Below are 72089 nucleotides of genomic sequence, written 5' to 3'. Positions count from 1 at the left end.
ACTAGACATATCATAGCATTAACCAGAACAGTAAGCCTGGTGAGCAGTTTCCAGCATACAGTGACTTGAAGACCCCTGCAAGTGTACAAAGACCCCTGAAAGTGTACAAAGACCCCTGCAAGTGTACAAAGACCCCTACAAGTGTACAAAGACCCCTGAAAATGTACAAAGGCCCCTGAAAGTGTACAAATACCCCAGCAAGTGTACAAAGACCCCTGAAAGTGTACAAAGACCCCTGCAAGTGTACAAAGACCCCTGCAAGTGTACAAAAAAACCCAATAAAAACCAATAAAAAAACCAATAACTGATAAATGAACCTACTGATCCAAATAGCTTTAAAAAATCATCTATCTGAAATCTATTGATGCGATTTTGTGCCCATGACAACAACCATAGGAATAAATTATACACTACAGAAGAGTTCGATTGCTAGCAATATAGCCTTAATAATTTCACAGCATTTGCATCCGATTTACTTTACACTACATTAAGATTTGCTTCCTTTAGACAAAAATTTATACATTTAAGAAATGTGAGCTGTGCACATTTACTGCGGCTTATGCAATATGTGCGTCTAGCCAAGTACGAAAAATAGTAATACAGCTGCTTAATGACGGAAATAAAGGACACCCAACTGATATCTGCAACAATAGACTAAGATCTGTGGCGACAGAGTGGGGCGTGACAGATATTGCTTTACCAAAAAGCTGCTTGAAAAGAGTGCGCTAGTATTGGAATAATACCATGGCAGTTCTGAGGCCATTTCATAAAATTGGGTGCCAACCTCATTTCCTCATCTCTCAGGAAGGCTTTACGTTCAATCTCAGCTCACCTAATAGATTTTTTATTTCAACTCAATCCGGTACACATTTCAGCCGACATAAACACATTTGAAACACATTGATTCTTAATCTAAACTATGTTCATTTAGACTAAAGATTTATGTGAGGTATTCAAATTGATTTGCGAATGAAAATAAAAAATTAACAGGGCATAAATGCAGGCAATCATAGAATACCTCCTAAGCCGTTGAATAAAGATGCACTAGCGCGGCTATGGCCAAATGGCAGATCTAGGTCTTTTTAGCCTTTTTCGTGGATCTCGCAAGTTGGCTATCAAAAAAATTTAATATTTATTTTAAAACTTGGTTTTAAAGATTTTTATATAAATTTTTAGTCATTTATTTGGTCATCATGAGTAAGCTTTGAAAAGTAGCCAATAACTACTAGTCCAGCTAAAAGTACCCAATAACTACTAGTCTAGCTAAAAAACTACTTACTTGCTTGCCTCAACTTACCTATGTAAACCATTGTTTTCAGCAATGAATTTTGTGAAAAGCCATCGCAGAACACAGACTTACAAAAACTCTTTTACATGAACTTATAAGAGTTGCTGTAAGTAGAAAAAACCGCGTTTTGATAATATTGTCAAGTCAAAGCCTTCTCATCATTTTCTCTCTCACTCATATCAGACATACAAGACAATAGACGTATTTATTACAACACATTCACTGAACTTTAGTCGAACTATGCATATAAATAAAGGTTTTTTACTCGACACCTTTTTAAAATATACAGAAACAATTGCATGCTTTCGTGTAGTAAAAATGCACATCTTCAGCTCGTTGTGGATATTTAACTTGTAAGATTTGGGTGTAGAAGATCATGGCCAAAGTCATTTGGCCATGATCCTCTACATCCCTGCAGTAGGATATAAGAAAGCCAGTGCAGTCTAGAATGATCAGGAGAAACAGTTAAGCAGATACAATCATTTAGTTGGAATGAATTTAACTTCTTATGAAATTATATGTTCCTTTCTAGACAGGTCCTAAAGCAGTGGCTTGAAAAAATTCTAGCTTACTGTCTTCTATATTATGTACTGATCTATTACTTATAGCTTACTGTTTTCTATATTATGTACTGATCTATTACTTATAGCTTACTGTCTTCTATATTATGTACTGATCTATTACTTATAGCTTACTGTCTTCTATATTATGTACTGATATATTACTTATAGCTTACTGTCTTCTATATAATGTACTGATATATTATTTATAGCTTACTGTCTTCTATATTATGTACTGATCTATTACTTATAGCTTACTGTCTTCTATATTATGTACTGATCTATTACTTATAGTTTACTGTTTTCTATATTATGTACTGATCTATTACTTATAGCTTACTGTCTTCTATATTATGTACTGATCTATTACTTATAGCTTACTGTCTTCTATATAATGTACTGATCTATTACTTATAGCTTACTGTCTTCTATATTATGTACTGATCTATTACTTATAGCTTACTCTCTTCTATATTATGTACTAATCTATTATTTATAGCTTACTGTCTTCTATATAATGTACTGATCTATTACTTATAGCTTACTGTCTTCTATATTATGTACTGATCTATTACTTATAGCTTACTCTCTTCTATATTATGTACTAATCTATTATTTATAGCTTACTGTCTTCTATATAATGTACTGATATATTACTTATAGCTTACTGTCTTCTATATAATGTACTGATCTATTACTTATAGCTTACTGTCTTCTATATTATGCCATGATCTATTACTTATAGCTTACTGTCTTCTATATAATGTACTGATCTACTACTTATAGCTTATTGTCTTTTATATTATGTACCGATATATTACTTATAGCTTACTTACTTCTATATTATGTACTGATCTATTTTTATTTATCCAACATATTTATTTATTTACTGATCTACTGGTATCTTTCAAGAGCACACCGCCAATGTTATTTGTTTATCTCATGGTATCACAGTTGTTGTCGAGACTGTAGGGCAATAAGTTTACATACCTGAGTGCAGAGCTCACAAGACAGGTGCTTCCAGTTCTCCTGGGTTGCTGGCTGTAGGGTCAGACTCCCTCAGCCCTTCACTTTTGCGTCCTTTACCAATAAGGTCCAAGATAGCTGTAGCTCCAGCATCACTGTCTAGAATACTTGCCGCACCTTCCTGAAGCAAGAGAGGACAGTGAGAGTAAGGGCTTATAAGATCAAAAAATCAATGCCAAGCTTTTTGATGTATCTATAGCTTTAGAAACTTTTCCATTGATAATTCACCTAAGTACTTAATTCATTTTACATAGTTATTGAAGAATGGGTATGACCGAATGTATGACTAGTTTCCATGCCATTTCGGAGCATGACAAAACATGATGCAGCATTTAGATAATAAAGCAATAGGTAGCTAAATCTTACATGCTTTAATTTGAGAACAACATGCCATTCTGAATGCTAAAATTAGCCAAGCCAACATGAGTTTCCTGCATGATGGCAGTCTGATTGCTCCAGCAATTTCTGGCACAAACTTTCTAGAACAAAACATTTTGGCGCCAGACTTTTTGCTAGTGGTATTTTTACACTGAAAGAACTATCTATGCTTATACGCAGTAAATAAATAACACAACGATAATAACAAGAAAATGCATAAAACATCATCTTATTCATGAAACTTCACACATAAGTATATGCATATGCATAAGAAATACGTAAGAAAAACTAAACCCAAAATTTTACTTCGGTTTGGCATATTACACTTGTCAGTTCAGTATCTCACTTGACGTTTTATTGCATACTAGCTGCATTACCTGCCTACGGGAACAGATTCACGTACAGCATAAGGTTTATTGAAAATTGTCCTTCATCCTGTAAAACAACCCCAATTATGCAGCCTACTGAAATTGTTGCCCTGATCAGAGTATGCATACACATATACAAGTCAATAATGTTGGGGGAACAATGGAAATCTACAATGTGTTTTACAGCTAGATGCGTGTAAAATCTAGTAAAGATTCTAGATTCATCCGTCTAGATTCATACCCGTCTATATTTGCAGTTGACGACCGCCGAGCCCTGACTCGGCCGACCAGCCTTTACCTGCCGAGCAGTTGACAATCGCGCCCTCGTAGCACTCGCCTCGCACTCAATTACCTTGCACTCGCCTCGCAATCAATCGCCTCGCAATCAACCGCCTCGCAATCAATCGCCTTGCACTCGCCTTGCAATCAATCGCCTCGCAATCAATCACCTCGCAATCAATCACCTCGCAATCAATCGCCTAACACTTGCCAACTCATTCATCCAGAGCGCCGCGCCCGAAGACTCCCGCCGCACTTGGGCAAAAAAGTTGTCACACGCATCCCTGAGTGACGCCACGACCCCAAACCCGAACCGCTAGCTGCATTACCTATCCACGGGAACAGATTTACGTACAGCAAGAAGTTTATGAAGAGTTGTTTTTCATACTGTAAAACAACTCCAAATATAGTCTACTGAAATTTTTTGCTTTGATTAGACTATGCATACACATATGCAGTCATACATGTCAATAATGCTAGAGAGAACAATGGAAATCTGCAATATGTTTTACAGCTAGTCTACAATGCATCAGTCTCAAATCGGAGTTGCCCTATTTGTGTACATAGAACTGATAATGAAATTGACATTGCTAGGCAAACTGAAGATCTTCTAACTGGCGGTATTAAAATTTTTTGCATCTTTTAAGAATTATACAAAATATTTTGCTGTCGCAGGCATTTATTGAATGGAGACTTCTACATGCTTAAAACACTAATCATGGCTCACCAGTTCTTTGTCTATAGCCTGTGTTTTGACAAGGTATATACAAACAGTAATGAGGTTGTGTCGATAAAATTTATATGTATAACAGCACAAACAGTATGATGTCAAGGCAGATACAGCATTAGCACCTTACAATGATAAAACATAACGCCAACATGATAGCCTGTTTATGAGATACAATAAGGAAAACAATGCATGAAAATATATATATACTGAAAAATATGTTAGAAAATGCTGCATGTGGATAATATGTAAGTATAGCAGAATATGAAAAACATAGCATGACAACAATAACATAATGTTAATTCAATGCAAGCATGACATAAAAATAACACAATGTTAGTTCAACGAAACACTTGCGGATAGACAAAATTTTTTGTTTTTGTGTCAGGTGTATGAACAAACAGTTTTCGGCTTGCGCCTACTTTTGAGAAAGCGACGTACAGCTGGTCATGGCTAAAGTAGGGTGACAGCAAGTCAATATCAGCTGCTCTCTTTTTTCTCACCATCGCTTATAGCAACCCTCGGAGTACCCATGCAAGTTCTGTAGTAGTAACTTACAGTAGGCCTACTCGTAGCTGGAAAAAAAATTAGTAACTCAGCTGCTGAAGGAAATGAACATGTTTACTATCGCGAACAGTGGCAAATCTAAAGTTATTAAACAGTGGAATTGTGAAAATTCATAAAAAATGACATTGAATGAGAAGTACTTACCTTTTTGACGTAGAAATTTAGTAGGTAAAACGCAGTAGTAGTACCCATGCAAGTTCTGTAGTATCTGTAGTTCCGTAGTACTCATAGCTGCAGCTAGAAAAAAAGTGAAAGTATCTTGGCTGTGGAAAGAAATGAACATGTTTACTATCAGAAACAGTGGCAAATCCAACGTTTTTAACCCTTTCACTGTAGACTCATTTAGACTCATGCGTTTTCTATGGTCGACCGCCGCAGACGAATTTTTGCGACTTTCCCAGCAATTGTTAGTAACTGAATTTTATTATTCGTTAATAACATAACCAACTATCTTTAGGACTTTTATAGTAGCGACAGTGTTGTCCTAAGTTTTCTCTATAAAATTAGCCTAAAGCTTAATTTTAAATCTTTGTTTGGGAATTTCCGACTTAAAAATGAACATTTTTGTCCAAGTTCTGTAAACGCCACCCGAGTTAAAAAACAAATAACTACATATGTTGATGACATTATAACCTATTTAGATTTTTGTGATTACACAGATAATTAAAATAGCAACAGCAGCCCTGACTCTGACGGTGGTGAAAGTAATAGTTTTGTAAGAATAAGGAACATGGTAGATGATCATTTTAGCTTTGTAGCTTCACATCACTTTATCAATGCACAAAGTATAGATACAATGAATTTTTTGCATAGCAGTTTTTATTAACATGTTGGCAGAATGAAATATATAACCAAAAAAACGTTCTAGATGGAATTTGAAACCGAAAAAAATGTTGTATACATATCATGAAGCAATATCGGCAAAATGGCTGGCAGATAGCTAAATTTGTACATGAACGCAAGTGAAAGGGTTATATAGTGTAAGTGTGGCAATTCATAGACAATACAACATTTAATAAGAAGTACTTACCTTTTTGATGTAGAAATTTAGTAGGTGAGAACAGCGGTTTTTCCAGTGGCCGCAAGAAACAAACATTCACGTGGCCTTCTCGGTACACGTTGGCAGTAAATATTAATTACATGTAAATTACTACTCATTAATTTACTTTATTTAATGAGTAGTGCATTTGTATAGCTGTATAGGCACCTTTGTATAGGCCTCAGAACTTCGGACGGTGCTTTTTAACACGGCAGCAACTGTGCTGTTTAAAATGGAGCAGTGCTGTTGGGTACTGTAAAGAGGCGCACTAACCGGAGACTTCGGTTAATACGCCCTAGCGGTGAGAGAAAAACCACAGAATCGCCACACACTTTATACAAGCCGATTGGCTCAAACCATCAGAAAAAGTAGTGGCTAATAGTCCGAAAGTATGGTATTTACTACTCATATTAATTCAGCTGGCTTCGTACAACCGAATGGAAAAAAGAAAGACCGCTCTGTAATTTATTTACTACTCACATCATATTAATTCAGTTCGCTTCGTACGACTGAAATTCGTACGACAAAAAAAGGAAAAACCGATCTATAAGGTGGAGAAACATCTACACACACAGATTGCCGTTTATATAGTAAATTTGTTTTTATTGCTTCAATTGATCAGCTGATGATCTGGGGCCATGCTGGTTTATTTCATGAATCTTTTTTCACTTATAATCACTATTGCATTAATTACATGAACGTTTACATTTTCATCACCAGATCTATTAAAGGATCTGTGAACCACACCTGGGAATTACGTAAATATAGCTATCATGTATAATTTTTCTTTCTTCCTTTGCTTAAAGTTTGTTGAGCCGTAATAACTCTCAACAAAAATTTAATGAATTTTAAACTCGTAACTTGCGTCTAAATGTCTGCGCCCGAACATTCTGCATCAAAAATCATCAAGCCAAAAAATCTGCGCCAGAACATCCTGCACCGAAAAGTCCCATTCAGCAGTCTGATAGAAATAGGTTGTACAGCTTCTAACGATTATGAAAAAAGGTTGCATTTTTTTAAAAGTCAGTTGGCGATGTCAAAATGTGATTCATTTATAGATTTTAAACAAGTAAATATTTGACTCACTATAACCTCATTATTGTAATGCGTATGTACATACCGGAGTGATAACAAATATTTCAATGTGTATTTATACATCCATTGCCTATTGCTAAATTTGCATACATACATCTCTCGGTATGTTCGTCTGCCCGTGCCATGGTTTGAGATTGTAAAAAAGATTGCTTCACACAGAATTCAAAGTGGCAAAATTCGGCTTCCGGTGCGTACAACACACAACCACCTGCTCCCATCGTTCAGTTTCCAGGATTTGTGAATTATTGTGCACATACTTATTATCTGTGTTCTATTGACACTCCTGATGATCTCTCACAGCACTTGAGACTAGCGGGATATCAATACCCACTTCAAGCACATATAGTAAAAAAAAACTTATTTAGTTAAAAAGGTAACTTATTTAGGTTGTAAATACCCGTAAGTTCCTGTTTATATATGCTGACCTGGCGTATACGTCGAGGTTCTAAGTTTGATTTACAAATTCTTATTTTGACATGCACCTGTCGTATAAGTCAAACCTCTTCTCTTGCTCAAATCCTATGATCGCTAATAGTTCAGTCGGCATCAGATTTTGTACAAAAAAATGATAGATGGACGATAGTGGATGTGTCAAATGGATATCGAAGTGTGGGCCTGTAGGCCGATAGTACGGAAAAAGCATTAAATTAAAAAAACCATGTTATTTCAGAAGAGAATCCTAGCAATGACAATTTGAATGGTGATGAATGGGACTTTGTGTTCGACTCATCTCAGATTGTGTAAGATTACTAGTATTTTACTGTTTTATTAATAAATCCCTATAATTATGTCATATCACGTAATTTTGATTTGCGGTAGTTTTTTGAAGTTGAATTTTACTAGAAATTGTGTCATGAAAAACGTGACCGCCGTATAAATCGAGGATGGATTTTCAAGTTTAAAACTTTGTCTTTTACTAGCAACTGCTAAAGCATAAAAGTTTAGAACTTGTACCAAATAAATGAGCCGCCAGAAGACTTTTTTTCAATACCAATTGACCAGATTCAGTTTATGCTGGCACACTTACATGTAGCATGACTTACATGTAGCACACTTACATGTAGCATGACTTACATGTAGCACACTTACACATAGAACACTTACACGTAGCACACTTACACGTAGCATGACTTACACGTAGCATGACTTACATGTAGCATGACTTACATGTAGCACACTTACACATAGCAAACTTACATGTAGCCCAACTTACATGTAGCATGACTTACATGTAGCACACTTACACATAGCACACTTACACGTAGCACACTTACACGTAGCATGACTTACACGTAGCATGACTTACATGTAGCATGACTTACATGTAGCACACTTACACATAGCAAACTTACATGTAGCCCAACTTACATGTAGCATGACTTACATGTAGCATGACTTACATGTAGCATGACTTACATGTAGCATGACTTACATGTAGCATGACTTACATGTAGCACACTTACATGTAGCACAATTACATGTAGCATGACTTAAATGTAACACACTTACAAGTAGCACACTTACATGTAGCATGACTTACATGTAGCATGGCTTACACGTAACACGACTATGGATACGCTTTCAAACATGTAACGTTCTACACTTTACATACTTGAAAGGCTTGCTTTCTTTCTGGACAAGCGCTATGCCATGACATTTCAAAACTGTAATACCTTCAACATCTTGAACTATTTTCGTAATGTTCAAGCTTCTTTCGGAATCTCAAGGAATTAGCTGTTATCTGTTGAGCTTTCTGGAGAATAACATGTTAGTTGTCACGTAACTGTAAACGTAAGTTACTACTATGGCCCCTACTAGTGATATGAACAATCACTACTATAAACACATACATCAAAAACTCCAAAACAAATTGTTACATTTTAGTTGGAATTATTACTAGATCTATAACCTTGACCTTCATAACACACCTTTACTCTCTGTCCTTCCCTAGCCTCAGCCTCCTCAATGTCTTCTTGAATGTTGCTCACCCTCCACACCTCCATGTCCGTATATCGAAACTGAGGCTCTTTGGAAAGCGTAGGACTGTGGTAAGTAGTTGAAAGGGGCTTGGCCATTGAATGACCTTGACCATATTCACAGTCTAACCAGAGAGCAAAGTAGTTGATCTGACCTCCCATACCCTGCGCATAAAATATTCAGTCTAATCATACAGCAAAGTAGTTGATCAGACCTCCCATACCCTCTACATACCATATTCTCTAATCAGAGAGCAACGTAGTTGATCAGACCTCACATATGGTGCACATACCATATTCACAATCTAACCAAAGAGCAAAGTAGTTCATCAGACCTCCCATACCCTGTACAACTAAACATCTGCAAATAATAACTCCTTAAAGAAAAGATTAAAGAGCAACTAAGAGAAAAACTACAAATTCTAAAATACAGAAACAAATCAAACACTTCTAATATTTTATAAAAATTATATTAATTTTTGTACTAGCCGGATTCCCGGCGTTGCACGGGTATTAAAACCAGCTTATAAACAGTGACAGGTAACGTAGTTGCCATTGACTAATTTGAGTAAAGTAGAATCCATATCGCTAAATTTACTAATAAGAGCTGTGAGAGCAAGCTTTAGTGATGTTGCACTATGGAACAACATCACTAAAGCTTGCTCTCACGGCTCGTATGTCGTTATAGTCGCCATGCGTATTTAAAGCAAGATAATGACTCCTATCGCCCAATGAATCCAATGTGTCCCCGTGTAACTTAATTAGTTAGCATAACGTCTTGTGAACAGGAGGATCCGAGATCAAATCTTCTGCAATACAGATTGATTGCTAGAGTTTAATCAGCTATAGCTGAACAGACGAATGACGAACTTTGAGATATAGATTGATACTCTAACCTTATTAAATCTTCAACTATACTGGGAAGGTGTGAAATTGTAAACATGGCAGACAACTCACCAATCCGTTGGGAAAAGTTTCCTGTCCAGTGTTTAAATAGAAATAGTTTTCGTTTATGCCAGTCGTTCTGTATATCTTTTGAAGAGGAGCAACACTGAACAAGAAGTTGTCTACAGAGCCTAAAAATATATTCTAAAGATGGACAGCTCTAGACATAATACTAAAACATGACATGTCACACTACTACTACTACTATTATGATAGAAGTATGTGATTCTACTACTACTATTATGATAGAAGTATGTCATACTATTACTATTATGATAGAAGTATGTTGTTGTATTATGGGATTTTTTAAGCTCAGGCTATATTGGTGTCTGAGCTCGAGACAGTACAGGTGGTCTTGGTAATTACGGTGAGTGCATAAAGCTGGATAAAGCTAGTGGGTAAAGCTAGTAGATTAGCTAGTGTAAGGCAGTATGGGGAGAATATGAAGAAGTGTAATGAAAGACGGAGGCTCTTCTTGATCTTCACATCAATACATGTAAGTGTTATATTTATACAACATGGCGCAGTTGACGAAGCTCTAAATTTCTTTTCTTTGTGTGTTATTATTAGCGATCATTTTCTGGTTACAGTGTAAGTTTAACGTTCGATAAGACCCTTTCACGGGCGTGCAGGTGGGGTGACGTGAGGTAGGGTGGTGTTGTGAGGCTGTGAGGTGTTATAGCGGTGAAGCATCGGTGTTGGAGAGGTGTAGATATTTATTAAGTGTTCGGAGGTGAAAATTATACTAAATTTATAGGAAAGGTGTAGAGTGGGTTGGTGGCGTAAAATATAACGGGTTGCATAGGGATGGAGAGTGGTTTACCGAAGCTGGTGTTCGGGGAGCACGGTGATGGCTCGTGGGAAAGATTTATAGAAGAAATGAATTTATGTATTGAGAGTGCAGTTGAGCGAAGAGGTTACAAAGGTGAAGATGGCAACAGAGTACCTATTATGAGAGGTAGAGCTAGGTTAGTGCCACTGCTGAGAGCTATTGGGCACAGCGGTAGAGAAGTATTGAGGGGTGCAGGGTTTAACGTAGATGGTGCAAATTCTACTTATGAAAAGGCAGTGGAGGTTTTGCAGGATTACTATGGTAGACAAGAGAGTATGTTTGTAAAGGGGCATAAGTTCCTGACGGCTATGCAGGCACTTGGAGAAAGTGATAGAGAATACTTACAATGGGTAGAGGGTTTAAGCAGATATGCAGAGGTGGCTAATAATAATGATAGGGTAAGGTTTGCCCTTATAGTGGCGGTTAACGGGTTGAGAGATGGAGAAGTAAGCAGAGATTTGATGAAGAACGCCAATCTTACTTGGGAGTTATTACATGAGGCATTGAGGGCTCGTGAGATGGCGAATCATTCAGACAGGTTCGTGAGAGCAGATAGTAGAGGTAGCGATTTAAAAAGTGAGATTAAAAAAGAGTTAGCAAGGGTATCAGAGTGTGACAGTCGTGCGCAGTACCGGAGTGGTTGTAGAGATAGAAAATACAACTCAGGAGGTGGATATTCTCCTAGAAGCAGTCTTAAGAATGGTAAAAAGTATTATGGGGATAGCAGTGATGAGCGTGATGTTAGTAGGTATGGGGCAAGAAGTGGAGAGTATAACAGGGACAGGGACAGTAGTAAGTATAGAGACAGTAGCAGGGAGAGGCATGTCTCTAGATATAGAGCAAACAGTTGAGAAGGTAGTGAAGATAGAGTGTGCTACAATTGCAAGCGTAGTGGCTATGAGATGCTGAGTTGTCCCTCCATTAAATGTTTTTGTTGTGGACAACGGGGACACGTATCCCGATATTGCGGAGATAAGGGTAGAGAAGTAAGGTATGGCAGTCGAGATAGCAGCAGGGAGAGGTATTGGGGCAGAGAAATTCCTCATGATGTAAGGGATAAGTGGAATAGACCCAGAGATTACAGCATGAACAGGTATGCGAGAGACAGTGGGTTTGAGAAGCGAGAGATGGATAGGCATGATAAAAGGTGCAGTGACAATAACAGGGGTATAAGTGCAAGATTTGCTGGCTATAGAGATAAATATGGTGAAGATCAATGACTAGGCCAGAGAATTGTGCAATATTTAGAAGTTAATGGAGTCAACATAGAGTTCCCGTTTGATACTGGAGCTGAGGTGTCAATAGTAACCGAGGCAACAGCCAATAAGTTGAACCTACGGTTAAAGAAACCGTCGACAGTTTTAGAAACTGCTGATGGTAGTGAGTTAAAAGTGGTTGGAAGTGTAATAGTTCATTTGGAAAGTAAAGAAAGGCATATGGATGGTGAAGTTCATGTGGTGAAAGGATTGAGAATAAACTTTTTGGGCATAACTGAGTTGAAGCAGCTAAAATTATTTGCTGTTGTAAATGCGTTATGCGAAAGTAAGTTTGAGCCTGTTAAGGAGTTAAGCCAGTTAAACCGTTTTTGTCAAGAACCATTATTGCTGGGTCAAGTTATGTTTCAGATGATGTCAAGTTGCAAAACCTGACAAATAAGTCTGACAGAAAGAGCGAAGTTAAGAAAGGTCACACAGGTCAAGATTGGTGGACTTGTAAAACCAAGGGAGTGAAGAGTAGCGGATACGTAGAAATTGGTAGTCAACGGGGGACAGCCCAAGGCACCAGAGATGTGCAAGTGTCTATGGGGTATAATAGAAAACACAGACATGATGAGGTAAGTGATGGTGCTAGGAAAGTAGCTGAACCAGTATCTGTAATGGAAAGGGTTTGCTCTTTTTTAGCTGAGGTGTCCAGCAATGGAATGTTAGACAGAGATGGTCATGAGAGAAAGGTAGCAGAGATTGAAAGAGAGGAAGAGGAGGTGCGGAGGAAGTCGAAGGAGAAATTGGCTAAGCTAAAAGCCATATGTGAGGCAGCAGTCATGGAGTTGGAAAATGTCAAGGCATTCAGGGTAGTTGTGCAGGAGTTAGCCGAGGTTCAGAGGAGAATTGCTGGTAGCAGACCTGCACTGGTTGCAGGTGAGGTCAAGCTAGATAGGTCTGGGCCTATGCCAACTCCCAGCTGTGTGGTGCCATCCCCTGTGCAGCCGGTTACGACCCAGGTGAAGACCTCCCACAGGAGGCCTGTCGAGCCTGCCTCTTATTGTGGAGAGCGAGGTAAAGACGGAAGAGACGGAGATGAGGTTGAGGAGTCATTACTGACCCAACTAAAAGACTCCGGGCTAGTCAGGGTTGGTGGAAGTAGTGTTGGAGATGTTGGTGGAAGTAGTGTTGGTAGTGACAGTGGTCACGGTAAAAGTATTGGTAGCGGCGGAGGTCAGGGTGATGGAAAAGCCAGTGCAGACTGGCAATAGAGCTGGCAGTAACGAGGAGAGTACTTGAGACAGTGGGCCGTGGCACAGGGTCAGACAAGCCAGAGGCATAGCCTATGGAGACTGCGGAGTCAGGTAACGAGCAACACAAGTAAGGTAAGTTACTACGTCTGCTTGTTGGTAGTGATAGGGTGGCCCAAAACAAAAAGAAAAAAAGAAAGGGCATGTTGTATTATGGGATTTGTTAGGCTCAGGCTATATTGGTGTTTGAGCTCAAGACAGTACAGGTGGTCTTGGTAATTACGGTGAGTGCATAAAGCTGGATAAAGCTAGTGGGTAAAGCTAGTAGATTAGCTAGTGTAAGGCAGTATGGGGAGGATATAAGGAAGTGTAATGAAAGACGGAAGCTCTTCTTGATCTTCACATCAATACATGTAAGTGTTATATTTATACAACATATGTCATACTACTACTATTATGATAGAAGTATGTCATACTACTACTACTACCATTATGATAGAAATATATCATACTACTATTACTATTATGATATAAGTATGCCATATAAATACTATTTATAAAGGAGACATCACATTCACAAGGAATATAAATTGCATTATATACTGTGCACTATATGATAGCATATCTTCTTTACACCACCTAACCTATTAGAAAACAATTACAGTTTAAATCCAAAATGTAAGAAAAACACTTCGTCACCCTCTGTGGATGACCTCGTGAAGATATACTGAATTGTCTCCACACAGAAATATTTACTTAAAATTCAAAGTGTGTGATTTCGGTAAATGAACTGCATTGTGACAGGAACTATGGCAAGATAGGCAGCCATGGAGCGTGCCATCGGTTGGCCATTTTCAACTTCTGTACATTGGACAACTAACCTTTACCGTAAACGATGGGTCTTATCCGACATCTGGACCAATGGGTTCCATTTCAATGAGAGTTGACTTTATACATGTCTCTGTCATCAAGTTCCCTCCCAGAAAACTACAAACTATCGAGAAGTGACAGTGACATACCTTGAAAGGCAGCGTTGTTGTTCCACGGTGCTGTACTAAAACCCCCGAACACGTTTCCATCTGTATCTCTAACTACGAGCACCGTATTCTTCTGCCCTCTGACACGCCGGAGTAAAGTGGTAAAACTCTCCCCGTGCTTCCTACAGTCAAGCCAGAATTAACCAACACAAAAACCAACATAAAGCGACAAACTCATTGCTTCACTCAAAAATATCTATTTGTAGCCTAGGATTGTATGTTAGAAAACGTAGCTATCAATTCGATGATGCTATTCCCCATTTTGCACAAAGAGAAGACAACCTACATAAATTGTCCAACAGCTACCCCAACACACACTTCCTCCAGAGTTTGAATCCAACGTTAAATACTAACCTGCTATCAAACAGCAGCGTCCACTTCTCCCTGAGCTTGTAGGGAATAGCTTGATTGATTGCCAGTATTCTCATAGGTGTTAGAAGGCTTAGATGCTCGCAGCCCGCAGACTTGTCCACAAATAATGGTAGTAAGGACTTCTGAGGCTGAAGTAAAAAACACACGGTTAGTTCGTTGTAGTCATAGACAAAGAGTACTAGACTTGGTATATTGAGTAAATATTGAAATATAACTTATTTTATAACTTTTATACACTTACTTTAAATAACTTACTTGATTTATTATATAAATTAACTTGTCAAATCCAATAGGGTAGCACGATGAAACACGAAAGACTAGCATTTGAAAAAAGAATAAAGAAACTATCGCGAGATACACCATATTGTTACACGGCTTGAAGTGGAAACCACTTCAAGCCGTGTAACAACTAGGGCTACCACTAGGCTACCACTAAACCGTCCTTACCATCAATTATCTGATCTATCTTTATTGCGATTGCATACGCTAAATATATACTTTTTATTTATTAATAACTAATATTACCTTTTGCGTTTGTTTTTCTTTTGAAAGTTTTTTAAACGCCATCTTAAAAACCATTACCTCATGTGCTTCAGTGCTATACATTTATAAGTATCGAAAGGTACCAGTATGGTCCATCAAAACTTTGAATACAACGAGCTTCTGCTGCAACAGTAACCTTTTTATACGCACACTTCTGTGTACTTATTGTCATTATTAATTCAAAGTATTCATGGTTTTTATCATGTGTTCTCAGTTCGTATTAATTTCTTCAGCATCCAATCATTTTTCACTGCAGCAAAACAAACTTCATCTAGTCATTACTTGCTATTTCACATTTTAACAGTTTTCTACAGTTCTTTTTTCTCTAAATTTATTTCAACTGCACAAAACACTTTTCTCATGATATTTAATAGTTTTAATAATATTTAAACAATATTAAAATAATATTTAATAATTTAAACTTTCTCATGAAGTTTGATAGTTAGAATGACATATGTTGTATGTATGTTAAATATCAATTTTCAGTTCAGACTATTATTATAATAACTGGCCTTCATCCAGTTGTGACATATAATAAATATACTATTGTGAACTATAATAAAAATACCATTGTGAAATACAATCAAGATACCACTGTGAAATGTAATAGAGATACCATGATGAAATATAATAGAGATACCACTGTGAAACATAATAGAGATTCCATGGTGAAATGTAATAGAAATACCATTGTGAAGTATAATAGAAACACCATTGTGAAATATAATAGAGACACTATTGTAAAATATAATAGAGGTACTATGGTGAAAAGATAGAAAAAACTGTTGAAATATAGAACAAATGAGCTTTAGATGAACTCACCTCATCTGATATGGGAAAGGCGTACTTGAAGACTGCTCCGTAGGCTTGAGTGAACAACTGCGAATATCCAAGCCATCTGACAACTTCTTGAGTTGAGTAAACACATTCTGGTATCTTGTTTGCTGAGACAGCTTCCTTTTCTGAAGGTTTAAAGCTGAGCTTAAAACTCGAATGCTGATAAAATTTGTTCAGCCCTGGTACACACATGGCTCATACTCCGACAAGCTTCACAAAAAGTTGATGGCACCAAAGATAATACAGATGAATCCTAATTTAATCTGTTTGTCATAAAATTAAATTAAATAAACATTTATGCAAAGCAGCTGGCTCTTGTTCAAGTCTACACAGCTGACTCATGCGCAAGTCTAATTGCTAACTCTTACTCATATCTAAACAGCCGACTTTTACTCGAGTCTAAACAGCTGACTCTTACTCAAGTCTAAACAACTGACTCTAACTCAAGTCTAAACAGCTGACTCTTACTCGAGTCTAAACAACTGACTCTTACTGGAGTCTAAACAGCTGACTCTTACTCGAGTCTAAACAGCTGACTCTTACTCGAGTCTAAACAGCTGACTCTTACTCGAATCTAAACAGCTGACTCTTACTCAAGTCTAAACATGCGACTCTTGCTCGAATTTAGAAAAATAATGTTACAGTACTTACCACTTTTCTTATCTGGATAGAAAAGGTCTGTGAGTGAGAGGAATGTTAACAGCTGAAACTCATAGTCAGATGGCTGATCAAGCTTGTTCCAAACCTTGGAGACGTCAGCATGCCTCACGTGTAGCAGAATGGAGTAAAAGGTCCTAAGCAAGCTCTCTGTAAACTAAAGCATATTCTTTGCCTTTCGGGAAGTATAAAATATAATGGACTATACCATGGCTGGAGTACTTACTCGACAATATCACCTAGCGATTGTCTCAATAATATCAACTAGCAAACGTTTCCATAATATCAACAGCAGGTGTCTCCACACTATCAGCTAGCAATCATCTAAACGATATCAGCTGGCAATTGTCTTCCTATTATTAACTGATGCTTGTCCCCACAATATCAGCTAGCAATCATCTAAAGTCTAAACGATATCAGCTGGCAATTGTCTTCCTATTATTAACTGATGCTTGTCCCCACAATATCAGCTAGCAATCATCTAAAGTCTAAACGATATCAGCTGGCAATTGTCTTTGTATTATTAACTGATGCTTGTCTCCACAATGTCAACTAACAATTATTTTCACATCATTACCAACAATTGTCTCTACATAAGTAACACAAAAATTTATAAAACAGGAAGCCAATGAGATGATAGATAAAATCTGCAACTTCTGTAATTAAACGTATACACTGTATATAATTTTTTACTAGCCCTTACTAGCAGTCATCTCCATACGCCACTCAGTGTTCCTTACTAACAGCCATTTCCATATACCACTCACTGTCCCTTACTAGCAGCCATCTCCATATACCACTCACTGTCCCTTACTAGCAGCTATCTCCATACACCACTCACTGTCCCTTACTAGCAGCCATCTCCATATACCACTCACTGTCCCTTACTAGCAGCCATCTCCATATAGCACTCACCGTCCCTTACTAGCAGCCATCTCCATATACCACTCACTGTCCCTTACTAGCAGCCATCTCCATATACCACTCACTATCCCTTACTAGCAACCATCTCCATATACCACTCACTGTCCCTTACTAGCAGCCATCTTCATATACCACTCAATTTTCCTTACTAGCAGCCATCTTCATACACCACTCACTGTCCCTTACTAGCAGCCATCTCCATATACCACTCACTGTCCCTTACTAGCAGCCATCTCCATACACCACTCACTGTCCCTTACTAGCAGCCATCTCAATATACCACTCGCTGTCCCTTACTAGCAGCCATCTCAATATACCACTCACTGTCCCTTACTAGCAGCCATCTCCATACACCACTCACTATCCCTTACTAGCAGCCATCTCCATATACCACTCACTGTCCCTTACTAGCAGCCATCTCCATATACCACTCAATGTTCCTTACTCGCAGCCATCTTCATACACCACTCACTGTCCCTTACTAGCAGCCATCTCCATATACCACTCACTGTCCCTTACTAGCAGCTATCTCCATATACCACTCACTGTCCCTTACTAGCAGCCATCTCCATATACCACTCACTATTCCATCCCTTAGATCCAACTTACTTAAAGCTCTCAATCAATAGTATTCTTCCAGCCTACCTGATATAGCTGTTTTGCAGATGGTGTATGGTTGGATGAAGATAGACCCCTCACCATTTCTTCTTGTTGGTAGGGGTCGGTGCTGAGAAGCTTGGCAATGACAGCATAAAAAGTAGTCTCATTTACAGCAGACGGATCTTGCTGCTGTGATGACCCAACATGTACCATGACGCGAAATACTCGACTGACTATGTCCGACGGAAATAGCTTCCCTAAATGCTTCTAAGAATTAACAATAAATGAGAGTCTGGCAGTTTGATGTTGAGATATGATACACTTTACCTCCTCTATATGGTCAAACATATTTCAACCTCAGAATATAAACAAGCTAATAGCAGTTTATACAATGGCAGTTTGTAAACAGTGTCTTCGTAATAGTAACAAAGTTAAGCACAGTAATTATGAAAGTTGTAGCAGGTACACCTTTAAAAATATAATATAATTGTAAATTCATAATGAAAATACTTATACAAAACTTTAAAACACCATAAACAGGTTGGCCAATAAGAAGTCATACTTCACATTGCATAGTGGATAAACTTTTATTATGATGGAACGTGGCGCAATGTCAAATCATCACGAATGGTAGTGACCAACCAGGGCTAAGCTATGAGCCAAATTTTTTTAATAAAGCTTGTAGAGGATGTTTGTAGACATGCTGATTGCCATAGCACTTTACCTATAGTCTATGTAGCCCAATCAATGAGATTTTGAGGCCTTAAATGGAGATGTATGGCAATATATAGACAGTAACAATATAACTATACAGTAGCATTAAATAGATAGCACTAGGTAGATAATAATTAAGAGATAATAATAGACAGTTACAATAAATAGGTAATAAAAGGTACAATAAAACAATAAAAAGATATCAGCGAAAAGAATAGGAATGACTTACTCAAGTAACTTGTTCATCATTGGTTAAGGTAGTATAAGCCTTGCCTAAATAGTTTGTTTTAGCGCGTTTACCACTGCTGCCTACATTACCTTCAGGGCAATCTCTGTCATCTGTCTGCCATCCTTGCCAGCCAGCTTTATGAACAGACCTTGTACTGCATCTCTTTCGGATGCCGTGAATTGAGAGAGCAGCAATTTCTTCTGAGCATTTCCTGAGCTCGCCTCATTTCCCATGCCGACCTCTGGTTAAGATAATGTTAACATTGACATACCTGAATCATTACAATATTTGATTTTATGTCTACTCAATAGTGATAAGCTTTTGGACTTTCCTTTGAATGATTTTAGTAACTATTATTACAATGGAAGGAGCAGAAGCTCCTTTAAAGGTTGACTTGCAACAAAATTCACATTACAGTTATTTGGTATCAAAAGATTCACCATGTCTTACTCTGTTGTAGGTGCAAAATATGTGGAAATGTGATTACAAGCTCTTGAAAGCTAAAAAACGAAAAGTTAATCGCAGCCACACAAATGTGGCGTGTGACGTCTCTTTTCAAAACGGCTCAAATGTGACGTAGTTGTGGGAGATGGTTTCTGTTTACACTTTCATGCAACCTCATTTATCGAAATATTTTCACAAATATACTTCACGCATTTAATAAAACCATGTCTATTGCTCTTACGCGTTTATTTTATCGTCATTGTAATGCTGTCACTTTCAGCCCTGATATCCTATAACCTACCGTAAAAATTCATTTAAATTTTCAACCTTAGCTTGAAGGAGTACATATCATTGTCTGATAAACATGACGAGCCTGTTGGTCACCTGTGATAATCAGAAAATGCCGCAGAAATTATTCGCGAAGTATGGGTCACATTATCAGATTATGACTAGACAATTAGACCAAGCCGAAACAAAACTGTAAAGTAACGAGCATCTATATTTGATACAGAGTCTTCGGTAAAACCCGAAGTGTTTGTCATAAACTAGTGCTACGATAAGTTTTATATTGAGCTTTTTATTGGCCTTTCAATTCACTTGAGAACATCACGTGACAAGACAATAACCAACTGTAATGACTACGTCAGAGAAATAAACTGATTCCAATCTACGGCAGCTTTATGTTTTTGAGCTTTTAAGAGCTTGTAATCACATTGCCACATATTTGGCACCTAGAAAACAACAAAGTAAGACATGGTGAATCTTTTGATACCAAATAACTGTAATGCCAATTTTCTTGCAAGTCAACCTTTCAAACTAGAACAATATCTCGTAAAGGGCATTTTAGGGCTATGATAAATCTTAAATGTCATTCTGCCGAACTAAACAACATCTCTACTTGTGATAAAGCCAAGATCCTAGCAGTAAGCAGTTTAATACAAACTTTTGAACTCAGTCAATGTCCTTACAAGACTATGATGGAGTTGACAATGGCACAGATATCCAAGTACGTGTAGGTACAGGTGACATAGATATGGGTGACAGACCAGTTACAGTATAATAGGTTCACTCTTACAAGAGAGTGTTTCTTGAAGTAATAATACCAGCTCCATGTTAAAAAAGTATACTAATCTGAATATGATAAAATCAGGCCTATACTTCCTAGAAAAAAATAAGATTATTCTTATATGCATTTTGTACTTGATCTTCTAGCTTAAACTGGAAGTCTCTTTTCACTGAGCTAACTTGCAAACACTGCTAATGTTAAAGTATATTGGGCAATACGTTGCCAACACAATAGTTTGTATTTAAGCCAAACGAAGAATAGGTATATGTATATTTATATTGTATACGGATACAATTTTTTCATAAACATGTAGCTTATTTATAATTATAGCAGAATGGTCGTTGATTCTGATTTTAAAAAACAATCAACTGGATATGAGCATAACTTCCTACTATTAGCGGTTTTAGAAGGGCACTACATTCAGTAAAGACTAACAGGCCAACAAGAAATGTTTGTAATAGTTGAACTGAGGAAGCTTGATAAGCTTTGCTAATTGAGTTGAGCGCTTTGCTGACTAACTCCTTTATGCTGTAACACGTTCGAGTGTGTAATGCTAAGGTTTGACTACTTACTAAAGCCTGTCTTTACCACCCAACTTTATACTATCGACATATCGCATAAATACATATTACTTCAAGAAAAAGCCATTTGCTCTTATGTTAACAGGAAAGGTGTGCAGCTGCTCAGACCAACAGCATCTTGATCATTTCTGGCAATGAACCAGATGCAATATCATTAACACTTTGTTCATCAGACTGATGAGTGGGCTATACACTCCAACTCCATGCTGGCTGCCATCTTGGCCTCTCAGGCTCCCTAGAGTATGGCTTGCAATCTTGTACTGGGCAAGGCTCAGGTCGCTGTTTGTAAAGATACAGAGCCCAGCTCTCTTTCCATTCTGTTTGGGCGCCAATGAACCTCTGGTGAAGAGAGCCTTATGTGTGGCCAGCTTCTCATGCTGGTTGAAATAGCAGTCACATAGGGAGCACCAATGAACGTGACGGCGGAGTGCACACGGCTTGCAAGTAGAAAATTGCAATGCTTACAATTGAGTGCCATGCTGAGTGATGCGTACTAGAGAGTTAACCGGTGCTTATATGTGCAACCAGGAAATTCAAATTATAACGTAAGCTAACTGCTACTAAAGCTAAGGTACTTGCTAAAATAAATTCAAGTCAAAATGCGCCCGCTAAAAGGATTATAAGGCACCCACTGTCCTGGATTCACAAACAGAAAATTTCCCACAAGTAGAGAAGGAATATTCATTGATTATTTGTTTTGTTATCAACTTTCTTTCCATATTAATCAATGCATGATAAAAATGAAGCCAATATTTGATGCCATATATATACCTGTAAATAATGTTTGTTCTTTTCAAAAATAATTCTCGTCTTGACCTAAACGTTTCAACTACTCCTAGCCATCAATTATATATCGAGTTTGCTTCTGCTCACTTATATAAACGATTGCTTTTGCAGATGAGAGTCAGTGGGAATTTGGTGAGACATACTATGATACAATAATAAATCTATTGAAGTATAACATACCTTTTTAGTAACCTAGACAGCTTGGATTAAATTAGTGTGCTCGTATATACAGGGTCTGCTATCAGCAGTGATATAGCCGGGATCGGCTTGCTGGAGTTACACTGATATATGCAGTCTGCCGTTGGCTATGATATAAACAGCCTGAACTATCAGCTCTCACTGGGGTTGCACCGGTATATACACAGTCTGCTATCGGCTGTGATACAGAGTCTAATCTATCAGCTCTTGTTGAAATTGCACTGATATATAGTGTTTTATCGGCTGTGATATATAAAATCTGTATTATCAGCTGTGATATAGAGAGTTTGTATTAACGGCTTTTACGTGAATAGAGGCAATGTGTGATTATCTTTCGGTGGTGTCTCGGCTACCAGAACCAAATTACTGTTGTATCAGGAGATTTGTGAGACTCGGGCTTTATTGGCGTCTGAGCTCAAAGCTGTTGCAGATGATGGCGGCATTTACATAATGGATAAAGCTAGTGGATTAGGTAGTATTAGACAGTGTTGGATGGTATATAAGAAAATGGAATAAAAGATAGCTTGTTCTCCTTCACTTCAGTTCATGTAATTAATTTCAATTTAACAAAATGGCGCAGCTTACAAAGCTTTGATTTTTTCCTTGAGATCGTTAACGAAATAGTACAGGTACTGGTGGTGATGTAGGTTTAACGATTGATGGCACCCTTTCACGGATTTGCAGGTGAGGTGATATGTGGTGGTGTAGTGGTGTAAAAGCGAGTTATCCTAGCTGTGAAACGACAAAGCTGTGAAATGACAAAGCTGTGAAAAGTCGACGAGGTACAAGTGAACAAGTTACTAAAATTTATTAGTTGTGAAATGGTAGGAGAATTAAAAAATAAAAGGAGGTGTAGAGTGGGTTGGCAACGTAAAATAGATTGTGTTGTGACATAATGGAGATCAGTTATCCAGAGCTGGTGTTTGATGAGCACGGTGATGGTTCGTGAGAGAGATTTGTAGAAGAGATGACTTCGTGTATTGAGAATACAGTTGAGAGGAGAGGTTATGAAGGTGAAAGTGGCAATAGATGTCCTATTATGAGAGGTAGAGCTGTTGATACCGTTATTGAGAGATATTGATCGTAGTGATATAGAGGTGTTGAAAGGAGTAGGGTTCAAGGTAGATGGTGTAGATTCCACTTATGAAGAGGCAGTGCAAGTTGGGCAAGGGTATTATGGTAGACAGGAGAGCGTGTTTGCGAAAGAGCATAAGCTCCTGCCTGCCAGTCAGTGAAAGTGATAGAGTTTTTGCAATGAGTTGAGAATTTAAGCAGATATGCTAAGATAGCTAATAATGCTGATAGAGTAAATTTCGCTCTAATAGTGGCAGTTAACAAGATATGGAGTTATCCCTTCATTAAATGTTGTTTTCAAGAAATGATCCCAGACTTTTATCCCAGTCATTTATCCCGAGACTGCAGAGATAGGGGCAGAGAAGTAAGCTATGACAGACGAGGTAGCAGCAGTTGGCAAGGAGGTAGCCATTACAGCAGTGTTGGGAAGTATGGCAGTCGGGATAGCAGGAGGGAGAAGTATTGGCGCAGAGACAGCCCTCATGATGGAAGGTATTAGTGGAGTAGACCCAGAGATTACAGTATGAACAGGTAAGAAAGAGATGGTCTGTATGAGAAGCGAGAGATGAATAGACATGATGAAAGGTACAGTGACAGTAGCAGGAGTAGTAGTGTAATATTTGCTGGCTCTATAGTTAAAGGTTGACTTGCAACAAAATTCACATTACAGTTATTTGGTAGCAAAAGATTCACCATGTCTTACTCTGTTGTGTTGCAGGTGCCAAATATGTGGAAATTTGATTACAAGCTCTTAAAAGCTCAAAAACGAAAAGCCTAAACCCTGTACCAAATATGGATGCTCACTACTTTACAGTTTTGTTTCGGCTTGATCTAATCGTCAAGTCGTTATCTGATCATGTGACCCAATACTGCGCAAAAAATTTCTGCAGCACTTTTCAATTATCACAGGTGACCAACAGGCTCGTCATGATTATCAGACAATGATATGTACTCCTTCGAGCTAAGATTAAAAAATTAAAAGAATTTTTACTGTAAGTTATAAGATATCAGTGCTAAAAATGACAACATTACAATGATGATAAAACAGACGCGCAAGAACAATAGACATAGTTTTATTGAATGTGTGAAGTATATTTGTGAAGATATTTGGACAAATGAGGTTGCATGAAAGTGTAAACAGAAACCATCTTGTAACAACTACGTCCCATTTGAGCCGTTTTGGAAAGAGAATCCAAACTACGGCGGTCTCGTGTGGCGGCGATTAACTGTTCGTTTTTGAGCTTTTAAGAACTTGTAATCACATTCCCACATAGTTTGCACCAACAACACAACAGAGTAAGACATGGTGAATCTTTTAATACCCAATAACTGTAATGTGAATTTTGTTGCAAGTCAACCTTTAAATATGGTGAAGATCAATGACTAGGCCAGAGAATTGTGCAGTATTTAGAAAGTAATGGAGTAAATATTAAGTTTGTATTTGATACTTTGGCTGAGGTGTCAATAGTGACCGAGGCAACAGCCAATGGGTTACTGTTAACCCGCGGTTAAAGAAGCCAACATAGAAAATGTTGATGGTAGCGAGTTTAGTGTGGTTGGAAGTGTGGTAGTCCATTTGGAAAGTAAGCACAGGACTATGGATGAAGTTTATGTGTTGAAAGGATTCAGGACGAACTTTTTGGGCATAACTGAGTTGAAGCAGCTACAATTATTGGCTGTTGTAAATGCGTTATGCGAGAGCAAGCTTGAGCTTGTTAAGAAGTGTAGAGCTATTAAGCCAGTTATGCTGTTTATGTCGAGAACTACTACTGCTGGGTAAAGTTATCATGTTTCAGATGATGTCAAGTTGCAAAACCTGACAAATAAGTCTGACAGAGAGAACGATGTTGAAAAAGGCCATACAGGTCGAGAATTGTGGACTTGTGAAACAAAGGGAGTGACAAGTAGTGGATGCGCAGTTATAAAAGGTATATCGGAAATCAGCACAAGGACAGTGGTGGAGAGATTCGTAGTCAAGGGGGGTAGTCCAAGACACCAGAGAGGTGAAAATGTTCATGAGGCATGATAGGGAACACAGTCAAGTTGAGGTCAGTGAAGGTGCTAAGAAAGTAGCTGGACCAGTACATGTAATGGAAGTGTGCTTTTTTTAGCTGCGGTATCCCGCAATGGAATGTTGGACCCAAATGATTATAGGAGAAAGGTAGCGGAGATTGAGAAAGAGGAAAATGAGGTTCAGTGGAAGTCGGAGGAAAAAATGGCTAGGCTAAATGCCAAGCGTGAGGCAGCGGTGATGGAGTTGGAAAATGCCAAAGCATTCAGGGTAGCTACGCCTTGGCATTCTCCAATCATCGTTAGCCAAGGTTTGGATAGCACACAGTAGACCTGTTCCAGACAAAAGCCAAGTCGAGTTTGATAGGTCTGGGCCTGTCACAACTCCTAGCTCTGTGGTACCACCCTCTGTGCAGTCAGTTACGACCCAGGTGAAGCCCTCCCACAGGAAGCCCTCCCAATAGAGCCGGGCCTGTCGAGCCCGACTCTATTTTGGAGAGCGAGGTAATGACAGCAGATGAGGTTGAGGAGTCATTACTGACTTGACCAAAATTCTCCGGGTTAGTCGAGGTTGGTGGAAATAGTGTTTGATATATTAGTGGTATGGTGGCAGTGTTGGTAGTGACAGTAGTCACGGTGAATATATTGGCAGTGGTCAGAGTTATGGAAAGGCGAGTTCGCATTGGCAATGGTGCTGGCAGTAAAGAGATGAGTATCTTTGGCAGTGGCACATCGTCAGACAAGCCAGAGGCATAGCCTATGGAGACTACCCTAACGGAGTTTGGTCTCGGGCATCACAAAGTGAGTTACTACAAGTGCTCGTTGGTAATTATGGTGAGGCCTAAAAAAATAAAGAAGGGCTATGTTGTATCATGGGATTTGTGAAGCTCCGGCTATATTGGCATTTTGAGCTCAAAGCTGTTGCAGGTGATTGCGGTGTTGTGTTGAGTATTGGATCATCCTACCAAATAATCTTACAACTGTTAGGGAGTAGCTCAAGTTTATTCTCGAATGCAGATACACTGCTTATCGCCAGTACTGACTTCTCAGATTAGGACCAGTCCTGATAAATGACTGTTTCACCAATGTTTTGTTGATTCGCGTAATCAAGACCCTATAAAAGACCTTCCTAGATATTAGAGTCTAAGAATATGCTCTGAGAAAGATAATCCCTAAGGTATGCGAAGAGGGCTTACACAATACCTCATGTTTATTTAAGAACAAAAAAATATATAATAAGTTGCACTCTAAACTAAACTTATAAAAGTAATTTCTAGAGACTTAAAATATAGTCACCCCCTTTGTTCTCCAAATTTTGACTCTTCCACTTAATCTGCTGACATGTCTGTCTGCCACAATGAAGCTGTATAGAACGAGTGAAGTACAATGTATATGGGTGAATATGCGTCCTTATATATGGGTTGAGAGTTAGCGTTGGTGTACAAGAGTGAAACTATATGTCTCAACTCTTCAATATTGAGTTTTTTAATTGTTTGGGTTCCTGGCTGCATCTTGTTGTATTTCCGTCAGCGGAGTTTCATAACTTTCAATTTTCAGTTTTAATCCTTGGTCTGGTGTAGATTGGTACCAGATGTGGATCTTCTTACACTGCATGACACAGGTTGTTATCGTCTTGTCACGAGATGGTAATAATCCCAATCATGGGATTTGTATATGTCAGAACTCTGGGAGTTAGTTATGTAAGCTGCATGATTATGTAGCTTGTTATCTTCTTCAAGCCTATTTGTAAATGGCTGATTTCAGATATAATAGCGGCATTTACGGTGACTGTATAGAGCTAGTAGATTAGGTAGCATTCGGCAGTATTGGGTAATTTATAAGAAAGTGGAATGAAAGACGAACTGTTCTCCTCCTTTTTTGCTTCAGTTCATGTAAGTACTTTCAATCATGCAACAATGTCAGTTCTTACTTGGCCTGATACGGGCCTAAAGTTGATACTTCCCCCCAAAAGGCCCATTACGCTCAGCCCAAAATCACGTTTTAGGGAGGGTTTCAGACCATGGGGCACTGTCAGAGAATTTGCTACTTTACAAACTTTATTTGGGTTGGCCCAAATAAAATTTACCAAGTTTTGCTGAACAATTTCTTTCATTGATTGGCTTGAATAGGTGTTCCCCTAGATACATAGGGGATACATATGCTATAGGCATAGTGGAAATTATTTTTATAGCTTCTGAATCATATTGGATGTTCAGCGGGGTGTGGAACCTGGGCGCCCCTAAAGAACTCCCAGTGTTTAGGGGTGTATTTCAAACACCCCCTAAACACTGGGAGAAACCCATTAAAATACACCCACCTGGGCATAGCCAGGTGGGTGTTTCTTTCAGAGTATCAACCCTGGGGATACGAGTTACTCCGATTGTACTTCACAATAAATGGACGTATATACGTATGTCATATTATATACAAGTAATATACGCCGTCAACCTTCTACATATAGTTCGGCTCTAGCTTACTGTACCAAGATTATTTTTCAAGTAGTCGAAACAGGAGGCTTAGCATTGAAATTACAATTACTTAGGGTCAAAAGATGCGAATGTGATTATTTTGTATAGATAGTACGGGTACGACGAGCGTTGCGATAGGCGTGAAATGGAATTCGCCCTGGTTAGGAGCGAACAATTCACACTTCGGTCCTTGGGTCATTTTCCCAGTGATTATTTAATCTTATAGTCTCATGAGCCTACGTTAAAAATTCAGTGACAATAACCAAATAATAACACCACAGTTGGTATCAAGACAGCTTTAATTATTATTAAACACCATATGTATATAAAAGTTATATCACCACTGTTAGTTATTACCAAATATCGTAAAGAAAATTCGCTAATACAAATAAGTTACCGAGTCACAGTATACAGTACAAAAATGCACGCCCTGTCCATAAGAAAAACGTTTACTCGACCCTACTAGCTCTTCAAAAATATATCTTAATCCTAGACACAAATCGGTCCTAGCTTTCACGAGACTTTTTCAAGAAAGCTAGCCTTAGTGCAAAAGCAGACTACTGCGGGTATTGAACTCAAAACCCATTGAACTTGAAACCTCTGGGATTTTGAGTTCAATGTCAAAACCGTTCAAGTTGCAATCACGTGACTTTTTACGCCGATAGCGATACGTAATGTATGCGCCATGTTGGAAAGTTAATTGTGTACTAGTTACCGATGTAAACAAACGGTGAAGAATGACAAGTTCAATGGTTATTTTTTACTTGAGTGTTAATGGCAACTTCTCCTACACAACGTTAAGAGTGTTATATATGCAGGCGTCTCTTGTGTGCTTGACTATGATACAGGAACTTGAGCTAAAGAAGCCCGACAGGCTTTGGGAGGCAAGGCCTTTCACACAGGCTGGCAGGATTATGTAGCTTTCTCAGCTTATTGATAAAGCTAAGGAATAGCTGGCTAGATATGGAAAAGGGTGTATAAGGGAGCATGTTTCTTCCTGCTGCCAGAGAGAGTGAAATCGGGGTGAGTGAATACACAACATAGAGCGGCTGATAAAAGAAAACCTATTTATAACATATGGAGTAAAATAAAATGAATGATGAGTGGATGTAAAATAGGTTTTAGTGAACCATATTATTCAGACAAACTGTTGTATTACAGATGCATAGACCATAATGGAGAAACTTGGCTCATGAAGTATTTCGATAAAAACAACACGTAGGCCTATGCTGCCAAAACAGAAACTGTTTCCAAGATTTAAGTGATACTAGCTCATGAATGTATGATATGTATAATACAGTATCTGTAAAAAATGGAATAAACTACTGCAACAACTAAACAAGAATTGAAAAATTGTAATAGGTGATAATCAAAATAATACAAACAAGAAAATGCAGGAAGTAGTGTAATCAGATTATTAAACCTATACATAGACGTTACATAAACTGTAAAAGGAGATTTATGTATCACTGGATATTGAGCCAAAGTGTGTCAGAGTTTCTTAGAACTAAATTAGATTAGAAATAGGAATACAACAACAGCTACAGATAAATACTCCATTGATTACATTGTTAATGACCTTTAAAAAGTACTGCTTTAGTATTTTATGCTGCAAATAGCTTGCAGTTCAAATGTACGATTTTTAGCATAATGATGCTGTTGGATATTATAAAACGAGGAAATGAGGTTTCTCATCAATGAAGCACACTAGTTCGATATGCCATCTGCTGTATCCGAAAGGTGTTTCTCAAGGCATAACACATCACTAGATCCTACACTACTGATAACATACACTACACAATGGAGTGGATCTGGCTTTGCATTAATACGAGAGTATCGATTTGCAGCTAGCATGATCCTGATAACACTGCCTGATGGGCGCACCAATCATCCATTGTTTTGTAGCTCGAGTAGAGTATAGAGATGTCAGTGCTGGATACTTGACTTAGTGGTAACCAGTGATTGACAGCCAATGCCACGTGACATCACTTTAGTTAGCTTTCGCACATTATAGCCAGCTATATAGACTATTATACTGTTACCTATAACAGAAGTTTTGACATCTAAAATAATTGAGCTACACAAACTGATCAACTTCTAGAGTGGCCTGTATCATGAGAATCTCATATTGAGCAGTAACATTACCTGTCTTGGTCGTGTCTGGTACAGGTCTGATATCTTTTAGTGGTTTCTTGGCATGTCAATTGATGTCTCTTTCCTCATGGGCTACTTTCACAGGAGGTTTCTAAGCTGCTTGTAGATAAGTATATTATGACTGTCTTTATTGCTGGTCCTTTAATACAGTGATTTTCAACCACTGTTCCGCGGTACACTCGTGTGCTGTGAGAGATCGTCACGTTGGCCTGTCTTGCCAAACTGTTGTTTTTGCAAAGTTTTCCCCCTGTCGAGCGGGCGAGCAAAACAACTGTTGTTTTACTCGCTGTTTTGTGTGCCATGAGACGTTTTTCAATGTCAATTTTTAAAAATTTAACATTTTATAAGTTGTATATTATTAATCATCTTCTGTAAATATTATGTCATTGTCTGGTGTCTGTGCTGAGAAGACTGGTAGGATAATTTACCGTAAAACCTTTATATGAATGCCATGGCGTTCTATTTTTCAACCCTTCTTTTATGATGACGTTCAATTAGAAGTGGCTTTCAATAAAAAGGTGGCATTTAAATTTTCAAGTAGCTGCTCAAGATTTTGGTAAGTTAAACTTCATTTAATGAATAACGAACGGTAACATAACCTCCAAAATGATGTTATAATATAACATAAGTTAACAAACAACGTACAATAAAATATCAACCAACATAAAATTATAAGACAAAAAATATAATACAAGACAGATAATACAAAATAACTTTGTGATTACTGGTATGTAATAAAATGTTTAATGTTGAAAATCAAATGATACATGGCTATTACAACAGTTCCTGTCATTTTCTATAACTGTCAAATAGTTCTAGAATCACTCTAGAATCAGCGTCAAATACTTGAATGTCATTTTTATTTGTAATCTCAGCCATAGACTGCGCTTGCTGAAGACATTCCAGCCCAGTCTTAATCGGGCCGCCTGACCTAAAACGATCTTGTTATCCTCAGAGCGATTTAGGGCGCTGGTCAGTCCAGATCTCTTGAATGATTTGCCGATTAGCATCTTTTGATTTGTGCCTGCTTAACATGTCTGCCAAACTTTCTACATGTACGTACGTTCTCATAGTGCTCTGAAGAAGTTTAAAGGTTGACTTGCAACAAAATTCACACTACAGTTATTTGGTATCAAAAGACTCACAATGTCTTACTCTGTTGTGTTGTAAGTGCCAAATCTGTGGAAATGTGATTACAAGCTCTTAAAAGCTCACAAGCGAAAAGCCGCCGTAGATTGGAATCTGTTTATTTCTCTGACGTAGTTATTAAATTCGGTTACTGTCTTGTCACGTGATGTTCTCACGTGAATTGAAATGCCAATAAAAAGCTCAATATAAAACTTATCGTAGCACTAGATTATGACAAACACTTCGGGTTTTACCGAAGACCCCGTATCAAATATAGATGCTCGCTACTTTACAGTTTTGTTTCGGTTTGGTCTAATCGGCAAGTCGTAATCTGATCATGTGACCCAATACTTCGCCAATAATTTCTGCAGCACTTTTCGATTATCACAAGTGACTAACAGGCTCGTCATGATTATCAGACAATTATATGTATTCCTTCAAGCTAAGGCTAAAGAATTAAACGAATTTTTACGGTAAGTTATAAGATATCACTGCTAAAAGTGACAGCATTACGATGGCGATAAAATAGATGCGTAAGAACAATAGACATAGTTTTATTGAATGCGTGAAGTATATTTGTGAAAATATTTCAACGAATAAGGTTGCAAGAAAGTGTAAACAGAAACCATCTCTCACAACTACATCACATTTGAGCCGTTTTGGAAAGGGAATCCAAACTACGGCGGTCTCGTGTGACTGCGATTAACTGCTCGTTTTTTAGCTTTTAAGAGCTTGTAATCGTATTCCCACATATTTTGCATCTACGACACAACAGAGTAAGACATGGTGAATCTTTTGATAACAAATAACTGTAAGTTGAATTTTGTTGCAAGTCAACCTTTAATACACAACTTGTGCTAGGGTATGAGCCTTTTAATTGAATGCTAGGTCTTGATGTAGTCGGCTCAATCTCCAGGCACCATGATCTAGGTGCTTCTATTCACCTATTTGGTGGGGGGGGGGGAATTTGGCAGTTTGCCAAAGGAGATTTCCGTGGCACCAATTTTTCTTATATATAGGGCAGCAAGGAGTGAATGAATTTCAGTAGTTTCAACAAAGCCAAAATCTAAAACTGTGGAAAAGGTAAGGATTGCTACACTACATGCATATACATACCTGCAATATTAATTGTTCAGTTACCGATTTGGTTTGCATAAACGTATAACATTTTGACAATTTGCTCTGTAGCCTAACATATGTATGATGTTTTGCTCAGGTAAATATTGAATGTATTCAGACATTTTGATTGCATATCCCATATTGTAGGTGTTAGAAATGTCAAAGACAAAAAGACGAACATATGATGATTCTTACCTTAACTATGAATTCACTTATATGATTAAAAGCGGATTAAAAGTACCACAATGGGTTTTGTGCATGAAAGTGCTCGCTAACGACTCCATGAAACCACATCAACTTAAGCAACACTTAAGAAATAAACATGCAGAACACACGGATAATCAAAGCCGTTCTTTGAAGCTAAAGTGAGAGAACTCAAGCGGGCAAAACTGGATTCCACTGGCAGCTTTCATATCCAGGCACAGGCCATTACCGAGGCATCCTATGCTCTGTCTTACTGTATCGCCAGAGATTAGAAGCCACACACCATTGGTGAAACAATAGTTAAACCTTGTCTGCTGGAGTGTACTAAGATTATTCTCGAAGACACAGCCGATCAAAAGATGGCTGATTTATCCCTCTCAGACAGCACAGTGAAATCGAGGATAGATGATATTTCTGGGGACATAAATAGGCAAGTAATTGAAAAGATCAAGTCATCTCCCATGTTCGCCATTCAACTTGATGAGCCCACTGATGTTGCTAGCATTTCACAGCTGATGGTGTTTGCACGCTATGTACACAGAGAGACAATTGAGGAAGAATTTCTGTTCTGCAGTCCTGTAACAGAGACCACCACAGCTGCTGATGTTATGAACCTGGTTTTCGACTTTTTCAGCAAAGAACATCTGGACTGGGGCAAACTAATTGGAGTTTGCACTGATGGTGCTCCAGCCATGCTTGGCTGTCATGCTGGATTTGCACAGTTGGTAAAAGAACAGAATCCTTTAGTGGTGAGTACACATTGCTTCATTCACAGACAAGCGCCAGCAGCAAAAACTCTTCCCAAAGGATTGCAGGAACACCTTTCTTCAGTGATTTAAGTAGTAAACTTTATCAAAGGCTCTGCCTTGCAAACATGTCTCTTTCACAAATTATGCGAAGATATGGATGCTGTGCACTCATCACTATTGTTCCACACCGAAGTTCGATGGTTATCAAAGGGTAACATGCTTCTGCGTTTCTTCAATCTATGAGCAGAGGTCAATGAGTTCTTGAAAACTCATAACAAACCCAAACTACTGGCTTCAATGCAGGTGGAAGGCTTCCATCAGTGTCTTGCTTACCTGGTTGACATATGTGACCCAGGCAATCAGAATGTACAATCGTGGTAAAACCACATTTTTGAGTTATTTAAAGATTTAAAATCAGCAAATTCTGAGGATTTTAATGCATTTTAAATTTTTCAAATCGGGTCATTTATGCCCAAGTTATGCAAGATCTAGTAGAGAAGGTTTCGTGATGAACTAAAACTGTTGTTTTGGGTTTAAGCAAGATAACGTTGGTGATTCATGAACTGTAAATCATGGTATTTGTTTACAAATCAAAATGCCATAGCAACCAACCACTTAATCTCAACCTATATTGATGAAGCCTGGCATTCTCCACAAAAAAAACCTGAAAAAGCTGATCGTTGCATTTTTATTCCAATTTGATTGACGTTTGACCTCCCAAAGGTCATGGTAAGGTTAACAATATATGTGGCTAAAAGCTCACCGTCCTGGAGATATTCATTAAAAGGGTATGCTTCAAACTGGGCACTTCTCATCAAGCTATATTGCTATGACTGCATCTAATGACAGTCTAATGCATCTAATGACAATTGATTGAACCAAATATTATTTGGTTCAATCAATGAAGTGAACACAAAGATGCAAGGTAGAGACAGAAATGTGTTGAATGTAACTGATAGTATCAATGCATTCAAGGACAAGCTCAAACTCTGGGTGGAAAGACTGGCTACTGGGAATGTAAGAGTTTCATTTCCAGTTCTGCATTCATTAGTTGACAAGAAACCTCCTTCCGCTTTTTTGCTAACCGACATAAAGCATCACGTGAACAACTTGATAGCAGAGTTTGAGAGATATTTTCCAAAATTAGATCCTAGGACAAAGCAATTGATGAGCCTGACTCGAGACCCTTTCAGGCGCAATGTCCACGAGATTCCGGAACAGCTTCAGGAGGAGTTTTTGGAGCTGACAAACAACTCTGAATTAAAAGATGACTTCAAGGAGCTATCAATAGAGCACTTTTGGGTTTAGGCCCAAAGATTGTATCCCAACATAAGCCTGGCCACTTTCAAGATGCTCATACAATTTGCTTCCACATATCTTTGCGAGTCAGCATTTTCAGCAATGCTAACCATAAAGAGCAAATCTAGAAACCATCTGGAAGTAGAAGCTGACCTACGGTGTGCCCTATCTACAACAACTCCTAACATCAAAATTCTGGTCAGCTCCAAACAAACACAGAAATCGCACTAGTCTGCTGACTGTCTTACAATGATAGATATATTGAGTTTAAATATACATTCATTTTTAATATTCCATGTAAATATGACTGTAATAAATGCATAAATACATGCATATACATGTATATAAGTTATATATGTAAATAAAGTTCACTATCTAGTTGCAGTGCATTATTTGAAGTAGTTGGGAGGGGGGAATTTCTGTCTTTAGGTTTGGAAAAGGGGAATGGGGCAAAAAATGTTAAGAACCACTGGTGTAGCTCAAATATAAGTGGCCTTCAAATAAAGATGGCTTTCAAATAAAGGGTAGCCCTAGCATATTGGCTTTGTGTTCTTCTACACAGGCCCAGGTTTCACCCTGGCTGAGTATAAATGAATTGAGAAATTATATAGTGATTAAATACGTATACTGTTCAGGGTGTCATTTTATAACAGTTTTGGTTAGCGGTGAGCCGCAAACTTTTTCAAATGTAAAAAGCGTGCCTGGCTCAAAAAATGTTGAAAAACACTGCGTTAATGTATTATTGTCAAGTTTATTGTAATGTTGCGTATGTCTCCGGTGTTTAGGTGCTTCTCCATTAGGCTATCTGCTTTTGCTAATACTTCTATACAACATAGTGGTTCTTATTATTTTGTGTTAGTTGTTAGATCAAAAGATTAAGCCATGAGTTCAAACTGTGTTTTGCTGGGGATTGTTAATAGTGATGACAAGTGGTAACGCTACAATGAAAAATTCATCATTTGAGCAGTAAAAATTGTCTAAAACTGTAAAATATGAGAGCCATCACCATGTACCAGGCTGTACACTACAATTTTACATACATGTATATGTAATGTAATATCTAAATTACAAGTCCTAGGTAGCGGCTTTCAAGTAGGGCACTTAAATCAACTAAAAGAGTTATGGCAGACAATATGACTACATGTCTTCATTAGGCTGAAAGTTGTGGTATCACCTTCATAATTAATCGCTCCATAGATTCATCAGCCTTCCTTGAACTGTCTTACATGATTTCTTAGCTCTTTTTAGGATTTTCACATTGATATGAATTTCACATTGATATAAATTTCACATTGATTGCTGTCAATTTAGATCCTTTATATAGTTCTGTAATTAATTTGTAGAGGTTTGGGGTACTATTGCTAAATGCCGTGTGGTTGAACCTCTGGTACCACCCTTCCACCTCGTTGGTTCTTGTAGGACTCATGAGCTGAAACCATGAAGTGGGTGGCCACTCATATATAAGCCATAAGTTAGTGTCATCCACGTGGACTCGATATGCTCAGCAACATTTTAAGTCTGCCATCTCTGTTTGCCAACCTGGTCTAACATTCTTCAATGTGTTGAGCAGGCATCATACGCAAGGCTAGAAATTTGATGATTTGTGTGATCTTACTGTCATCTTTGAATAGAGCAGCCAATTCCAATGTGTGTACCGTTTGTACACAGTTTGGGTCCAATGAAATAGGCATCCATGCTCTGGCACATTATATATGGCTTTGGTGGCTCTCTTTAAACTTGTTGGACAAGTAATGAATTAGTTTTTGTGGTCATGTTGCAAAAAAGATCAGCCTTGTTTATTAAAACTGAAAGGTTTGTATATTCTCATGTCGCCTGCGGTTTATTGAAATTCTGCAATAGTATTACGCTGTTTTTTCAACAGCCCTTGCATGTTGTAACTTTGCTGTAACAGGAAGTAACCTTCATGCAATATATACATATCGCAGGAATAGCAATATCATAACAATAGCAATATGCATATTGCTATTACCGAAATAGCAATATGCATATTGCTATTACATATTGCCTATATCTACAATATAAATGGCAAAAAATTGGTCGGTATATTTGTGTGTGTGGGCGTGCGTGTGTGTGTTGGTCCACCTTATAGAGCGGACTTTCCTTTTCTAGTATACGAATTTCGGTCATACAAAGCACACTGAATTAATGTGAGTAGTAAATACCGTACCTTCGGACTATTAGCCACTACTTTTTTTTGATGATTTGAGCCAAGCAGCTTATATAAGGGTGCGGCGATTCTGTGGTTTTTCTTTCACCGCTAGGGTGCATTAACCGAAATCTCTGGTTAGTGCGCCTCTTTACAGTGCTTAACAGCACTGTTCCGTTTTGAACAGCAAAGTTGCTGCCGTGTTAAAAAGCACCGTCTTGAGTTCTGTGGCCTATGCAAAGGTGCCTATACAGCTATACAAATGTACTACTCATTAAATAAAATAAATTAATGAGTAGTAATTTACATATAATTAATATTTACTGCCAATGTGTACCGAGAAGGTCACGTGAACGTTTGTTTCTTGCGGCCAATGGAAAAAACCATGTTCTCGCCTACTAAATTTCTACATCAAAAAGTTAAGTACTTCTTATTGGCCCTTATTCAATGTTGTATTGTCTATGAATTGCTACACCTCCATTGCATAACCCTTTCACTTGCATCCATGTACAAATTTAGCTAACGACCTACTGCCATTTTGCCGATATTGCTTCACGATATGTGCTGTGTTATACAACTATATTATTGTTAGAGATTCCAATTATTGTATTTTATTGTATATAGATATCCATTTCCTGTAAGCAAGGCAGTCGGCCATTTTGAGTGATTCGGAATAAATGCTTTAAAGAAACTGTTTGTAATAAATACTATATATTTGATCGTATCAATCAACCACAAGCGGAAATACAACATTGGCGACGAGGATGGGATAAGAGACACCAGGCTCACAGAGCGCCTTGTCAGGCCGACCAATAAAGAGTTAATTGAGTTAATTAAATAGAGAAACTAAAGTTAAGAAAAGAGTGAACCGAGTGAACCTTCCTTTTCACATAGAAAGAAAGTTCATTGTAAGAACAGCAAATATTGTGAGATTTGTGTGCATATCAACCACTGATAAATGAAACTATGGGAGATGAGGCAGAGGCACCAGTTGTGCATGTGACTGCAGTGTCACAATCACGACAATTGAAATCCGTGCCATTTCACCCAAGCTCTGACCAGATTCAAGCAGGGCAGGAGTGGGAGGAATGGCTCGAAGGGATTGAGAGAGAATTCAGATTTTTTTAGATAACATATGCACAGGACAAGAAGGATGTTATGCTGATATATGGAGGTAAGGAGCTGGCCAGGCTCAACAGATTGCTAGCAAATCCAGAGGAAGGAGATGATTACGATAAATTGAGGAAGAAACTCAATGACTATTTTACACCAAAGAAGAACAAACACCATGCAAGATACAACTTTCTGAAGATGAGACTACTAGAGGGAGAATCTACCAATGTCTACGCTGCCAGATTGAGAGAAAAAGCACCAGCGTGTGAATTCAACGATGCAGATGAATGGATCCTGGAGCACATAATTCAGACCATCGATAATACATCACTGATACAAAAGACAATCAACAAGGCGTGGAACCTTGACCAAATGCTAACTGAGGCAACTCAGATGCAGGACACTAAACTGCAGCTAAGAGAGATGCGAGATGACCACGAATGGAGAGTCAGTAAACTTTCTACAGGACCAGCGCAGCAGTCTGCTGAGCGTCGGAACCGTAACCCAGAACGAGGTCACCTGAGCGGGAAGAGCGGACCTCCTGGAGGAGGCCTAAGAGGCGCTCGCTCAGATGAACAGGGCACGGCGCCATGTAGCTACTGCGCGAGCAGACATCGACGAAGGAGAGACCATTGCCCCGCTTTTGGGAAAATTTGCCAGAAACGCGGGGTCAAAAACCACTTTTCTGCAGCGTGCAGACGCAGTGTGAACGATGATCAGAAGTAGACCAATCGAAACATTCGACATGCAAGAGAGGACAACCACGATTCAGATGCGAGTTCAGACGCCGAGTACTTTGCATCACACTTGAGGAGAGTTAATAAGGTAGGACAGTGCAACAAGACTGTTCTGATTAAGATCGGAGGATGTGATGTACACGTGGAACCGGACAGTGGAGTGGAGCTGAACATCATAGACGAACACCAGTACAGCGCTCTGAGGCACAGAGATACGTCGACACCGGAGCTGGGGAGGAGCAATGTTTGACTAACAGCAATTCAGAACGAGTTATCAGTCAAGGGAGAGTTCTACGCTGAGATCAGCAACAAATACCAAACCGCCAACGAGAGGATAGTTGTCATTAGAGGAAGAATGAACTCACCACCGCTATTGTGTCATAGAACCTTGACACGGCTGGGGATGCTAAAGATTTGCCCCGACGGATCCCTACCTGCTGAAGCAAAGATTGTACAGGACTTGACTACCAAACAGATACCAGAGAGATTTTCGACAGTATTCGAAGGAATGGGTGAGATCAAGCATCACAAGGCAGTGTTGTGCATGACAGAAGATGCCAAATCTATTGCAAAACGGCCAAGGAATGTAGCATACCATCTGTGTGGGCCGCTCAAGAAACTGCTGGATCAAGGGGTGAGAGAAGATATCTACGAGAAAGTGCCAGAAGGTGAACCAATCACCTGGTGCAGCCCGTTGGTTCTGCAACCTAAGCCGAAGTATGCTGCCGTGAAAGATGAAGAGCTGAAACCACACATGATCAGAGCCTGCATAGACCTGAGAGTCCCAAATAAGTTCATGCAGAGGAGTAGAATAACCAGAGGACCAACCATTGAGGATTTCACATATACTTTCAACAACTGCACTGTGTTCTCAAAGATGGACATGAACCAAGGTTACCACCAACTGCGTCTACATCCTGAAAGTAGATCTACTGTCACATTTTACACACCATGGGGTAACTATAGACCGAAGCCACTTGTGTTTGGAGCCAAAGCAGCGCAAGATGTATTCGACGAGGTCATATACAAGATTTTCGGCGACATACCAAGATGTGCAAACCAAAGAGACGACATTATGATAGGTGGAAGAACTGCTGAGGAGCATGATGAGACACTCAACACTGTACTACAGAGAGCGAAAGATTTTAGCATAACCTTCAACAAAGACAAGTGCCAATTCAAGAGATCGGAACTTGAGTTCTACGGAACGATATTCACCGGCACTGGTCTACGACCATCACCTGATAAGGTGAGGGCTGTCAGAAATTGTTTTATTCCTGAGAGTAAAGATGCGGTTCGCAGCTTTCTTGGGATGACAAGCAACCTATCAAAATTCATACCCAAATATGCGTCCATCACTGCACCGTTGAGAGAACTGACTAGAGAAAAGGTCAGATTTAGATGGACAGAAGAAGAACAATCAGCATTCAACAGGACAAAAGATTGCATCTCAGATGAGACAACCATAGCCTACTTTAGACCCGACAGGGGGATAACAGTGAGAGCCGAGGCCAGCTTCCATTATGGCCTCTCTGGTGGAGTATTTCAGCCAACCGATGATTGGCTAGGACTACAGCCTGTCCATTTCTTAAGTCGCACCATGACGGACACGGAGAAAAGATATAGTCAGACGGAAAAAGACGCACTATCAATCAAGTGGTGTAAAGAGAGGTTCAGCATGTACCTACTGGGAGCTCCACGGTTCACGATCATCACTTCACACAAACCACTGATCGGCATGTTCAACATAGCCATCGCCAAGTTGCCACCCAGAATTGAGAACTGGGTTATGAACATGCAGGACTTCGACTTCGAGCTAAAGTACGAACCTGGGCAAAATGACAAAGACCCAATGGACTACTTGTCCAGGCACCCACTACCAGATACACAGCAAGATGATGCGAGAGCAACTGTTGGACGAGTGGTAGAACACTTCACAACCATCACCGAAAAGATCAAAAGCGCATCAAATGATGATGAGCTATACCAGGCACTGAAGAAGATCTTCCTTCAATCAAGCTGGGGAAAACATGCCGACGATCTAGAGATATGCCCCTACTTTAATATCCAAGAAGAGTTATCTGTGTTAGATGGCATGATATTTCGACAGGACAGAGCCGTGATCCCATCAAAGCTACAGGAGAATGTCATCACGGCAGCACACAGGATGGGACATCTAGGTATCAACAAGACCAGGAAGATGCTGAGGGGACAGTACTGGTTCCCATGGATAAATCAGATGGTTGAGAAGAAAGTGAAAAGCTGCTACCTGTGCCAACTCACCACGAAAGAACAGCGACTAGAGCCAATCAAGCCTTCAACTATACCGGACAAACCCTGGGAACACGTAGCCATAGACTTTGGAGGACCATACCCAGATGGACACTACAATTTTGTCATCACTGACAAACAAACAAGGTATCCTGTAGTATCGCAGATCACAGGGACCACTTACAAACAGACCAAAGAAAAGCTGTTGGAGGCATTCGCGACACAAGGGATACCCCGCTAGATAGACAGCGACAACGGGCCTACATTCAATTCGCGAAAATTTCGCGATTTTGTACATGAATATGGATTCATACACCACCGGATTACACCAGCCCACCCAAGAGCCAATGGCCAGGCTGAATCATTCATGAAAGTGCTGAACAAGACTGAGAGGATCGCAGGAGTTAAAGGCATGGACTCCGGAGAAGCCATACAGGAGATGCTGATGGGATATCGAGCAACACCACACCCGGCAACTGGTATCTCGCCATACCAGGAAATGATGATGCAGCCGATTCGGACAAGACTGGGAGAAACGAAGTTAAGCGGCGATGACTTATCCGCCATCAACGCCCGAGATGCTGTATACAAACAAAAGACGACTGAAGTGAGGAACTCAAGGAGGAACGTGAAATAACACTCCCTCAATATCGGGGATCACATACCTTGCAAGCAGAACAAGAGAGGAAAATGGACAACCTCATATGAACCTGCAATCTATGAGATCGTGAAGATTGTAGGATCCCAGATCCATGCTCGCAGACTTGAAGACGGATACCTGCTTTTCCGAGAGGCTAGCTGGTGGAAGGCCGCTAACGAGATTGAGATAGGAGAAGGCATAGACGAACGAGATGCTGTGATGAGACAACCCTTGATGCAATGCGAGCAGGCACAAGTTGACTATGACGATAACCGAGAGCCTACTGATGGCGTACCAGATGCACCACAGTTGACAACACCGATGCAGACCCTTGACCAGAGCCTGATACAGACTCCTGACCGAAGACCTATGCAGACCCCTGACCAGAACCGAAGCCGACCACAGAGAGTCAGACAGCTACCAGCATGGCTACGCACTGACTACATTGTGAACTAAATAGATTTCTAACATAAATAGATCTTGCAATATGATAATCACCTCGCTGACAATCACTACCAAGCTTCCCTTGAGGGGGAGAGGTGCTGTGTTATACAACTATATTATCGTTAGAAATTCCAATTATTGTATTTTATCGTATATAGATATCCGTTTCCTGTAAGCAAGGCGGTCGGCCATTTTGAGTGATTCGGAATAAATGCTTTAAAGAAACTGTTCGTAATAAATACTATATATTTGATCATATCAATCGTAACCACAGGTGGAAACACAACAATATGTATACAATATTTTTTCAATTTCAAATTCTATCTAGAACGGTTTTTTTTGTTATATATTTTATTTTGCACAACATGCTATGCAAAAATTCATTGTATCTATACTTTGTGCATTGATAAAGCGATGCGAAGCTACGAGGCTAAAACGATCCTCTACAATGTTCCTTATTCTTACGAAACCATTACTTTCACCACCATCACAGTCAGTGCTGCTATTGCTATTTTAATTATCTGTGTAATCACAAAAATCTGAATCGGCTATAATTTCATCAACATAAGTAATTATTTGTTTTCTAACTTGGAGGCGTTCACAGAACTTACACAAAAATGTTCGTTTTTAAGTTGGAAATTCCCAAGCAAAGATTAAAAAATGAAACTTAAGGCTAATTTTATAGAGGAAACTTAGGTCAACACTGTCACTACCATAAAAGTCCTAAAGATAGTTGGTTATGTTATCAACGAATAATAAAATTCAGTTACTAGCAATTGCTGGGAAAGTCGCAAAATTGCGTCTACGGCGGTCGACCATAGAAAACGCATAAATGAGTCTACTTTAGTGAAAGGGTTAAAAACGTTGGATTTGCCACTGTTTGTGATAGTAAACATGTTCATTTCCTTTCGCAGCCGAGATACTTTTACTTTTTTTCCAGCTATGAGTACTACAGAACTACAGAACTTACACGGGTACTGCTACTGTGTTTTCCCTACTAAATTTCAACTTCAAAAAGGTAAGTACTTCTCATTCAATGTTGTATTATCTATGAATTGCCGCACCTCCGCCACTTAATTAATAACGTTAGATTTGCCATTGTTCGCAATGGTAAACATGTTCATTTCCTTCAGCAGCTGAGTTACTAATTTTTTTTCCAGCTACGAGTAGGCCTACTGTAAGTTACTACTACAGAACTTGCATGGGTACTCCAAGGGTTGCGATAGGTGATGATGAGAAAAAGAGAGCATCTAATATCGATTTACTGTCACCCTAGTTTAGCCATGACCAGCAGTACGTCACCTTCTCAAAAGTAGGTGCAAGCCGAACATTAATTGTTCATACTCTCGACAAATAAACAAAAAATGTTGTCTTTCTGCAAGTGTTGCGTTGAACTAACATTATGTTATTGTTATGTCACGTTTGCATTAAATTAACATTATGTTATTGTTATGTCATGCTATGTTTTTTATGTTCTGCTACACCTAAATATTATCCACATGCAGCATTTTCTAACAAATTTTTTAGTATATATACTGTATATATGTTTTCATGCATTCATTTTCCTTATTGTATCTCATAGAAAGGTTATCATGTTGGCGTTATGTTTTATTATTGTAAGGTGCTAATGCTGTATCTGACTTGAAATCATACTGTTTGTGCTGTTATACATATAAATTTTATCGACACAATCTCATTTCTGTTTGTATATACCATGTCAAAACACAGGCTATCATAGACGAAGAACTGGTGAGCCACGATAATATGTTTTAAGCATGTAGAAGTCTCCATTCAATAAATGCTGGCAATAGCAAAATATTTTGTAAAATTTCTTAAAAAATGCAAAATTTTTCAATACTGCCAGTTTGAAGAACTTCAGTTTACCTAGCAATGTCAATTTCATTATCAGTTCTCTGTACACAAATAGGCCAATGCCGATTTGAGTGGTTTGAGACTGATGCAGTGTAGACTAGCTGTAAAACGTATTGCAGATTTCCATTGTTCTCTTCAACATTATTGACATGTATGACTGCATATGTGTATGCATAGTCTGATAAAAGCAAAAAATTTCAGTAGATTGCATACTTGGAGTTTTTTACAGCATGAAAGACAATTCTCAATGAAACCTTATGATGTACATGAATCTGTTCCCATGGACGGGTAATGCAGCTAGCGGTTCAGGTTTGGCGTCGTGGCGTCACTCGGGGATGCGTGTGAGACATTTTTTGCCTCGAGTGCAGCGAGACTCTCCAGGCCCGGCACTCCGGATGAATGAGTTGGCGAGTGCGAGGCAATTGATTGCGAGGTGATTGGTTGTGAGACGAGTGCGAGGCGACTGGTTGCGAGTGCGAGGCGATTGATTGCAAGGCGAGTGTGAGGCGATTGATTGAGAGGCAATTGCGAGGCAATTGATTGGGAGGCGAGTTTAAGGTGATTGAGTGCGAGACGACTGATTGCAAGTGCGAGGTGATTGTGAGGCGAGTGCAAGAGTGCTATTGTCAACTGCTCAGAGGCTAAAGACTGGTTGGCCGAATCGGGGCTCGGCGACAAAAGTGTGCGATCGTCAACTGCAAATATAGACCGGTATGAACGGATGCATAAATCTAGATACATGAATTTAGAATAATTACCAGATTTTACATGCATCTAGCTGTAAAACACATTGCAGATTTTCATTGTTCCCCCAACATTATTGACATGTATATGTGTATGCATACTCTGATCAGGGCAACACTTTCAGTAAACTGCATATTTGGAGTTGTTTTACAGTATGAAAGACAACTCTCAATAAACCTTATGCTGCATGTGAATCTGTTCCCGAAGGCGGGTAATGCAGCTAGTATACACATATAATAGCGCATATACAGCTAACTTATGGTGAGTCATAACACTTGCAGCATTCTTTATTGCAGCTGTCATCTTTCTCCTCGTCACTCTGTGCAAATCTACTTATCACACTTCCATTGATGGGTTTCTGGTATATCAATCTAGACAAAGTAAATTACATAATGATACTTTTCAATATTCTCTAAAACATATTGCTTTTTTCATGTCCTTTTACTCTACTTTGTATAACATCTGTTAATTGGGTTAATTGGGTTAAAACAACATTTATTCGGCTTATATGTAAAAAATATATAAAAACACTAGCATATAATTGAGCAAAGCATTCTTTTTAGAAACAATTAAATTTTCCATCAGCACAATTTATAGCCTGAGAACCAAGGCTTACTATGGCAGAGACTAAGTAAAGAGTAACAGTCTCTCCACCTTGATTTCTCATCTGCTGCCACCCCTGTACAACATCCGTACATACTAACCATAGGCTTCATGTAATTTGATCACATGGGAGTTGTTTTAATAATGATTCGACAACTCCTTATTACAGACAACAATTATTGCTGTACTATTCAGTTATAAGTTATATTGTAATAGTATTGCGGTAAATTTATGATATAGAGAAATTCAATCGATTTCCTCAAAAACTTATGAACGATGGTCTCAACCAGCTGCAAAAGATTTCCCACGAAAAAGTGGAACATAATCATAGGCAATAGAAGATAGACAAACGCCTCCAAAATCAATCGATGATATATTGACTGACAATTGAGTATCACTTTTTTGCAATATCTTGTTTATAGTATATAGAAGCACTCAGCTATCGACATGTGTCTACCGTAAGTCCTCATGCTCAAGCCCCGCGGCTTTTGCTCAAAAACAGATGACTCACGAAAGAAAAAATAATCCTCCAACAAGCCGCGTATGCCTACAGACCGTGGCTAATGACTGAGGTTTTGTCATCCTTGACCCCTTTCGAGAGCGAGAGTGTTAAGACGTGTTTCGCTATTCCGCCGTCCTCTTGAATAAGAAACCAGGCTACATCAGTACACGTGAAAAGAATTTTCTTTTACTTCCAAGTTCGAATTAAAATTCCTAAACCCTTGCATCAATAACTTACTTGCCATGTCTCAGCTAGATTTTTATTGCATTGTTAGAGGGCTACACGTTTATGGAAAGATGTTGGTCAAGAATGAAAAGGTGTTAATTACCTATGACTGTGGTGAGTTAAACATGAGCGATAAATTCTTCTTTATTCTAAAGTATTCCATAAACATGACCTTGAAAATAAACGAGTAGGTCACCAAAACCCGTACATAAAAGTGTATCATGACTGCGATTCGATGGTTATAGCGCGGAACTGAGCGGAGACCGCATTTATCGAGAAGCTGCCCTGAGCCCCACATATGTTTTAAAAACTTGGCTTTAGCCGCGGCCTATGACCTTTAACCAGAAGCCGCGCCCAACGACAGGCCATGCGGCTTGAGCGTAAGGACTTGCGATATATTAGAGCTGGCACGGGTAGCTCGGCCGGTCTTGACCCGCCGGGTCAGAGGTGCCCGGGTCGAGCCGCCCGACCCTCGGGTCTTCCTATACAAAGACACGAGTAGGTTTATGGCTAAATGAGAGCGATTGTATATTGCTTTTTATGTGCGATTGCAATAGAGTCGCGCTTAGTCCTAGCGCGGAAGGACCAGGTAAAATAAAACAAGGTGAGTCGCGACTATGTTTTTATGTCTGCGACAATAGTCTTTGGACTATAGGTTTCGCAACGTTTTTGGCAAGAAATAATCAACGTGTCGGCGGTCTGAGAGTTCATGAAGAAGCCAGTAATGAAAGGGAAAGGCCAAGTTATTTGTACAATATGCGAAAGCAAGTTGAGCTACAAAGAAGGGTCCACCTCAATACTATCGAGGCATTTACAACGAAGGCATCCTGAGGAACTTGAAAGCGCGTCTAAGAACCTTCAATCTAGCAAATTTATTTTATTTTAGTTTCTTTCACTAATACTAGAAGTTTTAGGGAAGTGATGGATTTTTGCTTTCCATTACGCTGGGTTTTCTACTTTTATATTTGTAAAGTATTTCTTAACTAATGTCTTCATGTTGATTATAATAGCATAATTGAAAATAAAATCTGTAATAAAAACACTCTAACCAAAGTCATGTCATTAATCTATCACCCATTGAATAGCATTGATCCATCAATGTCTAGGCTATTGGACCACCAATGGTCTATATATTGTATATATTGTATATAGTGAGCAAGTAGGCTATTTTCTACATTGCACCAAGTAAGTTTGCTTTGCACTCTGCACCAGCAGGAAAGCTGTGTCTTCTTGGCCATTTCTGCTTTTCAGGACCCAAAAGTGGTAATTTTTTCTTTTGAAACCAGTAGAAAAATTGGACAGGACCTAAAAACTTCTTTTAACCTGCGAAAGATTTTTTGTTTCATTACGTATTAAACTTGTTTTCAAGTGTACAGTAGCATAATTAACATTTATATGCCTTTGCAAATTTATAACGTGTGTACCAAATGCTGTACGTATGGTAAGGAGTTCTTACCTTCAAGCCGTATGTATGACATAAACTTTAATTCACTTCAAATAAGTTTAGCTTACTAAAATCACACATAAACTTAAGTTTTAGTAGGTATTTTTACCTATTTTACTGAATTTCAACTTTTTATCATGAAGTGTTATTCTTGCATCAGTTTCTGTTTTCACTTGCACTATGAAATTTAGCGTGTCTGGTTAAAACACTATTCAACCTAATTCAACCAGAAATGCTGAGTGATGCAGTTATCGAAAGCGGCCTCTCGCATACTTAACCATTTCATGGCTATCGAAAAGAAAATGAAACTTTATTTACTATACAGGACGTACATACCTTTGGAGTAACGTAACTTGAGCTGGTACATGTAGCAAGTAGAGCGGAGAAGAGGTATTGCAGATCATAACCATTAAAATACACTAAATACAATACAGTTACTGTAGGTAACTATAATTACTAAAGCTAACATATCATTTTGACTATTTTTACCAAGGGATGTTTGCATTGTATAATTAAAATGCTCTCTATACCCCTTCATACAAATTTTTCACCATACGATGCCAACCCTAGAACGGATTAACCTCGTATTCTAAGGATGCACTGTACTAAAACTTAACTTTAGGCATGTGTATATTAAGCTATATTCATTTAAGTTGAATTCAAGTTTATTTTATACGTCTGTCTGAAAGGTAAGAGTACGTACGTACTACACTTAGTACATTTAAATGTTACATTTTATTGCAGATAATAACCACTAAATACGCTAAAGTTACTGCATAGTAAAAAATTTTATACACACTTCTATGCACTATTTGTAAGCATTAGTTCAACAAATTCATGCTTTTTATTTTGTTTTCTCAGTTTGTATCATTTGTATCCTTACCAAATCATTTTTCATTGCAATCGTAGCAAAGCAAGCTTTATTTAGCCATTGCTTGCTAATTATTTCACATTTACATTTGAACATTTTTAGAGTTGTTTTATTTTTTCTCTTAATTTAATTCAACGGCACAAACCCTTTTTTCATTATATCAAGTTTAAAAGTTCTTGTTGTTTGAAAAGTTTAAAAACCTTTACAGTTGTTTTTTTTCTCAAATTATTTGAACTGCACAAAACACTGTTATATATATATACAAGGTGAATGCCTGGCGTAGCCAGGGTAATAATATATATATACTAGCTGCGCTTCCCGGCATTACTCGGGTATTAAAAATCAGCTTATAAACAATGAGAAGTAATGAAAGTTGTCTGCCACTCGCTATTAGCCTGGCACAGCGCAAATGGAAAATTTGAGTAAGCTTAGTAATGACAATCACTTACGCAATCACCCTCGTAGTATGCAAAGCCGTTGGGTACTTGCTCTCATATAGCGACATAAATCAGCTAGCGAACAAATCAATCTCTGTGGCCTAATTGGTATGGAGTTGGAGTGGTGGACGAAAGGGTTCGAGATCAAATATTATTTGGTACAGATTCTTTATTCCAAGACTTTAATAGTTATAGCTGGAGGGACACACATACATACACTTTGAAAAAAACATAGTAATTATATATATAGTTACTATATATATATAGTAACTATATATATAGTTACTATATATATATATATTGTAACTATATATATAGTAACTATATACATGTATATAGTTACTATATATATACTAACTGAGCTACCCGGCGTTGCCCCTGGTAGCCTAGGCCCCTCGTGACCTAAAGCGGTAGAGTATTTGCTCCCATATAGCAACATATATCGCCTATGAATCTATCAAGCCTGTGTAGCTAACATAATAGGGCATCGCACTGGTGAATGGGAAGGTCTGAGATCAAATCTTCTGCGATACGGATTCATTATTACAAGATTACAATAGCTACACCTGGACAAGTACACGGACAGATCAACATTGATAGATATATATCAATTTAGTTACTGTATATATATAGTTAGTAACTAAAAGCAGGTACAAGAGCATATAATAGAGCATGTAATCTACACTAAAAACCTAGGAGATAATTAGTGGAGTATAGAACAATAGGAGAAATATTAATATTAAAGTAAATTTTCAGTAAAAGCGGTACAAATCTGTTTCGTATGATGCACTCCTCATGAGCATTTTGACTAAAATGAAAAGCTGTACCGAAACGCTAGGCATGGGCTCCTGATTATTTGGTTAAACAAACAAACTCATTTTTGTTTGACTTGCAACATAATATAATACATATTTGTAATACAAGTGATTTTAAACAAGTTCTTATCTAAAACAAACTGCAGCAGAATCAGAACTGGCCTTCACGTATCTTAGTTGATAAACAATGCAAAGCTTCAGAGTGAGTATGATAACGCAACATATATTGGGATAAGTTATATTAACAATTGTAATTACAATACATTTGAGTATTGTAACATCCGATTGTAAAGGACGGAACTTAGCACCGGGATTCCAATAATGTTTAAAATCATGTCGTAGCATGTCACAAATTGGATGGATTATTTCAGTAATGTTGGTGGGAGGATTATTGAGCGACTCAATAATCTTCCCGCCAACTAGATGTAGATGATATAGGTAATATAAACTTGAACGCTGGCTAATGAATGTGTAGTTGTCTTCAAGCACCATATTCTATCAGTAATGAAGGCAGCTTGAAGCGTTCCGCAAAATCACTTAGCAGAAAACTTTAATTGGCCTTTGAACCATGAATGTGATAGCACCTGGTTGATGTTAGGTCTCTTCGCCCAAAGGAAGGTTAGACAGGACAGTGACAGAGCTCTGCAATGACCTGTTACCGCTCTTCGTCCCTGTAAAGAATGGAAGTCATGTGAATTTCAATCATGATAGTTCCTTTTAGACTGTTTTCACAACAGAGACGCTGGACCTGTGACCTGTGTGACCTGATGTCGCTTTCTATAGTTGCCGTTTCATTAAAGAAAAACTAAACTCAGTCAGCACCAAGAAATCATAATGAAAAACTAGTTGAAAGCCCGGCATTGCACGGGTAATAAGAATGGTTTTTGCATACAAAATTGATTTTTACTTGGCTGAGTGAATTTGAATTACCAAATGAATTTGAGTAATTTCAGCTAGTCTAAATCTTTACAATAAGAGTCGTGTCGGCCCATCTGAAGCAAGCGCTAGAAAAAATATTGTGTCATCATCATGATCTTAAAGCGTTCTAGCTGAAACGTGCTATTTTAACCAATCAGCATTAAAGATTGGCAGGTATAATAAGTATGATGCACACAATTATACCATAATAAACTTAGTTGTATGCGTAGTGTAATGGATAGCATGCTTGTCTTCACAACTGAAGGTTCTGATTTCCATTCCAGTGTGAAACAGAATTTTGTCGCTATAACTTTATACTATAACTGGATACATAACTGACAGACAACAGACAAACAGACAACAGACAAACAAACGCGGAGATTTATACATATAGACTAACTGGATGCCTGGCGTTCTACAGGTAATAATATTTTTGCAGAGTAAATTGATTTTTAACCAATATACCGCAAAACCTCTTGAACGTCATGGCGCTCTATTTTTAAACCATTCCTCTATAGTAGTGCTATATTAGAAGTGATGTTCAAATAGAGTGTGGTGTTGTATTTTTCAAACAGCTCATCAGATTTTGAGAAGGATAAACTTAACCTTTTACGGGCAAAGCGAATGTCACCTACATGCATGTTTTGCACTTTCCTTTGGGTAGAGCGACATTTTTGGATGGAAGAAATCTGCTAACTTACCTTCAACTTGTTATAAATCTCTCAAGAAACATGCATTGGGAAGCTGAATAATATCTCTACCAGTTAATATCTATTGCTTGCAATTAACCTATGATGATCTTATTGCCTGCGTTGCAATTTGTTGAGCTTTCAATTTTTTTTTCCATCTAAATTTGAAAGCATATTTTTACTTTATAACTATACTAGGTGAATGCCCGGCATTGCTTGGGTATTGCAAACTGCTTATAAACAGTGGAAGGTAATGTAGTTGCCTGCTACTTGCCATTAGCCTGGTACATAGCTACTGACTAATTTGAGTAAGCTACTATCCATATTGCTAAATTTACTAATAAGAGCTGTGAGAGCAAGCTTTAGTGATTTTGTGTAACGCAGAGTGCTATGTGTATTTCAACTGAGATAGCAACTCATATCGCCTAATGAATATATTGCATTTCCGCAGCTTGATTGGTTAGGCTATTGCCTGGTGAATAAGAGGATCCGAGAGCAAATACTGCATGGAGTGGATCTTTCATTCCTAGATTGTAATAGCTATAGCTGGACCGACCGTCGACAGACTGAGATTAATATAGATTTAACCATGTTGCATGAAAGCTCATTTGCTATAATTAAAAGTTACCTTACCCTAGGCCATTGTAGATCAAGCTTGCGATGCTCGGCGAGAAGGCTGCTGTTACCTTTTGTTTCATCAAAAGGCATTCTTCCAGTAACCAGAATGAACAAGATAACACCTATTGCCCAGATATCTGCCTTCTTTGGAGGGTATGGTTCTCCCTAAACCAGGAGAATGCTTTTTAAGTATATATAGCATATAGCTATTTTACTGTTACTACATCGAACAATTTAACAAAACATTAGCAGAATGTTTTGCTGTTAATCTACTGACTCATTGCTACTGCAAAACCATTGACAGAGCAATCTAACTTTTTAAACCCTGCGAAGCTACCTTAAAGGTCCAAACACGCTAGGCAATTTTATCGCATGCGTCATGAGGAGCGAGGAGATATCACTCGCATGTGCCGAAACACACTTGAGCGATTCACCATCAAACGATAACGTGGGCACGCTCACAAATTGCCAATGAAATTCCGTATTCGGCAGTTTGTGAGCATTGTGAGTATTTAATATATTAAATATTTTAAATGCTGGTTACAAAAGTTACAAATGCTCCAAATGGTCTGGTTTGCTCCAAATTGATTTTCAACTAGCATTTTTGTAATTTTTGTGTGTTATGTCGTTCAAGACTGGGAGTGCTTTTATTAAATTTATGAACTATTCAGTGTTCGTCCTGATGATGTTTCAATCATAACAAAATAGCAAAATGTTGCTGCTGTGGGTTGGTGAACATCGATAAGAAATAATGACCCGCCATAAAATTGCATTCCGGAAAAAATTAACCAATTGAAATGCATCTAGCTAACGATAAAGTTGTAATAGAGAATGTCTAGCGTTATCCTACTGCATGAGCTCGCTGAGCGAGTTTTAGCGCAGATTAGCACCACGCAGAGCGATATCTCACTAAATATCGCTAAGTGTGTTTTCACCTTAACTGTTCCTGAACAATTTCTATTGACTGAAATGAAATTTTTAAAAAATTTTGTAAAAATGTTTAGCAGAATTAAGGTGATGTGCTTGTCATTTTTAAATGATTAAAGTGATTTTTCAGTGAATCATAGGCTAAAAGCATTAACTATAAAATTGTTCATCTATTGAATAAGATTTTATGATCACCGAGATAACATAATTTTGGAAAACTCAACTGCCAGGATTAATATGTACCATGAAGCATTTCTCAAAGTTGGGCCAAACAAGTTGAGAGAAGTAGGGACAGAAACTCCAAGCATTAAAGAAAACTTTCTTATCACCAGTTACAGAAATAGTTTTTAAATCCTCTCTTCTGTTAATACGATAAAATAAACTGGTTTTTACAAATTATAAACAACCTTAGAGGTCAAATTGATGAAACCTTAAATAAGAATTAAAATACTACCTTAAGTATTTCTGGAGCAGCATAAGACTTGGAACCGCAAAATGTTTTGCTGAGATCATTGTCATGGCACTGCTTGACAAATCCAAAATCACAAATTTTTATGTTACTGGACTGGTCGATTAGCATATTTTCCAACTTCAGATCTCTATGGGAGATATTTCTTTCATGCAAATACTGGACAGCATCTGTAACCTAGACATAGTATAAAGTGGCACTAAAATATAGATATATAACGACCTTAATAAACGAAGTAAACTTTCTCAACATACAAGTGTTGAGAAAATCTGAATGCTACCTGTGCTGGAAGAATAACTTAGTAACAAATTGCAGAGGATAAAATTTTTGACAAGTTTTATGTAGCAGGGAACTTATGTTGTAGGTTCTCATAAATTTAGGAGCGCTTCACAATGTTAAATACATCATCGTGACAGTCTGCTCTTTATTGTTGCGGGAATTTATGGGAACTCTTAGAATATTATTAAAGTGAGCACATATACATTTAAGTGATGCTTATGTATATTTTTTACCTAATTTTAGGTAAATAAAGCCGCCGTAGATTGGAATCTGTTTATTTCTCTGACATAGTCATGACAGTTTAGTTATTGTCTTGTCAAGTGATGTTCTCACGTGAATTGAAAGGCCAATAAAAAGCTCAATATAAACTTATCGTAGCACTAGTTTATGACAAACACTTCGGGTTTTACTGAAGACCCTGTATCAGATATACATACTTGCCACTTTACAGTTTTGTTTCAGCATTATTCAATCGTCAAGTCGTAATCTGATCATGTGACCCAATACTTCGCAAATAACTTTTGCAGCACTTTCCAATTATCACAGGTGACTAACAGGCTCGTCATGATTATCATACAATGATATGTACTCCTTCGAGTTAAGGTTAAAAAGTTTAACGAATTTTTACAGTAAGTTATAAGATATCAGTGCTGAAAGTGACGGCATTACAATGACGATAAAACAGACGCGTAAGAACAATAGACATGGTTTTATTGAATGCGTGAAGTATATTTGTAAAAATATTTCGACGAATGAGGTTGCATAAAAGTGTAAACAGAAACCATCCTGTAACAACTACGTCCCATTTGAGCCGTTTTGGAAAGAGAATCCAAACTACGGCGGTCTCGTGGGACTGCGATTAACTGTTCGTTTTTTTAGCTTTTAAGAGCTTCTAATCACATTCCCATATATTTTGCACCTACAACACAACAGGGTAAAACATGGTGAATCTTTTGATATCAAATAACTGTAATGTGAATTTTGTTGCAAGTCAACCTTTAAATATTTACAGCAGTAGCACATTTCAGAGCAATAGCTCATTTCAGCTTAAAGATGTGGTTGCGTCAAAAAATTCAATTTAATGAAATTAAGACCCATAAAAGGCTAAAACATCAGCTACAATTTGATGCCATTTTTGTCTTTGTAGACCAACCCTGTCCAGAGATATATGCGTTTGAATGAGGCCCTCTTTTAAAAAGCTCACGTTCCAGCGGGTGCTACTTTCGTGACGTCACTAGTATTACATCTGAAAAAAAACCATGAGTGATAAATATAAGGTCGCTTCATTAGCCAATCATCAGCGTGAAATTTTTATATAGGTCGTAATAATTGTTATTACTCGTAAAACGCGTTGTCTGTGATCTCAAATTTTGGGATTTTACTCTATTATTAAATCGCATGGACATCGATATTTACTAAATTAATTAACATTGTTACTTTGATGAATTACTCGATCGACACGTTTTATTGGCGAACAACATCATTGTAAAAATTGCTGTGAAGTTACTGCGAAGGTGACTCCGAGTTTTCTGGGCATCAGGTGGTTAAAGTTCTACGGAGAAAGATCGGAGAATGGAGGTAAATTTATCTTTTACTTTGAATCTCCTCTAGAGTTTCCTGCTGAGTTTACATTCAAATTATATTTCCCTGTTTGAGGCTAAAATGTAATTTCCTGCGTGTGTGAGATACGTATGTACAGTGAGTTCTTGACGGCTTCTCTTTAATCCATAGCATCTAGCAATACAATGGCTTAGATTGATGAATATACTAAAGGTAATATTTTAGTACTCATTAATAAATGTCCTAATTAATAAAATTATATCTTTTTGCTATCACCAATCATCGTTTTATATTTTTTTATCGGTTCACCTAGCTACATTTGCTTCAAATTTTCTGTGGCAGTTTTATCTAGTAAATTAGATTTATGATTTGACTTTAGATGTTCACTTCTCACTTGTAGAAAGTGAAGAAAATCGATTGATCAATGCAAATCTTTGACTTCCAGAATCAAATCTTCGAATCGTTGGCTTGGCGTACTTGTGCCTTTGTTAAACATTTATTTGTTTTTAAAATTACACTCGCAATTTAACTCCCAATTTGAAAGCTTTCAGTAGATACGCTTTAGAATGACATATCTATGAATGACATATATTTATTGCATTTGTTTTACTGATTACAGGATGTTTATGTCAAACCACCAGCCGAAGAAGCTTTGTCAGTGTGGAAACTGCCATAAAGGGGAAAGAGAGACTTGAATGTGTGCTGCATAAACCATGGTGTTTTGTTTGAGTTTGCTGCAGTAGATGAATTTGTTTTATTGTATCAGCTAAAACTATGTGAGTGGCTACGACTTGATGAATATTTTCAATAAAAGCTTTATGCTGAGATGAAAATCTTTTTGCTTGTAAAAATTATATAATAAAATAATATTGTTGAAGATAATGCAAAACATGATTCGCAGAATATTGTAGTGAATTGGATACGGTATATGGATGTCCGCAGAACTGGAGAATGTGAGTTCAAATCCAGTTTGCAGCAGACTTCTCATCCTTAAAACTCTATCCCTATGTATATTCTTTTCAAAGACGCAGCTTGCTTATTTTACTTACGGTAGTAAGAAACTAGTTTTCGGTGTGGGCAATGATATAAAGCCCCGCACCAAGGATAGGCGACGGACATAATGTGGGTGGGGCTTTTGGAAGGCTGTATATCGTTAGTGTGAGTAGCGGCAGAAATGTGCCGATACAAAGACTTATTCTGCATAGTTTGCTTGACAGAATTACCGTAGACCGGTAGAATTGGTAGTCGGTACTCAAATGTTTACACAGCATTTGGAGAAAGTGAGTAAGACAAATTTTCAATTTTCGTTATTTGAGGCCTTTGAAACATTCATAATAATGTATCTGTAGCGAGATTTAAAATTTCATTCTAACCAACATGAGCAAATACAAAATAAAATATATGCCAATAGAGCCGCGTAGGACTAGACTTTTATTGCAAATAGCCGATGTGAATACGAGATATATTGACAGATAAATCACGTGTGACATCATTTTGGGCAAGTCTGGGCATGTTTTTTTGGACTGAGCATTTTTACCGCGATCAGATTTTTTCGATTTTAATCTTCAAATATCTTGGCAATGAGATTGCCTAACACAACAAACAACATATCAACTGATAGAGAGAAAAAAAGCTTTCTTTTAAGATCAACTCAAATTTGACGCAACCACATCTTTAAGCTATAGGTTTAGATAGATGGCAGTGGTGCTATGTTGCTGTTCCAAAATGAAATTTATAAAAGCCCAACACATGGTGATTAGTAACGTTTACCATTCAATTAATAGAACATGTTGCATTTATGAATCAGTCCAGACCTGCGCAATCTATGTGAAAAAGTTAAAGAGCAGTAGCCAGCACCCCACACTATAACTACCCATTGAATACTGCTAAACAAAAGTTAAAAAAAACTGGCTGTTCTCAAATCACTGGTTTGCAGGTTGGGACACTTGATAATACGACAACAACAATGTACATGGAGGCTAATATATTTGTTTTGAAATGATATGCAATTGTAATAAGAGTAGTAATCAAGATCATATATAGGCCTACCATATAAGCCAACAAAATTCAAACCGAAAAATTCCAACTCTTCTCTGCAAGTAACATTACATTGTTTTGGACTATATATAGGAGGGAATCTTGTATTGAAACGCATTGTTTTAACAGGACATTAAAATACTGCTTGGCAGCAAAATAACCCATTTACACCATATCAATAGTGAAAGTCAATTACTATAGTAAAAATATACATAAAATGAGAGCACATAAAAACGAGCAACTTAAGTAACTATAAAAGTTTCAAAAACATTTGCAATTTGGTGGATGCACATAGAATACATACAAGTTAATAAGCGCGTATCTTAGCGAAAATGAATGCAAGCTATTACACAAGCAATGCAGTTTTTGCTATATATGTCTGTGCTTTAATGTTGGCTTCCTAAAGAATAGGTATGGTGTAAGGAACGGTCTCTGGTGTAGAGTCATGAAATGTCCACCATTTTCAAGCTTAATTGTTTCTAGCAGATTTCCTGGAAATTTTCTAATGGTTCACATTTATGTAAGGCTGTGCAGGTTGCTTGTTCAGGTTGTCAAATTGCCAGTATGCATTCTGTTGTTACACCTGAAGCTTTTACAATCATCTAACAGTTCCTATTAGCCAGTTTATGTATCTGTATGTTATGAATTTCAAACTCTCATCCAGTATTTAGATATATTAGCTCTGCGGCCTCCCGCCATCAACCCTCTCAAAATCTCCCCCTAGAGGTCATGGCAGACTCACAGTGGTTTTGGTGGCATCATAATTAAATATGAGCGATCAGACAAAACACTACAAGAAAATAGTATACAGATGATATAGTTTCTGCCAGTCAATCATACTTGTCAATTAGCTGGTAAGATTCAAGAACCAAAATGGTAGAAATTCCTAAATGTTATAATGATAAACCCAGCACTATAGTAGCAATATTTTTCACATACTCAAAAGTGAGCATCTGTTGCAATATTATCATTTACTAATTGTCAGACACTCAAGCTGCTGTTTTAAGAAAAAGTTTTAAGAGTTGTCACAAAAATACTATCTTGGTTATAAATTAAATTATAACTTTAGCGAATAACTATTGTACCTCAACTGATACAGCTCTGCAAGTTTAATATTATATCAATCTATAAATCACTTACCATCTGCCTTCAACAAGTGGCACGCAGAAAGATGAGGATGGCTCATAGTAAGGTGACTCATAGCTGTCCTTCATATATTACATTCAGAGGATTTGATATAGCTAGAACTTTCATTCTGTTAGGTAATGTGTATAAGAGGATAGAAAAAATTCTCAGCTTACAATATTAAAATGATTAGTGGTAAAAAGAATGTATGATAGTAGGTAGGCTATAATTAAAAAAAATGAAAGGCCTGAAAAACTGGTTATGAATGACGACACGTTAACTACACTAACTACAATTAAGTACGCATCACGCATTCTAAAACAGCTCGAAATGTCTATATTTTCAGCGCAAAATCACTTGCAAGACGTATCGCCCACCAGCCAAAATACAAGACATATCCCCCACCAGCGACAATACAAGATGTATAGCTCACCATGGACAATACAAGACGTATCACCCACCAGGGACAATACAACACCTATCGCCTACTAGCGACAATGCAGATTGCAAACATACAGGAAAAAATTTGATGTTGATTAAGTTTAGGTAGCAACGCAGTTGAACTCAACAAAATATTCAATCACATAAAATTGAAAAATGGACTCCATGTGCCAAGGAAGAGTATATTCTGAAATAAAACGGAAACAGTACAGATGAAAACTGCTTCATAAGTAGGTTGTGTATGAATCCCTTACATGAGGGATCCTAGGTTTGGCCTCTAGTGAGTTTTTTTACAGAAGACATAATCACAATCAGCCCGGCAATCTCTAAAATCGTTTTGATTACAATCTAAATTCTTATGCCCAAAAATTGGGTAGCAGACAAATAACAGCAGATCAAGCTTTCATGCCAATGTCATAAGATAAAACTAGGGAAAATCCTTAAATATCTTCTCTGAAGCTATAAACATGCTAGTTTTTGAGGGGTTTCGTGAATGCGATTGGCTAAGTAAACATGAGGTATCACGCATCCTAACTGCTTACCTATTGGGTACAAAATGTTTAAACATTTCAGTTGAACAGGTAAGTCACTATGCTTTAATTTTTAGGTCGCTATGCAAGGGTTTAGGTAAATCGCTATATTCAGTTCTACTGCAATACCAACATTTGATAAAATTAAACAGACATACAAATAATTTATTTTATTTATTTGTTATAATAACTTGTAATATTTTACAGATTAACTTTAATAAGTTTTTAATGTTCCATTCAATTTCGTCACACAACATCTAATTTCTAAAAAATCTGCTGCTACCATTTAAAGCTGTAACGCCTTTTTTCTTGAAGAATGACACAACGTGACCTGAAAAAGAATTCTGGGTTTATTTTCTCGCGAGGAAAGCACATTCAAATAGATGGCCAATTGCTTGATTGGCTACCACTGGAAATGGCAATACTGCCTCACTGGCAACTGGCTTAAATTGTGTTAAACATGAACGATTTTTTGCCATGCCACAAGTACTCACTCCACACCAAGCCTCTATAGCGTGTTTATACGAGAAACATAATTTTGGCATTAAGCTATTGATATGCAGCAGTCTGATATATGAGTTAGCTTTATATAAAGATTGAAGGCTCAAAATCTCATGTCTTTTGGATTAAATCAATCCAAGAACACACAATTCCTAGGTTTCCATGCTTTAAATGGATTTGGAGTTTTTTCCACTCCCAATCGCAGAAACGGTAAAATCCGAACCGATTCGACGCTATTTTGTTTTGCAAAAATTACGTGAAGGCATTCACAGTGAAACTACTATTCGATGTCATAACACGCTCACTGCAGATAAATTCAAATCGATAATACCTAGGTAATGTCTCCCAAGTAAAGGTAAAAAAAATTTAGCGCATTTCAAACTACCACGTGGGTATATTCCAACTACTATTGTCAATGATAGGCTGATCACTCGACAATGATGAAACAATTTTACTTTCTATCTATTTTATCACCTTATTAAATAACTGAACTTACCGATTGTACAGAATCTTACTGCACTGGTAGCAAGTTCTTACTAGACTTAACTCTTCTAGCATAGACAATATTTTTTTACTAAAAGCAATTGTAGTTCATGCGACCTTTGAAGTAATAATTGTATGGCAAGTAGTAAATTCTGTTGCTGTTTTATAATATAGAGAGATATTAATATTATTAATAATAAAGAAAATTCGGAACAAGTATTCTGACTGAGATAGTGCAACAAACGCATTGAGCGTGAATTGAAAAAATGACTGTCAACGGGAAGAGAGTCTAATATAAAAAGTCCTGTTTTGAGGAGTACACGGCTAGTCTTGGAAAAATTGATAAAGTGCAACTCTGCATTGTTGGAAAGGTAGTGTGAATTCGTCGGCAGAGAACAACTCCGAATCCATTTGAAGCATGGATACCCAGTAATAGACATGCGGCTGCTGCTTTTATAAGTAAATGGCAAACTGAGTTAATTAGCCCAGTTATATACTACAAAAAATTTGCATAAACCAAAAGCTTTCTTCAACATTTTGTGAAGACAATTCTTAAACAACTAATGACAAAATAGCATAATAAATTTTAGAGTGATAGTTATTAGTTACGAAGAAGGTTCAAGTTAGACCAAATCGAACTAAAATTGAATAAAATGAATCTAGGCTACAGTTGAAACCTGGTAAAGGATTTATTCCTATAATACTTATACTCATACACATGGTAATAAGAGAAGGTCTACTAATAGAGTAGGGGAAGCAATTAAGAGACATCGTTTAAACTGTCTGAAACAATCACTCATACAAACTCTATAAATAGCTGTGAAACGCAACATAATGTGACGTCTGTTATTTTTTTCAATAACAGTTAAGACAGAAAAGAAAGATCTTGTTTTGGAATTTTGTAACTATAAGTGCATATATTAAGTAGACTAAAGGTTTCCAGGATATCGTTGCCACTTAAATTTGATAAAAAAGCATTCACCAAGCCTTCAGTGAATGGTTGGGCTAATCCCAGAAAAGACAATTCATTTATTTGAATCCATCAGTAATTTTGGCCCAACTGTCATCATGCTAGTTTAATCTGCCCCTAAAACTAAATGCTCCACTCTTACTTTTATTCAACATATAGATAAAACTACAATGAAATTGTGCAGAAACATTTTGTCGGACACAGATTGACTGGTGACTATAATAATGCTAAAGTTATTCTGTATGATTACATAATGGTGGTAAATTGATTCTATATGGTTGCATAATAGTGATAAGTTGTAGTTAGGTGTTATTTACCAAAAACTGATAATATTTTTTTTAAACGCTTCAGCACGAAAACTGTAATACAGTTATCACATTATGCACAACGTATGTCCTCTAGTAGAATCATATAAGAAAAGAAAAAACCGTCTTTGCTCAATTGACAAAGGTAGCTAGAAGATGAGCCAAACAAAATCTCGCCGCAGTATTGGTTCATATGCATTTTGACGACTATCCCAATTACATTTGACTAGATAGAGATGTGTAGGCTATTATTAATAATGGTCTTTTTGAACGTATCACATGCCAATCAACTACTGTAACACCAAAAGTTGCAAAAGCCACTAATTTGTAGCAGCGCCAGTTTAATGGCGCTGCTACAAATTTGTGAGAAAGAGATACATGGAAAATAATATAAGATTAAACAGCTACGAAGTAAATATGCCAATTCCAGAATCGTTTGTTTCACAAGACTGAGTAAGAAGTTGATTTATAAAGATGTACAGTAGGCGCTCCTACAATGTAAATAATCCGTTCTAGAAACATTAACATTATAAGGATTTTACGTTATAAAAACAGTAAAATACGAACAAATTGCCTAATCCGTTCTATGATCTTTCAAAACTCACCCCTTTAGGCATGGCATACAGAAAAAAATTGTGGGCTGTACTGAACTGCAGCATTATTAACTTGCATCGACAATTTTTTTCCTTTTTATGAATAATCTCACTTGTTTCATGGACCATGATTGCGGTAAAATTACAATAAGTTGATGGAGAGCGCACATCTATGACATTCATTTACAATGATTTGCTTATTTTATTCTACACAGTAAAGTATACTCTGCAAAGTAAAAGTAACAACAAATATTTTATACGTCTACAAGAAAGCAAAACAACAAATTATTTTACAAAAAACTGGTACAACCTGTTCGTTGGCTTACTGTAATTAACAGATGCACAGCTACCCTATTATTTGTTTTATCGACCCATTTGACGATCTATCATGACAAACTAGATTGTTGCCAAAGTTGTATCTATGATAATAAGTATAACGCTATACGCGCATAGTTTTTTCTTTTGTAAGTGTGGCGAGATAGATTAACATTCAAATCGAATTTGAGAACTCGCTCGACTTGGCACTTTACGTAACATGGAATTCTTTACACAGTAGGAAGCAAAAACTGCCCATAATGTCTTTATGTTATTTGTAATTCACGTTATACGTGGTATGCGTTACAGGAGTGTCTACTGTACTTGTGCACGAAATTGGTTGCCAACGAAAATAAATAGCCTAACGTCTTGGTTTACCAATTCCAGGATATATATGATCTTGACAACAGAATTTTGCATAATTTTTACAATTGGATGCTTTCCTGCCACAAGTCACACACTGGGATAGTCAACAGTAAAAAAAATGCTTCTTCTTCCTAAATGGGAACCTGTAGTTCAAGTTATACAAGGTATGCGTTACAGGAGCGTCTACTGTACTTGTGCATGAAATTAGTTGCCAACGAAAATAAATAGCCTAACGTCTCGGTTTACCAATTCCAGGATATATATATGATCTTGACACGAGAATTTTGCATAATTTTTACAAATGGATGCTTTCCTGCCACCAGGTCACACACTGAGGTAGTCAACAGTAAAAAAATGCTTCTTACTAAATGGGAGTCACTGAGGTCTAACCCTCCAATCTCTTGCATTCAAGGTCTGTGTTTACTTAGCAATCAACCTAAAGAAATATACTACATTTTCCACCAAAATTCTATTATGTAAAACCTCATTTATTTATCATAAATCCGTCACCATCTATCAAGAATTAGCTGCTTAATGCCTCTATATGTTACGTACTCAACACATATTAGGTAGACTGTATTTACCTTTCTGGCGATAAACTTTTTAAACAATAATTATTTTGTTTCTCACCTGATGAACCCAAATTTTGCCAACACTTTCTGTTACAGCACCTTTGTTCTGGACATAGCGCAGCGCATCTCCATATTCTATATATTCCAAGATCATGTAAACTCGATGACTCTCAGTGAAATAATGTAGCATTTTCACAATGTTAGGATGACTTATGCTAGGCCACGTTTCCAGTTCTCTCGGCAAAAATTTTTCTTGGAAATCTGCTGGAGCTATTCGACGATCAATTATCTTGACAGCAACAACATCTGGGTAAGTCCTTTCAACAGGATTGTTGTGTTGATCATTTTGTTTTATGTGTAGAGCAAGTTTAACTTTAGAATAGCTGCCAGAACCAAGTGTATCCCTGACTAATAAACCATGCTCAGCTAGTACGGTTCGGTACGTCCTTGGAGACTTTTTTGTTGCGCTTTCAACCGAGTCAGAGCTAGAAGTTTGCTTTCTAGATGTTGAGCTTCGCTCTCCTACTTCAGTTCTCCAATTCTAAAATATGGTTATCCGAAATACAACTCTGCTCGTTGCTAAATCACCACAACACAATAACAACAGCTTGTGATGCAACATCTATCATAGTACTATGTCATACATACAAAAGAGTTTAATGTGTTAAGTCGATTGAACCATTGTTTTCAGACATGGGTCAAAAAGTCTTCTCACTAAACTCTTTAACATGTATAGCATGAAAATCATGACAAAACTTTGGTAAGTAATTGCATCAATACAGAATGACCTCCAAGCATGTGTAATTAAAACATTCTCTTTATTTCAGCTTTCAAGGCATAATACCTTTTAAAAACCCTTACCCTATATTCACTATTTCTGCCAGATCTAGTAGAAACGCCTTCCCCGCTTGCCATGGCAACGTCAAAGGAGGGATCCGCAGATCTTTGAGACGACGAAGGCCCAAAACTTCGAAGTCGAGTTCCAGTTGTTTTGCTACTACTATATTCATCGTGCTTGGAGCTTGTAATGTTTGAAAGATTGCCTGCGTTTCTGCATGGTAAATTCATTTTCTGAAAAAAAACTTACAGTTCAAAATAATATAAAACAGACAATAGATGAGCATTATATACTGTTTGACAGAATAATACCCAAAAAAAAGACAACCAACTAAAAAAATGCATAAAAACCACTCTGCAAACAAAATCCACAACGGGTCGATTTCGCCAATTTACTTTGACGTTACCTTTGACAGTGAATGCAACGCATAAGGCATTTTTAGTTGTAGCTACACATTGAACAAAGCATGCCGAGCAATGCAACAACCTTAAAACATAAACCATGCATACAGACCCCCTTACCAATAAGTTACTTTACTAATATTATTGCAGTCGATCAAAAGGTGTAAAGATGTAATCACGTCAAATTTTATTTGGTTTTAACAGAAAGTATGGATTTTGTTCTACCAGTTGATATGTTGGCAAGATATTTGAAGATTGAAATCGACAAAAATTGATCGCGGTGAAAACGCTCAAAAAAAGATGTGCCCAGATTTGCCCAAAATGATGTATATAGTGAAACAGCCGGTCTCTATCTCTCGTATTCGCATTGGCTATTGGGATTAAAGTCACGTCCTAAGCGGCTCAATTGGCATATATTTTATTTTGTATTTGCTCATGATTGATAGGATAAAATTTAAGTCTAGCTACAGATACATTATTATAAATGTCTCAAACACCTCAAATTAGAGAAATTAAAAATTTATCATATTGGTTTCATCTAAATATTGTGTAAACATTGGAGTACCCACTGCAATTCTGCGAGTCTATGGTAATTAGGTCGACGAGTTAACTTATTTTATCGCGGTCTTTGTATCAGCAAAGTTCTCAGTTGCTACCCACACCAGAAGCTAGTTACTAAATTGTCGTCTTATTCCCCAAGGTCAACTAGCTAGAAGAAACGACTTACACAATTGTTGTTTTTGCTTAGAGTGACTCATTCTTATAATATGGCATGATTTGCTATATTTTCTTGCATGTTAGTCGGTTGATTAAATAGATAGTAAGAAACAAGTCAACCTCTTGTTCCTACACAACCAAAGGACTTATCACTGGTGTCAGAAGTGGGATGTGTGGTGGCCTACTATTGGCGAGGACATTGAGCACATGGTTAGAACCTGTGAGCTATGCCGACTCTCAGCTAATGGACGACGACCAACATGCTCTGCATGGCCAGAATCTCAGAAACCATGCGAGAGAATTCACCGTGATTTTGCTGGTTTTTTCAAAGACAAAACGTGGCTATTGTGTGTTGACTCATACTGTAAATATCCGTATGTAGCCATTATGGATGTAGGAAGCACGACATCGTCCCACACTATTGCTATGCTGCGCCATATTTTTATAACAGAAGGACTTCTCGAATTTATAGTAACGGACAATGGCAGACAGTTGGTATCAGACAAGTTTGAGTAGTTTTATAGAAAACTTTGCATGCACCATCTCACATCGGCACCATTTCATCCAGCCTCCAACTGTGAAGCGGAAAGATTTGTGCAGTGACTAAAAGAAGCATTGAAAAGACTTGTGCGGGAGGAGAATCGCCAAAGATTGCTCTTGAAAAAGTTTGAGCACCTACAGATGTATGCCACACCCAGGGCTAAACTGTAAGTCACCGGCTGAAATACTTCACAGTAGACAATCTCGCAATATGCTCTCATTGCTTAGGCCATTTCAATTAACTAAATCACCCAACCAAGCTCCGCCGATTGGCACCAAGTAAGAAGTTGACTTATTGGTCTATGCCCAAAACTGCAGAGCAGGACCAAAATGGCTACCAGGCAAAGTAATGGCACAAATTGGTGGTGTAATATATGAGGTCCAGACAGATAGAGGTATTTGGCAACGCCATATCAGTCAACGGCAACCAAGTGTATATGTTGCTGACAACAATATTCCTATACCCCAGAATCTACCAGCTGCTGTTCCTGAGCCACAGCAACCAGCTTCGGCACCCAACTTACTTAGATACCCACGACGTAACCATCATAAACCTGACTACTATGATGTGTCAAAGTATTAACTTTACTCACCTTGTGTTAACCTTGATAGCCGGTGGGTCTAACCAGCCACAACGTTCGAGCTCGTGCTCAAGACGCTATGTTAGCATGTTACTCAACATACAATTTTCAAATAGTTACATGTTGGAGGCATTGCTTAAATTTAGTATTTTGTGCGGGAAGAGTGTTATGTTTTATTACCCAAGGTCAACTAGCTAGCAGAAATGACCTACATACGCAATTGCTGTTTTTTGCCTAGAGTGACTCACTCTTCTAATATGACATGGTTTTATGAGCTGACCAAAATAATGAATGCAAAACTTCAATTTCTTTGAAATCAATCAACCCACTGATTCTGGCAAAGGGTTAATAAAGCCATTCTTGCACCTGGTTGGCGTTTTGTGGTCTCACCTGTTTTTATTTAGTAGAGTAGAGCATAAAATTTTTTGAACTCTTATTATTTGATCCATTGGAATTGAGTTGAGCTATGCAAAAGTATCCGTCAATGCAGCTCTGATTACACTTCATAAATCTATCTACGTATCAGACAAGATTTCAGCACAGGTGGCAACAAGGCTATGATGTATTCAATATGTTCTGCAAATCATGTTTTGCATTATCTTCAAAATAATTATTATTTCAGTACATAATTTTTACAAGCCAAATTTTTTTTATCTCAGCATATAGTTTTTATTAAAAGTATCCATCCAAGGTCGTGGCCACTCGCATAGTTTCAGTTCACATAATAGGACAAATTAATCTACTGCAGCGAACTCAAACAATACATCATGGTTTTTTCAGCATACATTTGTGTCTCTCTTTCCCATTTATGACAGTTTCCAGACCGACGCAACTTCTCCACTGGTGGTGCCACATAAACATCTTGTAATCAATAAAACAAATGTAATAAATGTATGTCATTCATAGATATGTCGTTCTAGCGTGTATCTACTGAAAGCTTTCAAATTGGAAGTTAGACAGATTGCGAGTGTAACTTTAAAAATGAATAAATGGTTAACAAAAGCATAAGTACGCCAAACCAACAATTCGAAGCTTTGATTTTGGGATTTAATGATGAGCATCGATCTATCGATTTTCCTCACTTTCTACAAGTGAGATGTGAACATTAATTTTAATCATAAGTCTAATTTACTTGCTAAAACTGCCGAAACAAATTTGTAACAAATATTATAACTAGGTGAAATGATAAAATAGTTATAAAACGGTGATTGGTGATAGCAAAAAGTTACAAGTTTATTAATTAGTAAATGTACTAAAATTATCACCTTGAGTATTAACACTAGTTCATCAATCTAAGCCATTATATCGCTAGGTGTTATAGATTAATTAAGAAGCGTCAATTTAACAACTACCGTCGTTTATTATGTAGAAAGAACTCACTGTGCATGCGTATCACGCACGCGTGCACAGGAAGTTACACTATAGTCTCAAACAGGGAAATATAATCTGAATGTAAACACAACAGTATATGTATATATATATTATATATACACAGTCAAACATGGATAACTCGCCCTCGGATAGCTCGAACACATGGTTAACTTGAACGGTTTCTTTTGTCTGTTCCCACGTAATGATAAATTGCTTTAGATAACTCGACCTCAACTCTGTTAACTCGAACTGTTTTTTGCCCAACGGCTACCGAGACGGTTGTTATCGCTTTAGAAAATCACTTTATTGCAAGCCATAGAGGTAAACCTCATCTTTTCGTAATTCACAGGCGTCGTTATTACCACCATCGGCAATATATTTTCGTCAACGACTTTTCTAAAGGTTTGGTGAAATTTGATTGTTACCAAACATCCGCTTAGCGATGGTCCTTTGGAAGCGAGGAAAAGTGAGGTAACCTTCGCATAAACTTCAAGAAAAATCGGCAAAATTCATCTTGGTTAAAACGCTCAAAAGTAGATGTCTTTTCTTCTGAGCATTTCAACAACGATCAAGTTTTGCCAATTTTAATCTAAAAACGTCCTGGCAATAACATCACCTTAAACAACAAACCAATCGCAAGTGATAGAAAAATCTCTATACTTTTTGATAAAAAAGTTTTAAACTTTACATTAGAAGCATTTAATTTGAAACAAGCCATTTATGCTTTTGGTTTATATTATAGTTTGTATATGTACATGTGTCTACTAATAAATAAATAAATACATGGACTTGTGACAGTGCTCTGATAATTCAAACGCTCTGATAACTCGAACACTTTTGCTTGGTCCCGTGAAGTTCGAGTTATCCATGTTTGACTGTATATATATATATATATAAGAGACTTGAAGTTGAAGATAAATTTACCTCCATTCCCTTATCTTCCTCTGAAGCCTAACGGTACTGACACCTGTCAGCTCTAACCATAAGCTGTCTGACCCAAACGTTAACTGCCTGATCTGGAAATATTGTTACAATTCTGTTGTTCGTCAATAAAACGTGTCGATACAGTAATTCAATAAATTAATGATGTCAATTATTCCGTAAATATTGATGTGGATGCGCAATCCAGTAATTTGAGTAAAACCCTAACTTCAAGATCACAGACAACGCGTTTTACGAGCGATAACGTTTATTATGACCTATATAAAAATTTTGTGCTGATGATTGGCTAAAGAAGATATCTTGTTTATATTTATTGCTCATGGATTCTTTTCACGTGTATCACTATACACAGCACGAATAAAGCACCCGCTCGACTCTAAGCGTTTCAAAAAATGATTTCACTCAAAAGCTTATATCTCTGGACAGGGTTAGTCTACAAAAACAAAAATTACATTAAATTGTAGCTGATGTTTTAGCCTTTTATTGGTCTTAATATCATTTGATTGACATTTTCGACGCAATAACCTCTTCAAGAGGCAAACTTGCAACTTCTTTAATGTACAGTACTTTTTAACAAATTTTAGAATTAGAAATGTTTGCTACAAACGATTGTTGAATTTAATAATTAGGATATCATTTGTAGAAGACCTAGGCTGCTTAGTTTTGCTTTTGACCAATCACACAGATCTGAACCAAATTTTATGAGGAGTTGACAAGCTTAGTGTTGTGCATATTTTTGCAGCAACTTTATATTGAGAACTGTAGTTTATGTTGTGCATAGCATGAGGTGCATGGTCCCTTTGAATAAAATCACCTTGCACACGCAATACTGACTGAAAACCAATAAAACATGAGCGATTTTATACAGACATTGGCATAAGAGATGTATGCCTTTAATTTGGTGCAAACAGGAATGTTGGTATGGTCAACCTTTACCACCTGCTTGACCAATGTGGACTGTGATATCATCAGACAGCATCTCTGTGAGCAGAGTTACATAATATTCACTGCTTTGAAATGATTGCTAATCATTCCAACCATAATAGCATATATTTTGTTATATAACTTGATATTTTAGAATTTACTGTGTGTTATATTTCATAGATTACCGATACACAAGAATCTATTTGAGCAGTTTGGAAGTAGAATGCTATGAGCAAACGTGCATCTGACAATTTAATACATGTAGGCTACATGTAAATATTATTAACAAATTTAAATATACTGGAACATGTGTTTTATTTGATAAATGAAAGATTTTGTTCATTCAGTTTGCTAGTTTGCCATGAACACTGCACCCATGATTTCCACAATACATACAAGAGTTCTGGTTGCAAACAAAAGGTGTTATTCTTAAAACATATTTTGTTGTGATAAACTTTCTCTAAACAAATGATGAACTAACCTCATTGTTATAGGCAAATTCTAAATAACTTCAACAGTTACGCAGTCGGAAAAACAACCCATATACTGGTAAGTGTATGCTAACGTAAGAACATCGTTGTGGGAGCTATTAGTCACACTTTACAAATGCTTTCAACATTTTTAAACTTACGATCAATACCTTGACATCGCTACAGAATAGGGATTGTTTTAGAAAAAACTGGCTGTGTATCAAGTGAAAGCTTTGCATGTGTTTGCTTGAATAGTCGTTTACGTAATTTTTTCAGCTTGCTAAGACTATTGTCACAACAACCCCAAGCTACAAGTATAATGCTTCTTGAGCCGAAAATTGCTTGTAGCGACCTTGCTTTTAATATTAGTTTACCTTTTAACCAAGAAGTAAGCATTTTATATCAATGAATAGATATTAACTAATTAGTGTATTATGACAGTAGACTTAAGCTTTGACTATTATTGTAAATTTCAATATATTTTGTGAAATCGTACTCCCACGAATGATACCAGTAGGAAAAATTTTCCAAAAAAGGTTACAGGAATAAGAATCCAAACAGACAGCACTGCATAATATCTTGGCCTTAACTGTGTAGTTGTATAATTTTAGGAATTTTTAATAAAAAAAGGCACACCAAATTTGTTCAGACATCTTTCATGTTATTCAATTTCATCCCAATTTTTTATCCCAATATATTAAGCTGCTGTAAGCGAGCTGAATAGTTTGGTTAAGCCATCACGTTACATGTAAACACACTAAACTTTCAAGGGATCTTACTATAAATTTTAAATGATAAACACATTTTCAATGACAACGTCAATGATAAAACAGCTCATTGATGAAGTGACAGTTCAGAAAGGTATAGGGTATGCTATAGTTAACTGTAAATCAGATTAATAATTGAGAATCCTGGTAATGTGAAATTTAGCTCAAAAGCCTATATAATCTGGTTAACTTCTGAAACATCCAAAAAGTAGGTATATCAATTTACCATATACACATATGACTAGTTTTGATATGTTATGGCAAAAGCCTTAACGAATTAAACCTAAATAAAGCGCTCAATCCATACTTAACAGAATATCCAACCTGATTGCTCCTTAAAATGGACGAGCATATATTTAAACAAATGACTTTAGCGACAGCCGTATCAAAAGCGTCTGCTCGGAGCTATGTAACTGAAACGAACGCCACGGCAACAATAAGCCGTGCCCAATACGCGGCTGAAGGCTTAACGGCACTTCCTGATTGTGTCATCAAACGAAGTACAACATAATATTATTTCTAAAAATCCTTTAAAAGCAAAATCAATTAAATAATCAAACAAAAAATTAATTTTCAAACTGTTATTTAAAAAAAAACACGCTAATAAAACTGCATTTCTGTAGTGTAACAATATTAAATCGGGCGAACCCGTGCAATAAAGGTCAAAATAAATAGCGTTGGATACATCGCTCTGTACAATTTTATCTATACAAGTACCGGTAATTGAAATTTCAAAATGATTATCTCAAAGAACATCGGCAATATATCGCTGGGTGGCAATTCCATCTTTAACAATGTCCAGTTGCGAAAGCTATTTGAAAGGAACCATTCATTGCAAAATACTTTTATTTAGGAAAACAGGATTTTTATAAACGGAAATAATTAAATTTGACACATTGTTTTTTGTGTGTAAAACTATAGCTAATGGCATATCATTCAATTGTTGTGGGAGGGCAATCGGATGATTAGGACGTTGTCAAAACTACCAATGATATACAGCCCCCTTGTATATCATTGGGGGCTGTATATCGTTGAAGCTACAAGCGAAATCGGTGGTTTTTAATGGTTAACTTGTTTTGAGTCATTTGGCAGTTATGGTTTGCATGTTTTTCGTGGTGTTTGAGCGATACAATGTATTAGTTCAATTGTTAGTTTGGTAGCTTGCTCATATATTATGCCGTTTAAACTCATCGCCGTTTCGAAACAACCTATGTACCAGCGTTTCTGTTT

At 37.5% G+C, this 72089-nt stretch overlaps 4 protein-coding genes across 4 annotated transcripts in view; 2 read left to right on the top strand and 2 right to left on the bottom strand.

Moving 5' to 3' along the window:
• Positions 1 to 19670, bottom strand: part of LOC137399898 (MTOR-associated protein MEAK7-like) — a 20426-nt gene extending 756 nt beyond the window's left edge. The window contains exons 1-10 of the mRNA XM_068086159.1: positions 19535 to 19670; positions 18548 to 18769; positions 16973 to 17135; positions 16307 to 16446; positions 14924 to 15069; positions 14552 to 14691; positions 10261 to 10379; positions 9256 to 9468; positions 2839 to 2995; positions 1 to 75 (exon numbers count right to left, since the gene is read on the bottom strand). The exon at positions 1 to 75 is cut by the window's left edge and continues 756 nt beyond it. Coding sequence (XP_067942260.1) covers positions 2852 to 2995; positions 9256 to 9468; positions 10261 to 10379; positions 14552 to 14691; positions 14924 to 15069; positions 16307 to 16446; positions 16973 to 17135; positions 18548 to 18769; positions 19535 to 19555 — 1308 coding nt within the window. The 5' untranslated portion in view covers positions 19556 to 19670 and the 3' untranslated portion in view covers positions 1 to 75; positions 2839 to 2851. The remainder of the gene's footprint in view (positions 76 to 2838; positions 2996 to 9255; positions 9469 to 10260; positions 10380 to 14551; positions 14692 to 14923; positions 15070 to 16306; positions 16447 to 16972; positions 17136 to 18547; positions 18770 to 19534) is intronic.
• Positions 19671 to 33036: 13366 nt separating this feature from the next.
• On the top strand, positions 33037 to 33516 carry LOC137400738 (protein FAM200C-like). Its single transcript, XM_068087074.1, has one exon. The coding sequence runs from the start codon at positions 33037 to 33039 to the stop codon at positions 33514 to 33516; it is 480 nt and encodes a 159-aa protein (XP_067943175.1).
• An 828-nt stretch (positions 33517 to 34344) lies between these two features.
• LOC137400737 (protein FAM200B-like) lies at positions 34345 to 34734 on the top strand. Its single transcript, XM_068087073.1, has one exon. The coding sequence runs from the start codon at positions 34345 to 34347 to the stop codon at positions 34732 to 34734; it is 390 nt and encodes a 129-aa protein (XP_067943174.1).
• Positions 34735 to 50143: 15409 nt separating this feature from the next.
• Positions 50144 to 64376, bottom strand: LOC137400736 (testis-specific serine/threonine-protein kinase 6-like). Its single transcript, XM_068087072.1, has 5 exons — positions 64170 to 64376; positions 63367 to 63849; positions 53217 to 53408; positions 51851 to 52000; positions 50144 to 50281 (listed from the first exon to the last, which is right to left on the bottom strand). Exons 1-5 carry the CDS (start codon positions 64374 to 64376, stop codon positions 50144 to 50146), a joined length of 1170 nt encoding a protein of 389 aa, XP_067943173.1.
• Positions 64377 to 72089: the final 7713 nt, after the last annotated feature.

The sequence above is a fragment of the Watersipora subatra genome, chromosome 7 (assembly GCF_963576615.1).
Source record: "Watersipora subatra chromosome 7, tzWatSuba1.1, whole genome shotgun sequence".
NCBI lineage: Eukaryota > Metazoa > Bryozoa > Gymnolaemata > Cheilostomatida > Watersiporidae > Watersipora > Watersipora subatra.
This window is presented reverse-complemented; position numbering and strand designations above follow the sequence as displayed.

Coding starts and splice junctions, on each gene's coding strand:
- LOC137400738 (XM_068087074.1), top strand. CDS start 33,037: ATGGCTGATTTATCCCTCTCAGACAGCACAGTGAAATCGAGGATAGAT.
- LOC137400737 (XM_068087073.1), top strand. CDS start 34,345: ATGCAAGGTAGAGACAGAAATGTGTTGAATGTAACTGATAGTATCAAT.
- LOC137400736 (XM_068087072.1), bottom strand. CDS start 64,376: ATGAATTTACCATGCAGAAACGCAGGCAATCTTTCAAACATTACAAGC. Junction 63,850..64,169: donor GCAGAAATAGTGAATATAGG/GTAAGGGTTTTT, acceptor ACCATATTTTAG/AATTGGAGAACTGAAGTAGG. Junction 53,409..63,366: donor GCAAAATTTGGGTTCATCAG/GTGAGAAACAAA, acceptor TACTATGTCTAG/GTTACAGATGCTGTCCAGTA.